Here is a 59,677-nt window from a genome sequence, read left to right as displayed (position 1 = left end):
ACAATGAAATTATAAATAACCTCAATCAAGTTAATCATTGCCTTTATAATTGTGATAAAACAATGGTTTCTGTATATAAAAAGTGTAGAATGATAATTTACTTGTTTCGGTTCTTATACATTCTTGGCTTTCAAATATGCGGTTTTGAGCATTTCTGATGAAGGTAAATCCAGAAAAGCGCTTCGGACGTATGAAATTTATAAAGTGTTGTTTTCATATTTTTTTTAAGGTGTTTATATTATCTGTAAATAAAAAGTTAAGAATCGTAAAATCGTTGAAAATCGTTGAATATTGGATTACTGTATGAATATATATATAAAAAAGAATCCAAAAATGTTGACGTTTGTTGTTATATCTGTTTAGCAAACTGCATAATCACAAAATATTTTAAAGATTATTTTCAGTTTTGTTTTACAAAAGTTCAGAATCACAAAATCTTGAAACTCTTGATATTACTTTCGAATCTATTAGATATAGTTATTACAGTAATAAAGCGATTTCAAACTAGTTCAGTGCACACGCACACCTCTTTTAGAGCTTTTATCTATGTATGAAATTATAAGTCCCGAATTTGAATATGTTTGTAGTAACGGATCGTAAATCACCAAACAACCAAAGACATTTCTTTAATATGTATCTAGTTTTCTTGATAGACAACTTTATCAATATTAGCACTTATCTTGGTAAATTCATGAGGGTTTTCGTTTAGGAAAAACTTTATTCATTGAGGGCAGGATTGCAGGCGGGCGATCGAGAATTAGTGGATGTGCGGACAGTTTTTCGTGTTGCAGCTGCGGTAATGACATGAGAACCATCCAATCAAAACGTTTCAAATTTAGAATGTTGCTACCGATGTAAAATGGAGATGAAGTTTGATATTGACTATTTTCGCTTTTACCGTTCTGAAATTATGGTTCTTGCTTGATTGGAAAATGGCACTTTATGACGTTTTCTTGCTATAACTTATGAACCGTCTCATAATGATTTTAAAATTTTAGTATGTTGTTACTGATGACAAAATGGAAGTTACACATGGCATTTTAAGATTGTCATCGTTCGGTACAAATGGTCATTGATTGATTGGTAAACGGCCTTTAATGTCGATTCAGTGCGATAACTCTTGATCCAATCATTTTCAAAACAAAAGAAAACCCTTATTATTGTTATTTTGATAGTCTCTTAGTTGTTTGTTTATTGCCTATTTTGGGGCAGGATGGGTGTAGGGTTCGGAGGTAGTGATTTCAATAAACAATATACAAACATAGTAACAAAAAAAATCATATCTTTTTTATTTAAATTTGAAATGAAACTGATGAACTCCTTCGTTTGACTTTTTCATCAGCAGCACGTGGTCAATGTCCGATTCGTCTGATAACATAGTTCTCCAAGTACCTTTCAAGTAGTCATTTGAATGTATGCAACCCCCTGGAACGTATAGAGTGTGTCTTAGAGGTATTTTGAATGCTGTTAAATGAATTTCATCTTCATTATGAATTTCACCAAGAATGAAAAAGCCGGAATCATCTTGCATTGGACAATCCAAATGAACAAAACTGTGTTTTTCAATTCCAGCTCCAGAATTCAACACGAAGTCTTCTAAATAATCGTTTTTGTAAGTAAAATCTTGAATGCAATGTCGGAACGGCAATGTCACAGTTTCAGATGACATGTCTGCAAAACCACAACCATAATATTCCAGAAATTCTGATGTAGCGTTCTCTGTTGCAATTTGTTCATCAAATGATGGCAGAAATATAAGCTTTCCTGAACTATGCGTGCTTTCGGAGAGCTCCTTTGACATCCACTTTATATTTTTCACAACTGTATGTTTAGGTTTCAGCGGAGGTAAACCTATGATTGGCATAAGGTCCCGCAAATTATAGTTTCCAGGCGCAATATCACCAAGTATTCTACTTCTACTAATCATTACAGTTTTTCCTTCTTTATTAGTTCGTTTGAAATTTTTAAACCCTTCCCATCTTTCTTTATAGGGAAAATTAGTTTTGTTTCTTTTTGTCTCTAGAACGAAGGTTTTATGATCGTGAATTTTTGGAAGCTTTAAATCATCTGGATTACATGGTTCGGCGTTCGCTTTCGGTGTTGTTACATTTACCAGCATCGGAAGTGAGAATTGATCACATTTGTAATTCTCTTTAGTTATTTTTGTCCTGGGACTGCTTTTGTGATTGTATAATTCTAGAATGTCAAACCAATCTTGTAAAGAGTTATCACATGATTTAAGTTTATATTTTATGCCGCATTCTATTGTCAGAATAAGAATATCGTCTTGTGAATATTTATCAAAAGTTAAATTCTTCATTACATTTTCTGAAATACATATTCTGCATTCATTGACGACGTTCGACTTTTCAAATTTGTAGAAATTCAAAGTCTTGCCTTTAAATGAACACCACAGCTGTTTGAAAGAAGTAATTTTTCTATTTCTATTGCATCTAATTTCAAGCCAACCAGCTTTTATATTGTTAACAATTACATCATGAAGTTGTTCGATTAAAGGTTTGTGCAACTTTGTTTTTGATGAAGGTTGAAAAAAGTTCAAAAACCTCCGAAAATCAATACTTGATTGCTTTTCTCTCTGAGCAGAACTTAAATCAAATAGTGTACAAACGACAGAGTAGTTTTTATTTTCTAAACAAGGTGGACATACCTTACCGTCAGCTAATCGAACGAATATCAACCATAGCGATTTGATTTCACCACAGGACAATACGGAAGAAGAATACATTTCTTGACATAGTTCCCAACAAGTGTTTTCTAACTTTGTAAAATAGGTTTTGTCACATCTTTTATTATACCTGTTATATATTTCATATAAGACCTCATATCAATATGAGTACAAACAAATATATCATTAAACTTTTCTTCAGAAAACTGAAACTGTAAGCAATCAAGCAACACTGATGTCAGCGTTTTGATTTTGTTTCGCTCTATATTTGAATCTCCTGCACAGTCGCACAACGTTTGTAATATGCACGTGACAGCTATAAGTGCCATTCACAGTTCTGGAAAAGAGAATAATATGTTAGTTAATTTTTACAAAAAACTATATACCGTATTACTTTCTTTGAACAAGACAATCATTTCATGAGTCGTTCATTTTTTGTTTGTTATTTATGTTGAAATTAAAAAAAAAATTAAAGAGGAAAAATTAAATCCAGAACGTAGATTAATGACAATAAACAGTAGAGACCAATCTCCTAAGTTAAAATATGTTTTGTCCGATTTGTATAACCACTAACTTCACATTTGGAAAAAAATTCAAATTTTTATCTTAATTATTATTATTATTTCATTATCATCATTAAAATTGTTATTATCATTATTATTATTATTATTATTATTATTATTATTATTATTATTATTATTATTATTGGCTAGAGTGCTTTCACTGTTTAATCATACTTACTGTGTGTCTTCAATTATTGCCAGATATGTACTGAAATGCTGAATGGTCGATTGACCAGTGAATTCAATGATTTATACTAAGCAGTATACCAATCAGTGAAGACTAGAAAGTATGAAAATTCCCCGGTCAGAAATTTTCCTCTGTAATTTTTATTTCAATGTCATTTTTATAAATGAAATTTATCTTCAAGCAATACAAAGTACAATCTAGTTGCCATTTAGACCCCGGTCCAGGTAACACAGCATGTTATAGATAAATGCAACAGTAGTTATAGCAGAGGCAAAATATGAACAGCATCATGTAGTTGTAATTTAAAATTAAAGATTATTGCAAAAATTATTTGATATTTTTTGAACTCCTAACATCTTGTTGCTATGTACTACTTGTGCTATGCACACAAACCACGATAACAATGCATTAAACTTTGAACTTCCAACCAGGAACATTATGTGGAATAGGATGGGTGGTTCACAGAATTGAAAATTATTTATAGTTATTCTTGTGTAACTTTTATATAATATATATTTAGCCAAATGGTTTTTAAATAATTACATTACATGTATGTTTCAAGAGAATTAGTTAGTTTTAGTGGCTAACAACAATCGCGCAACATTAAAAAATTAACCTTAATATGAAAATGAAATGTTAAATTCGTGATGACCCGTGCTTCTACGATAAAGTGCACAGGTAAATAAAAGAAAAACTTAATAAAACCTTTTTGTTCATTGTCTTTTTATCATAAAAATGTAATTATAAGAAATGAATGCTTCATTTTGTAATTTTATTGGGGTGTAAAAGTATTGATCGTGCACACATTTTTAAAACTTCATACAAAATGTGCTTCGGTCAACACTTTTACACCCCAATAAAAGAAGCATTTATTTCTTAAATGATAATCTTAACTTTTTTGACGACAAGTGCACTGAATTTAAGAAACTACTTCAAGGAGGTTTCTTACTTTTATACCTAATGTTTTGCTGCTATAACATTGAAAAGGGAACACAATCGTTGAAACTAACAAAATAATAATTCTCTTGAATATTCACTTAGATATTAATTAGAAACGCATTTCAATTCATACTTTGTTTTATATATTTATTACGACTCTAGATTAAAACTGACGAGGAAAGGTAACACCCGACCACGGAAAGCTTTATTTTTGAAGCCTAGATGGTCGAGTGGTCTAGCGCGTCGGATACAGTGCAGGCGATTTGTTTGGTGTCACGATATCTCAGTAGCATGAGTTCGAATCCCGGCGAGGGAAGAACAAAAAATTTGCGAAAGCAAATTTACAGATCTAACATTGTTGGGCTGATGTTCAGACGAGTTGTATATATATAAGTTGCAGTGGTAGATAAAGGCCACTGTAGATTGCTAATGTTCCAATTTCGTAAAAATCTGTTGTAGAAAGGTATGTGATAGTCTAAGATTAAGACCAACATGCTGGTTTCAATGTCGGTTAGGGTGAAATTCAAAAAGAACATTCCTCTGCTTTATTGATTAGCATACTGAAAATACAATTTTATTCACTATCAGAAAACATAATTTAAAGGGAAATGAAAATAACACTTGCTAAATATGGCAATCGAAATGCTTTTCTTGATTTCCCTTCATCAGGAGTGGTCAAACCAAAACATTGGAAATTCAAGAATGTAGAAATAATCGAATACTGGAAGAGAAAAATGACCAAAAGAATGGTCAAATCCATCTTCGGAAATTGATTACAACATTTGTCAATACCATTATTGGCATGACATGTATGCAAGAAATTGAACAGGTTACCATGAAAATCACGAAACATTTACAATTTTTTTCACTATTCAAGATGACCGGTTATTCAATATTATTGACCGCATAATTTTTCCAAGAGACCCGGCTGTTCTTTTAAAGAAAACAACATCAATTTTTGAAACATAGGGGAAATTGAGAAACAGTTGAAAAATGATTCATAAATATTTTTTTTCTTTTGGGGATTTATAATAGTTTTTATTTGTTTTTCGTCCTTCGACCATTACAAAATGTTTAAAATTAAGTTAAATTTAAACTTATGGTTTAATTTTTTGAAATTAAGATATTTTACACAAATTTTAAGAAGTGTCCTGACACCTTAATGGTCAGGATTTTACACTACTGCAACATCCTGCAATAGAGTCAACTGCTAAATATTCTAAAAGCTGTAATACTAACATTTTAACTGTAATTTATTTTTTCTCATTTTTTATTCAATACTTATTCATGCTTTTAACAATTTGATGATAAAATTGGCTGACTAAAATTGAATCATCACACTTATCTGTTGTTACCTAAATTTTATCTGCCAGGAAGAACATTGAATTCACTAAATTTCAATATCAAATGTTGTCAGCGTTTATGATGGCTTTAGTATCCTTCTTTAAAAGTTTATTTTAGTGGTAAATGACGTCATGAAAAAGTTATCGGAATTTTCAAGTAATATTGTCAATTTGAGCGTACATAGATAAAGAGATAGCTGATAAGTACAATCCTCCACATAAATGAATATTTTAACTTTTACGGTACAAATAAGTAACAAATGCATCAATTTGCTAGTCTGTTCGAGATCACGTTAGTGACCAATGATAGATTAGAGAACCACTTAATGCATAATACATCGAACTATTAAGCGATCGTAATATCGTTTTGTTCAGTCATAAACTGTCTAAAGCAAGCCATATCTGTTTGTCTTTTACCTCAATGTGCTTACATCAATTATTTTTAGAAATAAATTCTGCTTTGATGATTTTAGAATCATTTCTATAACTGTATTTCGTCGAATTGAATACTCAACAAAAAAATATTCTTCCGGGACATTTCAATATATTTAATTGGTTAAATAATCAAATTTGGTGTGATGTATCATTATTTCCAATTTTTGGTAATTCCTGTTTTCCTTTTTATGAACACGACAACTTCTCAGTGTGACGTTGTTCTTTACAAAATCTTATAGATATATTTTTTTTTTTTATCTCGAACTGTGTATTCGTCCTTTTTGATTATTTTGGTGTATGAATTCGTTTTTCTCAAAATTGTAGTGCCATTTTTGTAGTCGGAAATCCTTTTTTGAAAATGGCCAGGTGTGAAATATAAATGAGGTGAAAATGACAATACTAATTTGCGAAACAATAAATTCGTATATCAAAATATTTACATATGACGATTAAACAGATCCATATGAAAATAGCTCAGGAGTTAATATCTTTACTCCTAGAAATAACTCTTGAAGTTCAGAAGATCAACGTCACACTGAAAGGTTAATGGTGCCTTTTTAAAAACGCATTTCTTACTTCACAAAATTCAAAGTACCACAGTATTAATGTGTGTATACTGTGAAGTACGAAAGACATTATGACATAGTTCCAAAATATAAATGCCTCAAGTCGTCTCAAAACTGTCATAATGAAGGATTTTTTGCACATTAAAAATATTAATATAAAAAGTTTATTAAGGACATACTAACCAAAACAGATATTGTTTCAAGATGTAAGACTATGTATTGTCGTATATAAAAATATATTTTCAGTTATAGCTATCCTGTCATGCAAAATTTTACAAAAGAATGGCTTGTAACACAAATATATTTTGTTTCAAAACATGCGAATTTTTGCGATATCGTGGCAGAATTGTCTTTGACATTATTATACAACAATGCATAACTTTTTTTTGATTTTATTGATGCACGTAATATCTTTGGTGCATTGTTTTACGTAAAAGTCAATTTCCAGTAGATTTCAATCATTTATTGTTGTCAATATAATGGAATTATATGCGACTTTCATACAAGTGAGAGGTTTAGCTGGCTATAAAACCAGGTTTAACCCACCATTTTCTACATAAGGAAATGGTTATACCAAGTCAGGAAAAAGACTACTGATGATTTTCTATCCAAAAAGTAGATTTCTTTATCTGTATTTGACTAAACCTTTCGGAACTTTTGGTCCTCGATGCTCTTCTTAAATTTTATGATTCGAGCGTCACTGATGCGTCTTTTGTAGAGGAAACGCGCGCTTGGTATCTATGATGGACTCGAAATAACGGATATAACAGATACATTTAATTATGCCTCATATCTTGACTTACATCTAGTAATTGAAAATAAGGGTCAGTTGAGAACAATATTTTAGGACAAAAGGGGTGATTTAAGCTTCCAAATTGTGAACTGTTCATTTCTGTGTAGCAACATTCCAGCAGCGCCTGTATATGGAATATTCATCTTCCAGTTGATATGATATTCCACAGCTTGCACTTCCTACATCATGATTTACTTGATAGAGGTTTGCTGCTTACAAGGTAATGAGTTTGAATATCCCTTTGATATCTTTCGCCTCTTTTTAATAATACATGATATAAACATTTTATACAACGAGCAATTAAAGATGTTAGCTGTTGAATTAGTAAACAAATAAAAAGAAAAAAAACGAAAAAAATGTTGAATAGAAACTCGCAATTAAAACAGACAAATTTAGTGCAGTCATTAACATAAATGTGTATAAGATTAGATTATATTTACAGTGCAGAATCAAGTCATAGTAGATAACTAATACTTTTTAGAAATATAGACAAGTTTTAGTATAGCTGTATATGGCGTGTGGATAACACAGAACCCTTTTCATTTATTCCACTTAATTTTTTTGTATGGTACGAAGGATACATTTATCTATGATGAATGAATTTATAATATTTACAAATGTAGTGAGAAATGGAACATGATTCTTCACAATAAACTATACTGCCTATGAAGTGCTTGTAATCGAAGTGCTCGACCTTTTAATTTCTATTATGTTATATAAACAAACTTTAATCTTTTCTGATATTTCTAATTTTACATACAGAGATTGTTTTTTTTCAATTCTAATTCTTTTAGTAGTATTGACACCAATAAAATTAAATAAATATTTTTATATATAGACCGGAGCGAACTTTAGTATGGTATTTCTCTTTACGCGCATATTTTAATTTTGTGTAATTCGTTTTAATATGGTGTGAATTTATTGAAGTTATTGAAACAAAGTTTAGTCTTGAGATATGAAAATGAAATAACATTTTTAAATTGAGAATGGAAATGGGGAATGTGTCAAAGAGACAACGACCCGACCATAGAGCAGACAACAGCCGAAGGCCACCAATGGGTCTTCAATGCAGCGAGAAACTCCCGCACCCGGAGGCGTCCTTCAGCTGGCCCCTAAACAAATATGTATACTATTTCAGTGATAATGGACGTCATACTAAACTCCAAATTATACACAGGAAACTAAAATTAAAAATGATACAAGACTAACAAAGGCCAGAGGCTCCTGACTTGGGACAGGCGCAAAAATGCGGCGGGGTTAAACATGTTTTTTGAGATCTCAACCTTCCCCACCTCTAGCCAATGTAGTAAAAACAAACGCACAACAGTACGCACAGTAAAACTCATTAGCTTTATTTAAAGTAACTTAAACAGGATAAATTTCTTTAGTATACATACTGAAGTCGTCATTATTGAGAGCCAATATATCATCCAAATATCTAAAAGTATTGTTAAATTTTTGTATCAGATGTTGTTTCGATGGGTCTTTGCTGATTTTAGCCATAAATTGTAACTCATAACAATACAAAAACAGGTCCGCAATAAGTGGTGCACAGTTAGTCCCCATTGGAATTCCGATAACTTGACGATATACGGAATCTTCAAAGCGAACAAAAATGTCATCAAGTAAAAATTCAAGGGCAGATATAGTATCAAAGCATGTCCAATTGACATAGTTCTTTTGTTTGTTGCTACTAAAAAATGACCTAAAAGAGTTTGAACATATGTATTCGCATTCCGACTTTTTAAATGCCCATTTAATTAGGTGTGTGAATTTTTTCTAAATAAGAATATGAGGCAAAGTGGTATATAGGGTAGAAAAATCAAAACTTTGAACAGATTCAAAATCACCAATATATGCATGTAATTTATCAAGTACTTCCAATGAGTTTTTGACACTCCGAAAGTAATTAATTCCACTATTTTAAAAGGCCTTATTTGAACAATTTATTATCAGGTTTTTGATTGTACCAAGTTTACTAGTAAGTAGAATAGACAATTTAGTAGTAGAACAATGACTTGAAGACGAAATAAATCTATATTTGTAAGGTGATTTGTGTAGCTTCGGAAGCCAGTACATAGTTGGGACTTTCATTGTATTTGGTTCTGCTTGTAAAGAAGTAGCTAATAGTTTATGTTTGTTACAGATATCGTTTTCTGAAAATGAAGTCAGTTGGAATGGTGTTGAATTCGTGATTTCCTTTTGCAGAACCTCAATGTAAAATTTACGTCAAACTATAATGATATTATAAGCAGCTTTATCAGCCGGGACAAAAACAAATTCCTTGGCTAGTTCTTTTAGTTTATGTTTGATACGCGAAAAAGGATTTTTATGGTTATTGTTAAGAGTAAAATGTTCTTTATAATGTTGTATACGTATATCAACTATCTTCATTACTGAATTAAAAAAAGAGTCCAAAGATTTTTTGTCAGCTTTTTCCCGTTTTATCCATTTCAATTTTAATAAAATGTTTTTTATGATCTTCAGGGCGATCAATTTTGGGAAACAGTTTAGAATAACAATATGCCATTATAATTTGAACGATTTCATACTTAGGACTGCAATATGAAATTGTGTTGCAATCCTCTAAAATTTTATTTAATTTATTTATAGGTAAAGAACAGAGCTTGGTTAATAGATAATGTCTGCCGTTGTTTTTTGAAATAGAAATTAGGTCCGAAATATTTGTATGGTTGGTCCGGAATTTTCTTTGATTGCGATTTTTTCTACGCCCATGAGAACGGTTTTTACGAACAGTTTTAGAAACTATATCCAAAATGTTAACAGAATCGGTTCTTGATATATTTCCAATTTCCATGATATCATTAAGACCGAGAGGGTAGACTGTCTGTAATTTTTTAATCCAATTTAATTCAATTATTTTCCGTGATCGTAAATTTTGTCTGCATTGTCTAGGTGGGGAAAAACATGATTACGTAGACCTACTCACTTATAAATCTAAAACTTATTTAACTGATAAATGAAACCATTATTTATGATGGGGATTACCCATAAACAGTTTTTAGCGTATACTAAGCTAAACGAATATATCTTTCAACGTTTCAAAAACTGTAAAATTCAGAAATTATTTGGTGGATTTATCATATCGCATGTTGACTAGCGAACAATAAGAGTAAGGTATGATAAGAGTCATGATAATTCAGAACCTGAAATTGAGAAATAAATCAAACCATTCAAAATTATGTTAGGTTTGTTAATAAAATAATAATGCTATAATCTGGACACTTAAGAGTAGAAATGTATCTTCGGCTGTATGAACATTTTGCGAATAAATGTGCATACTTGTAATCTCTTGTTGGTAACGACTTAATGTATACTTAATTGAACGACTTCAGTATGTATACTAAAGAAATTTATCCTGTTGAACTTACTTTAAATAAAGCTAATACTAACAATGACCACTACCCTTTCCTCGATCTTGATATCTATATCATTAATGGAAAGCTTAATACTAAAATATATGATAAAAGAGATGATTTTTCATTTCCCATCGTTAATTATCCATTTTTAGATGGTGACGTTCCCTTGTCACCATCTTACGGTGTTTATATATCTCAACTTGTACGATTCGCTCGTGTATGTAACAATGTTTTAGATTTTAACGAGAGAAATTTATGTATTACTGAAAAATTATTACACCCGGGTTTTCGATATCACAAACTAGTCAAAACATTTACTAAATTTTATCATCGGTATAAGGACATCATTCGTAAATATAGCTCAACATGCAGACTTCTTATACGTTCAGGTATTTCACATCCAATTTTTTATGGAAATATTCTTTATAAAGCACAAAAATGTCAGTATTCACCTCTGAAGATAACAAAACCTTTAAATAGACTTATTAAGAAGGGATATAGTTACGATACTGTTGTCAGGTCATTAAAGATTGCATATTTTGGCGTTAATATTGATTCACTTATAGGGTCTTTGCATCGGCACTAAACACATTTATTTAAAAAAAAACAGTTGTTGGCATGACACGGGTTATGTTCTTCTCATATATGTTATGATGGTATGATACTAAACCCCTAACGGGAAGGATTGTGCCTGATATTCATATGATGAAGACATTATCTTTCAATCAGTTTAATTGAAGTCTGGAGCTGGCATGTCAGTTAACTGCTAGTAGTCTGTTGTTATTTATGTATTATTGTCATTTTGTTTATTTTCTTTGGTTACATCTTCTGACATCAGACTCGGACTTCTCTTGAACTGAATTTTAATGTGCGTATTGTTATGCGTTTACTTTTCTACATTGGCTAGAGGTATAGGGGGAGGGTTGAGATCTCATAAACATGTTTAACCCCGCCGCATTTTTGCGCCTGTCCCAAGTCAGGAGCCTCTAGCCTTTGTTAGTCTTGTATTATTTTTAATTTTAGTTTCTTGTGTACAATTTGGAGTTTAGTATGGCGTTCATTATCACTGAACTAGTATATATATTTGTTTAGGGGCCAGCTGAAGGACGCCTCCGGGTGCGGGAATTTCTCGCTGCATTGCAGACCTGTTGGTGACCTTCTGCTGTTGTCTGTTCTATGGTCGGGTTGTTGTCTCTTTGACACATTCCCCATTTCCATTCTCAATTTTATTAGTTGAATACTTTTTTTCATATGTACTGGTATTAATTCGTTTTAGCTTTTATCAATAAACTACTGTACCCTCTACCGTGATACAAGTTAAACTATATAACGATATGCTTTATATTTAAGTAAAACACATACAAATATTTTCAATTATTCGAAATGTGTGTGGCTTTTAAAAATTTTCTTAATAGTTTTGATTTATAAAAAAGATGTATCGGCTATGTAAGTGGTTTAAATTTGGTACTCGATAAAAAACAATTCAAAATATGTAATAACATGATAATTTCAGATTTGTTACGTAGGGGAAAAGTATGTGTATTGGCTTAGGCCTTAGTAAACATCTCAAAGATCTCAAAGTGAGACTATTGTGAAAGTTTATGCAAAATGGAAGAAGTTTGAAGTTCTAGTACAAATATGTTAGATTTGATTTACAACTATTAAAACTGATATCTGATAGACCTAAGTCTTTTGAACTTATTAAAGTAATGATGTTATTTGAAATATTTATAAAACTTGATTTTCGCACAAAAAAAATGGCCTATAAGAATAATGTACATTGTACATGTTAAACTGAGCCGCTGACTGGCAAACTTTAAAGTTTGTGAGTTAAAAGGCCAAGTTTACACAACAATAACATATAGAAAAGAAATCAGTTAAATCCTATAGTATAAATGTTGATATAACAATTAGATATATTTTTTACATTCAAACAAGAAATTGTTGATTGTTTTTTCAAGCATTTACAGAATAAACAATATTTAAGTTTGTAAAATTGATTTGTCATCTCAAATACATTTGTCAGGCATTATAATTAAATTATGGGTTCTTCATTGACTGGAGTATCTCTATATCTTGATTGAGTACAATCCACTGGTTTCTTAAAAATCATTGTACCCTAAAAGACAAAGAGATACAGCATGACATTTTATTCCCTAACAACTTTGCATTGTTCTTTATGAACAAAAACTATTCACATTTTCACAGAATTTCATTATTTTAAAGATTTCAAAAACTTTTTACGCGCTATGACTAATGTGTAAGTGTATAAGAAAATAAGAACAATATAGGGGATTTCTTTAACTGGTTATATAACAGAACGAAGTACTAGTCAAGTATATGATGATTAATGGGATCCATTAAATTAAGTGTAAAGCGGTCCTTTAGATAATAAAACTGATAGTACATTCAACTGTAGTCAATGTCATGTTTGGTAGAAGTAAAACAACTCTTACCCTGTTTTTAAGTCCAAAGTCGATTATTATATATTTAAAAAAGGACTTCTATTAGTAGGATATAAATATAACCCTCTACAAATATATAGGTTTTTTTAACAGCCACTGTAAACTAATATTTCATTAACATAAAAAAATAAAGGACATATCAATAGGGGATTTACATAATTCTGTTTTTAAAAAATATATGATTATATAACTGTCATTACATACCAGACCAGGAAGATTTGGAAAGGAACAGTTTGGGAATAGTTCCTGACCAATTTAGATAGGCCTAAATTTTACCATATATTTTTAGTATATTGTGCCTTCATTAAGTGCGTGTACTGAGTAAGGTAATAACAATAAAACTTCAATAGTTCCCATGGGATTCATTTGGAAAGATTCCCCTAAAACTACCCAGTATGTATACACATTGATTTGGATGATGCACTATGAAGTCTAGTGCATTTGTTAATTCCATTATTTTCATTTATTTTTGCATATGATGTTGATAGCACCAGAACTTTTACATTATCTCACTGGGCTAAATAAAATGTAAACAGCATAAAGTAGTATTCCAATGATTGATCGATTGCCAATGGACGTAAAACGGATCATATACAATCAACAGCAAATGAAAATGAATTAGAAAAAGGGAGATGGGAAGATACACACAAAGTTGGAACAATAGTTAGATTGTTTGGGTCGGAAATAAAGCTTCAGTATCGACACCAAAGCATCTACGCATAACCAATGATTCTGAAGGTGTCGACCTACTGTGATTAGAGCGTGACACTCTCCGAACACATGCTAATCATATACGTCCATTCCGGAGAGTGGGTTGCATGTTTTAGGCATCCTGCATAACCATGGACTTTGAACTTTGATCTTATGTTAGAATACAGAAAAGCGGGATTTATTACTAAATCAAACCAACATCTAAAATATGAGGATGACGGAGTTGTCTCTCTTTTTCCAAAGAGAGCTGGGTTTCCATAATACAAATTACATTAATGTTGACATTTCTATTTTTATGATTACGCTAAAAGTTTTTATACAATCAATACAATACTTACTTTAATGAACCATTATTGTCTTATTAGTTTATTGTTTAGTTTGTTTATTATTTTGTGAATAATTACATTGTAATCAATCTGCCCATCATTGGTCAATGGTCAATGAAATTATCTGTATCTCTATGTTTATATCAATTTTTTATGGACACCATCACGAATTGGTTGATCTATATGATGTGTCTGTGCCTAAACTAACTAATGACATTTTACCGCGTCTTAGATTGTGGTTTAACATCTATGTCGTCTGTCTGCTAAGTACCGAACGTGACCTATTCCCGAATATGACTGTTTTGCCGAGTGTGAATTTGCATTGCTATACGTTCGACGTGTATCGGTATTTTATACATCCAACATTCATGTATTTATCTATGATGTTTCTGTTGTTGTAACTGTTAGATAATGTGTCATGTCTTATCGTTTGTAGTTCAAATAATTATATAATAGCCTTTCAATACCGTCATTATCATGATAATTGTATGAATTTCAAGATTATATATTCGTTACAAAATGTTTTTTCGACTATTATATTATTAACACGTGCACCAAGTTCATGAGACGGTTAAGAAAACATAGCCGTCTCGACCACAGACATCATAAATCTAGTAATAAAATGTGTATCGTCTACCTAAATAAATAATGGATTTTGACAGAAGCCGAGTCGGACAGAACATGAAACACTAATATAAACATCAATTAAAAATTTCTAATTTGTGCTGTATTTCTGTCACGTAGTATTGTCAATTTAACGATATTTTTTAACATTGCATATAAGAGGGAGGTTTGGCTAGCCATAAAACCAGGTTCAACCTACCATTTTGTTTCTTTAAATGTCCTATACCAAGTCAGGAATATGGCAGCTGCTATCAAATAGTTCGTTTCTATGTATGCTGGCGTTTGTTTTTGTTACACGTCAATGTTTCTGTTGTTCCTTTGTTTTCCTCTTATAGTTGATGTGTTTCCCTCGGTTTTAGTTTGTAACCCGGATTTGTTTTCTCTCAATTGATTTATGACTTTTGAACAGCGGTATACTACTGTTGCCTTTATCTAATCTTTTTTGATTTAAACATAAATATGCCCCCTTTTTAATAGCATTTGATTGCGAATGCCCTGAAAAGCGACGGGCTAGACTGTTCAATAGAATAGTTTTCACTATTTATTTAATTTTTTATCGATATTTAATTAGTTATTGTAACTTGTTGAATTCATTTGTTTAGGTATTTTATAGATTCCCCAAAATGCCGTTTATGCTATTGTGAGCCCAGTATAAAGAAATAAATAATACATGCAAATGTATAATACACACTATGTCTTTTTAAATCTAAGAATAACATTCATCATTGAAATGCCACATTACCAACTACAATCCTGTCCCCTTTTTCCCGAATGTGACCTACCGAATTAGACTTATTACTGGGTTTGTACCTCGGTACGAACCAGAATTATCACCGGGTTTGTACTTGCATGAGCAACACGACGGGTGCCACGTGTGGAGCAGGATCTGCTTACTCTTCCGGAGCACCTGAAACCACCCCCAGTTTTTGTGGGCTTCGTGTTGCTCAGTCTTTAGTTTTCTATGTTGTGTTTTGTGTACTGTTGGTCTTTTTTTTTAGCCATGGTGTCGTCAGTTTATTTTCGACTTATGAACTTGAATGTCCCTTAGGTATCTTTCGCCTCTCTTTTACCAACCTTTGTTCCTGGTTTTGATCTACATGGCCATTTGTGTATTTAAACCAAAAAGGAAGAAAATAACATATTATAAATTGAACATAATGTCCGATTTACAAATCAAAATGTCATATCTTTTCAGCATTTCAATTAGCAAATTGGCCACAAATATTTAAGTGTATTTTTGTTGTCTTTATGGTAAAGATAAAACGCATATTTCATAATCTGACAAAAATTCGGATCTATTGTAACTCGCTTACTCGTCAAAATCTTGAACGCATAGTAAAATCAGAGAAAAAAATGAGAGATCTATATTTTAAGTAGATTGCATATTTCTAAACGTTCACTATCACATATTTCCTACTACTGGTGTTCCATAAGGAGAAAAATGCTTCTAAGAATCAAAATTTTATGTAATTTGAAAAAAACATTCTCCAGTTTTCTCTGATTATAAAAAAATATAAAACAATTGCTAGGAAACTACTGCCTATGTAATGAATTGAAATAAATTTCATATATGAAAATGGCAACAAACGACATCCTATACATAACCAAAAAAGGAATCAAGTATTTACCAAATCTATGACACATAATATTGATCGAATGAAATGTAGTAAAACAAACAATATGCATCACACATAAGATACTATCTCCATGTGCGTTCAAATTTTGTATAATCTATTAAGGATCACTAAGTAACTGACAATATAATAGAACTAAATCAATGATAATTTTCTGAAATTAAAAGCATGTGGGTTTTTCACATATAAGAATTTCACAGAATCGTGCAGGAAGTGAAATAGGTATTTAAACAAGCTTATGATGAAACATATATTAAATATCTACGTTCACTTACAAGTACTGTATCTCTTATAGTTAGATGCAAAGCAAGCAAAGGGAAACAACTCAATCATTTTAATGTAATGAATCAGTACTGAGAGAAAATTGCAAGTTGGAAATCGTAAATAAAAACAAAACAGATAAATACCTATCACCAACAAAAAGGAAAGAAAAAAATAGAATGATAAATAAACAGCAAATTGTAGAAATGTCCATATTCTAACTTAAATAATCACATTAAATGTTACTGCATCAGATGTGAATTTCAACAATTAATGTCTCTTCCGTAAGGCCCAACTATTAAAAGATAATACAAAGGTAGATGAACTTATATATAACCGAAAAGAACAAAAAAATATTGTCAGAAACTGGAATACCAGTAACGTTAGGTTTTGTATTGTTTTATAAGAATGTTCACTACTCTTGTGTTTGACTATTTGTCAGATATTTGGAATCCTCTAGTTTTATCCATGTATCGCAATTAAAAATTTTGCCCGCTAACCCCTTCTTTTCTTTTCATAATTTTATTACATTTGGTTTAAAAGTCATATTTGAATATCGTATAAAATCCTTGTTATTTTTTCATAGTTTTTGAAAGAAAAAAGGTGGCAATGTTAACAGTAAGAAAAATCTAGAGAGAATTTTTTCCCGCCAAATCTATACTTGATCTTATCTCTAAACTAGGACATGGACCTGTTAATTGTTTTCTTCTTTTTAAGTTCCATTATTTATATACTATCAATTTAAAAAGAGTTTTTTTTAAAGCTTGTTATTTTGAGTTCGAGGGGCGAACATCCTTAAATTGAAGATCCATTGTAAATGTCTGTTGTAAGATTTCCATTCACACCTTGTACGCGCATTGGAACAACCACCACATGACACAATTGAGACCAAATCTGTAAACCATGAATACAAAACGCTGAAAAGCACAAATTACAAAAGGTTCCAAATAGAAAAAAGCTAAGTCTTAGAACAATAACATAATTCTATGAACAAGAAATTTACAGACAAAAAATATCATGAGGCTCATCCAAAACTGAAACATTAGCTAGTGGGAAATACATACATACCATTGACTGATAATACGCTAGAAGCAACCCAGTGGTATAGTAAAACATATTTATATTATGATATGCTTATGGTGCACATGCAAAAACACGGCCGCCTATGGAACAAATTTCATTAGGCACACTTGAAATAAAAGCCGGGTATGCCATGAAAAAAAAACACACAGTTGAACACAAAATAACCTCAAAATACACAATTAAAACGGCATCTATAATTCTTTTTGCTTGTGTTTATTAGTATTAAAACATAAGTGAGTATCAAGCTTTGACAATGCCATGTTTCCGTACTTGATCTATCTACATATAGATCTATATCTTAAGTTAAGATAAATACGAACCCATATGGCTACTACTGGAAAGCTGTCATCACTTATATCTTTCTGCGTTGTAATATGTCATCTTTTATACAAAACATTTGAAGATCTATATAACCAAACGAACCTAAAATTAATATCCAAATCCATCTAAGGAACATTTTGCTTATGCAATATAGCTGTCTTGTTTTGTATGTCTCATATATGTGTTTTACATGTCTTAGTATTGTATGTGCTGTTAATTAAGGAATCAAGTTTAAGGCAAAGCATAACAAACAAATAATTTATGTGGAAAATAGCTGCCACAATTCGCTTCGAATGACGAGATCTGACATGATAGCAGAATGCCGACGTAATTGATTTAATTGACAAGTCTGTGCACCATTGGTGACAAAGGATGCTCAAGTTCCTCAAGGTTAAATACTAAAGAGAACGATTTGAGATGGTCTCAAGAGAAATTCCTGTGGTAACGCAGGAAAGTAAAAACCTAATATGATCCGACGTACAATACAAGGATCATAACCCCTTAATCTTGCCAGATCCCGCCAAACATGTTTGACTGTGACTAATCATTATATTACAATATAATGAACAAATTAACTTCAAGATAAATGCTGATCGTTAACAAAGAAAAATTAAAGTTTAATGCATTCCTGGCGAACAAACTAATAACGCATATTGATATTTCCATTTTCACTCTGCTGGTGTTTAAAAGTACAAACCACTCACTAAAATTAACAATAACATATACTAGTAAACATCGAAAGTATGATTCAGCAAGCAAATCCATCGGCTTAGTTTGTCCTCTCTATTTAGTCCAATAACATTATGAATCCGGCTTTTCTCTGGTCAGCCTGAAAAATTAATAAAACAGCACCAGGCAAATGAAAATGTTGGTAGATTGCAAGGGGAGGTGAGAGGGATTTTTAAAAAATTTCACGTATCTACAAGAGTGGCTAATTCAAAGTAAGGCTGAAGAGTCACGTGATGGTAATAAGCGGGAAACAAGATACGGATCCAAATGATACAAGAGTTCCAATGAGACAACTCTCCATCCAAGTCAAAATTTGTAAAAGTAAACCATTATGGTCAAAGTACGGCCTTCAACACGGAGCCTTGGCTCACCCCGAACATCAAGCTATAAAGGGCCCCACAAATTACTAGTGTAAAACCATTCAAACAGGAAAACCAACTGTCTAATCTATATAAAAACGAGAAACGAGAAACACTTATGAACCACATCAACAAACGACAACCACTGAACATCAGTAAACCATTAAGTATATATCAAACCTTATATCGGATAAGTGAGTTCCGTCAAACCTATACAAGTTCATTTCTCGAGCTCGGATAATAGGTTGATGTCATTCAAGACATAATTGTTTATAGCAGAGTTTACTCATTTTCGAGATCGTTCAATAGCTTTTCCATCTTTTTCACTATGCCAATACCTTCTCATTAACATTTCGCTCCACACGATGCGAGTGTTAAGTAATAATAGCTGTACACCGCTGAAGATCCCTTTCAATATTTTGAATTAATTTAATGGTTTTAACTTTTATCAGATCGTTGGAACCAAGTTAAATAATTAGAAATGACAGGAGGAGATTGATTGATTGATTGTTGGTTGCTTTACGCCGCATTAGCACAACAAGGCTATATCGCGGCGAGACAGGAGGAGAAAAACTGTTAAATTGGTTTATCTTATATAAAAGAGAAAACCCGTATTTTTATTATTAATGTCGGTAAAAAGCTCTACAGATAAAATTGAGAATGGAAATGGGGATATGTCAAAGAGACAACAACCCGACCAAAGAGCAGATAACAGCCGAAGGCCACCAATGGGTCTTCAACGCAGCGAGAAAATCCCGCACCCGGAGTCGGTCCTCAGCTGGTCCCTAAATAAAATTGTGTACTGGTTCAGTGAAAATGGACGTCACACTAAACTCCAAAACATATAAAGTAACTAAAATTAAAAAAAAAAAAAAAAAAAAAAAAAATATATTTGTAATGTTCATTTAAACCCGTCTTAGAACAAAAATTTCTATTCTATTCTATTTTTCTATTCTAATCTAAGGTTAACATTGCCTGAGAGAGTTAAACCTCTAGATTACGTACAATTTAAGCAATTAATAAAATGAACATTTACAAACAGAGTAAAAAATTTCAATCGTGCCAAAATGATAGACAAATCTTTATGATGTTCATGTTCAGTATTGTTGATAAAAGAAACTTGTTGTATTAACCCTTTCCATAAGAATGTTCCGCATAAAATTAAATAACATATTATGCATGTTACTCTGTAGAGAGTTATACAAATAATTGAAATTCTGTGACAGTTTTTAACTGTCCGTTGAAGTTGACTTGAGTTTCCTGATTAAAATCAGCTGTCTTTATAATTCCTTGAAAACATTTCAAAACACCAAGAGAAATTTAATTTAGCAAACGTTGAAATCTACACTCTTTGATTATGACTTGTGGGAAATGAACACCTCAGACAATTGCCAATGTCAATTTCGGGATCATATTCAGCCAAACGTTTTAGATTAGTTCTTTTTTTTATCTGTAAAGTAGACTTCCATGACATCTGTTTATTAACTTGTACGTTTTTTAAAAGACACGTTGACAGCCGCTTAAATGCTATTATCAATTAGTTTCTTAAAATAACAAAAGGACATGAAAACTGTTATAAGTCATGAAGCGCACAATAATTAAAACCCAAATGCTACTCTGTAAAACTGTATAGTGGAAATACATTTGGCTTCTTTATACATCTATACATAATAGGTTTTAATTTTGAGCGAAAACAAACGAATTCGTTTTTAATCATAGTAAATATTTCAAAGTATAAAATGACATTTTCTTCCACTTTGTCTTATACAAGTAACCACAATATTTATTCAGTCATATGTTTATTAATTATTGACCTTTCTGTTATAATTATTGTTTTAACTATTTTCAAAATTCTGCAAAAACAACGGATTTATTTTACATTGATCTATTACTGTCAATTTCTGCAAGACATCTACCATTAAGGTAAAGGCATTTCTCTGTGACAAACAGTGACATGTACTGAAGCACGACCAACGCTTATTTGAAAACAATTACATTACATGTATGTTACATTATAATACATTATTTTGATTGGCTAACAACAATCTCATTAACATTCTTTTCAAAATGAAATGTAACATTCATGATGACACGAGCTTCCACAATAAAGTGCACAGGTAAATAAAAGAAAAACTTGATAGAAATCGTGTTTTCATGATTCTAGCAAAAAAAATGTAATTATAAGTATTGAATGCTTCTTTCAGTAATTTTATAGGGTTATAGAAGCGTTGACCGTGCGCACATTTTTAGAATTAAGCGCTTCCGCGCTTTATACAAAATGTACTTCGTTCAACGCTTTTACACCCCAATAAATTTACAAAAAGAAGCATTCAATTCTTAAATGAAATCTAATTTGGAATGCCTAGCGATAGTTTTCAACCAATAAAAATAAGAGATTTTTGTGAAACATACAGACACAATTTTTTCAACTCAAAACGGTTTTTTTCCCAATCTTGTGTTGACCTCCAGATGTCTTTTGATTATTTGTGCCGTTGGATTGCTGTCTCTGTGACGTATATCCAGTGTCTCTTTTCATTAAGATAATATTTTAGGACTTCAACAAATGTAACAGTGGAGACAGAAATTTCTGTTGTGCCTTCATAGCCTGGACTTGATTCCACACCAACTGACAACAATAACAAAAAAATACAAATCTATCACAAAATGGTCATTTGTTTTCAGCATAGATAAATAGTTTATCATTTTACAATAAAATTATAATATGAATGTAAACATGATATCATATAAATTGACTTCCCCATTTCCATTCTCAATTTTTATTGATATCATATATATTAACATGCAATTGTATTTCTTTTCTAATTATGAGCTAGATATTGTTGTCCTATGTTTACTAGCCTCTCTACCCCATGTCATTGTTTTGACTTACGCGTTTAAGAAGGGCATCGAATGTCGTGGGGGATGGGAAAAATAGTTAAAGATAATTTTAATTTTCATCAATTTCATATAACAATTTCTTATTTATCTACATATTCTAATTGAAAAACAAACAAGCACAAAGCTTGCGAATGGGGACATATAGTTGGAACCCTCCTTTTATATTTTATAAATGGTTGGATCCGCCCCTGGGAGTCATACGAGAAACCCCGAGCTGAAGACGAGTGAGTAAACTGATACACGTGTGGTGACATTTTAATTATCTCCATCCTATTCTGAAATTTCACATCCATAATTTCTTTATATTCTATTTCGATATTGTTACAGTGTAATTTGACTCTGTTTCCGTTATAATAAATTTCCACTACGAGTCCAAAACGAATGGATTGTTTTGTTTGCAAACGAAGTTGTGAGTTGTTAGTTAGACTGTAGTATGATTTTTGATAGTGGTTAAGCAGTGGTTTGATTTCCTGGAATTTATTTTTTTTAATCTGTTATACCTTTAATATAGAGCTAAGTGTTTTTCCATTACTGGTTTAATCATATGTTCTTTTATGTACCGTTTGTTATTCTTTAACAATTAGAGAGAAGACATCTTAAAAAACTAGTTTTAATCACACCTTTGTATGTGTTTGTTCCAAGTCATGCAGGAAATTCGTCCTTTGTCACGTCTTAATGTTTTTGTTATTTGGAGAATTTCGTGCTGATGGCAGACCTGTAATTGTTTCTGTTTATATTATTCATATGTTTTTCTTAACTCCATGGGATTAAGAACTTGGCATATTGTTCAAGATACAGGTCTATCTTTTGTTGAAATTTAACGTTGACCTCTGGAAGTCGTTTGGTTTTTTGTTTTTGTTTTTGTTTTTGTGTTTTCTTGGTTGCTGTCTCATTGATGAATGTATTTGTCTTTTGTTCATACATGTCGTTTTCGAATTGACTTACAAACTATAAACATTTTTTTGTCGTTTTGTCGTCTTTTGGTTTGTCATAGTCTGTGTTCTATCATGATCATTTACACATGTATTTAGGCAGTATAGAAATTAAGAAGATGTGGTATGATTGCAAATGAGACAACTCTCCACCAGAGACCAAATGATGTAGAAGTTTCCAACAAATATAGGTCACCGTACGTTCTTCAACAATGAGCAAAACCAATATCGCTTAGTAATCTATAAAAGAAATGACATATGTCAAACAATCCAAATGAAAAAGGCAACAGCCTTATGTATGTATAAAAAAGATAAACGACAAACAAATATGATATACAGCAGTTAACGACTACGACTAAATTACACGCCTCTGACTTGGGACAGGCACATACAGAATGTGGTGGGGTTTAACATGTTTGCCGGCTTCAAACCCTTCCATTGACCTGGGACAGTGTTTTTACAGTACAACATAAAAAAAAACAATATGAAAATCAGTTGAAAAGGGCTTAACTCATCAGATCGATACAAAGCACAAAAATCTAACAAACACACGAAAGACACAAAGTACAGATCTGAGAGTACTCGCAGTTACTAAAAGCTAGTTCAAAGCCAATAATTAATAAAAAAAAATCATGTATCTAAGACTAAAACATCAATTGGTACACATCAAACATCCAATGGATTTAGTGTCAAAACGTCATTAACAGTCAGAGAAAAATATGACCTTGTGCAATGCCAAAATAAAGGTATATAGGTCGTGAATTTACATATGTATATAACAATTATATTAAGCTGGGTTTTAATTTTTTTATTACTAAATCAATATTAGTACCGATAAAAACAATATTCAAAGATCTTAAATAACGGTGTTGAATTGGTTACCTTTTAGAATAAGTTTTTTTTAAAGGACCGATAAGTTTACCCGGATCGTTTCTAATTTTACGGGCTCGGTAAACAACGTCACCGTGAAAATGAGATTGTGCGATCTTGTTTGAACTTAGTTTTCTACTGGTACAGCCAAACGACCAAACCTAATCTTTGTATCTTTAAAAGAATTTAGTAAAGGTTTTAACGTTTTAGTAATGTGTGGTAATAATTTACTAGTAATGCATAGATTACGCTTATTGAAATCAAACGTCACTACAGACACAGGCATAATTCGTTTTGTCTTCTTTGGTTTGTCATATTCTGTGTTCTATCATGATCATGTGTTTCTTATTATAAAGAGGTAGGGACTATTCTCCTTTCAGGGCTGAAATCCAAAAGTTGCTAAATCCTGCCGGAATTTGAACATTGAAAAGTCTAAATAATTTATGTTAAGGTTTCTAAAATAGTTTTATGTTTATATCCATAAAATAAAATCAAAGAGGTAGAAGATATCAAGACTTCAACTGTTTTTGATAGCCGACTATACGGTATGGGTGTTGCCTATGATTGTTTACATCCACTTTATTTAAACTCTGGTGGATAGCTGTCTCATTGACAATTATACCACATCTCCTTATTTTTATATTTATACACTATTCTTAACTTTAATAACTGGTTAATGAAGCTTTAATTTGACGGACATCCTTCACGAATTAATCTGAATCTGAGCAAAACATAGTTTTACGTCAAATGGAGTTTGTGTTTTAGCAAAGAATGTTCTTCTTATTTATTTATGCGACAGTCAAAATTTGTCTATATTCACAAACATTGCAGTTTTGAGTCACCCTTATGTGTTTAGTGATAACAAGGTTATACATGTACAGAAGTATACGATAATGCTGTTAGACCCTAAAGTACCTACACTATAATCGCTTCAAAAGCTCTTAGTCGTTGCAAAAGCTTTCAAGAGATAATGTTATTTGTAAATAATGCACATCGACTTTGAATAAAACTTTTGACGTTCACTTGACACGAATATGCATGCTGTTAATTTAGGTAAAGATACGAATCTAATGTAAATATAGTTCTCTGATTTCGTAATGCTTCGACGAGTAAATGAGTTCCATTGAATCTGAATTTTAATCCGATTAGGAAGATTCTATTTTAAATTGCCTTGGTGTGAAATGAATTCTGCAAGAATTTGTCCTACTTCTATGCAATATATCACTTTCGAAATCGAAGCGCTACAAGTATAATCATATCATCATTAGTAGAACTACCAAGACAAGTTATACGTGATTATCATGCGCGTGTCAAAGAATTGAGGCTATATATTGACAATATAATACTTATAATCCATTTTCACTGACCTAATACACATTTTTATTTAGGGGCCAGCTGAGGACCACCTCCCGGTGCGGGATTTTCTCGCTGTGTTAAAGACCCACTGGTGGCCTTCGGCTATTGTCTGCTTTTTGGCCGGGTTGTTGTCTCTTTGACATATTCCCCATTTCCATTCTCAATTTTATTCCATGGTTTTACCATTGCAGTTTAGAAGAAAACACCCAACGGGAAATTCATAATCGTAATTGATGCCCTTAAGTTTTTCACTTCTCAATTGAAATTTCTTTCAAAATAATAACTTATATCGTCATAATGATAAGTCGCGGATTTCGACAAAGGTGAGACGATACTAGAAACTCCTTCCCACTGGACCTAAAAGCTTATTTTTCTTAATTTTAAAAATCACTTGAAACAAGACATTATATTGAACAACCCCATCCTTTTTTAATACTGGGTACGCCACTAAATATCAAAATTAAAGTCTATGAACAGGTACTTTGGTTAAAACTGTCCTTGTTCTGTTATAGTTTATTGAGCCAATAATTAAGCTGTATATCATTACCTTTCCTTGTTCGGTAATAGCGGGGTTTTTTTTATTTATCAACCATTTTTGTCTTTTCTTCATTCGACTTTCAAAACAAGTTTTTTTATTAGAAGTTTCATACTTTTGAGAATACTCTTGGCACGAAAACATCTGAATAACTTAGATGCACGATTATATACAAACCGTAGTTTTAGACTATACTGGTGAAAGAGTTAATGAAAATAATCTCTAAGGATATACCATATATACATCAAACAACTTTTTATACTTCACAATTCTCAATTGATTAATCAATTTACGTATTATATCTAAATTATTCATGTACCAATTTCGTTATTTGACGAAATTCGTCTTGTAATGGTTGGTAATTGAATAATTCTGTCGTAGCTGAAAATTTCGTGGCAAATTACTTCATAAAAGGTTTCTATAAATGTCTTATTACTAACACTTTGGATGTAATTGTTGGTCTCTGTCGAGACGTTTATTGTTTTACATAGACGACATGTCTTCCGTAGAAAAATATTCTTGAGACAAGTTTGAGATATGGAGAATATTGCAATATTGAATTGTTTACAAGATAAGAACCTCTTGATTTTTTCCAATAAAGCATTGCACTTCATCTTAAAAAGTGTGTTGGCTAAAATCTATTATGGTTATTTTGTATTTTAACATTAAATTATTTTAATAAAATAGTTCTTCTCTTCTCCACGCTGTACAAATGTCTAATTATTCTTTTTTTTTTTAGAAACCATAAAAGTGCTTTATTTAATAAGCTAAATCTCCAATGGGGTTTCTGCCTGTCAATTTCCTTCCTGTACAGATCAATACACATCAGCGGAAATTAACAACAAATGAAATGGAATGACTTTTGTGGGGGTTAGAGACATGATACCGGTTTCGAAATGGGAAAGGGGAATTATTTACGCAGATAGGAACTACAGACTTAAATAATAAATGATAACTGGGAAATATAAATTACACAAGCATTTCATTTGGAATAAACTTTATCTAAACTCCTTGAAAAGTTTTCAACAGATTATAGTTTGAAGCAATTGATGAAAACGGTAAGTCTATTTCATTTTGAAGATTTTTTATTAAAGAAGATATATGCCCTTTTTTCTTTCTTTACAATTCAGTCTGATAAACAGTTAATAAGCTAGTTACGGAGCTTTGTTGTTGCGCCAATTTACATTTCATTTCATCAAATCTTTCATTTGCGCGGCAAAACATATTTTAATTCATTTGCGCCAAAATAATACATATCATTTGCGCAAATAATACTGGTAAATAGTATAAATAGTACATCAATATTGAAAAGAGACTTTGTATAATAATGTTACAACATAGTTTTGAAAGCTTAATACAACATATTTATCATAGATCACATTCATCAATAAACCAAAATAAAAACATTAAACACTGATAAGTTTTTTTTTAAAGCTCAGATTGTAATTCTTGCTTGTCTATACCGTGGTTGATTGTATCGTTCCATGTTTTTGAAATAGTTTTGTTGTCCACAGTGATTCTGGATTTTCAAGATTTTTGGTTACATATATACAAATTGCGTCCGTTTTTCAACATATTAGATATCCTAAATGTAAATAAGGTCTAAAAATTTACAGACGTATTTCCTCCTTTATTTGTCTCCGAATGAATTATGTCCATTTTGTCTCCTCGAACATGTGAACACTATACAAATTTATATACTTAAAGTGACTCTCAGTTTTGTATTAGAAATGAGTATGCACTCACTTTCTTACGCAATGGGGGATGCTCTATTATTATGCAGCATTTCTGATACGAGCCTCGTGCGTAGGATACAAAATATAAAAGCAGTATTTATTTTTGGCGCACATAAAATACAATCTTGTGGCGCAAATAAAATACTGGATTTTTCAAAATATTGGCACAAATACAATGCACCCGCTTGTTAGATTTTTCATTCTACAATAAGTAAAGGCAACAGTAGTATACCGGTGTTCAAAAGTCATAAAACTTGATTGCCTAAAATATTGCATTTTTTTTACTGTATTGTAAATGTTTGAAGTAAGGGCTAACGGAGGAGATTTTATACATTACTAATGTTGAAAAAAGGAAACTGATGATATTCAGTTTTTTAAAAGTTTCTTACTGTAAATATTTAATGTTTAATATTTAATGTTACTTAGAATACTATTCTGGCGTTTCAACATTTAGTCTGACAATTCTTATAGTTATCGTAGTCTGACAAATATAACGTTTTCTTGAAATGTTTTTTTTTTTGTGTGTGACTTAGTTATATAAAAATATATTATGTTATTTTCAATTAATTCTTTTAAACAACTAAATATTTACTCTTGTTTTATTGCGTATATAAAGATATTGTCGCAATTTTCATCCCACGTATGTGGCTTATTGATGGTTTAGCACAAATGTACACGAAAGAACATATAATAAAATTAAGCACAGAAAAACACTTAACTGTAAAATATCGGCACAACAGACAACAAAAACCACAAATATATACGCAAAACAATTAAAAACAATATTGCATCAATGACTGCTCGAAATCAGTATCAATGACTGCTCTAAATCAGTATCAATAACTGCTCTAAATCAGTCATTGATACAACATTTAGAATTAAGTACAAAACTTGAGATTAGCTTCATTAAAAGATTATGGTTGTCATCTTTTTAAGGATCTTGTGGGATGATAGAATATATAACGCCTTTTCTATGTCTTATGTCTGCTGCACAATGTTATAAGTACTGTGTAATTGGAGCGGGACCTGGTGGTCTACAAATTGGATATTACCTTCAGAAGCTAGGTCGAGATTATATCATCTTTGAAAGGTCCAACCAAGCAGGTATGTGAATTGACATAATGTGATGTGTCATTATAACGTCCTTTTTGTTAATCAAATAAAAAAAAATAAACGTCAATTTCTTCGGGCAAAGTTACCTTAAATGATAAGACTACTCTGCTTATGTCCTATTTTGGTCATATAGCTCCTAATGTTTTACACATCTTTGGCTTTCAAATCTTGTGGTATTTCTGGGTAAAGTGAAAATCTTGTGGTATTTCTGGGTAAAGTGAATGTAGAAAAGCGCGTCGGAAGCACGAAATCTATAAAGTGTTTTATCATCAACAACAATACAGAAACCATATCAAAACAAAAATTGTCAATTTATAAACTTTTCTTCACTATTGTGTTCGCTGTTAAAATCAAACATTCTGATTACAGTTACAGTGTTTCCGTGTCTCAAATTACCATACGAATGTTCATTTTGTCATGGATTCTGTTATGTGCTGAACCGTAGCTCTTTTGGTCTTTGTTATTTTTTTTAGTATATGCGATCCATAGGTAGGATTCTATATGTTCACTGAAATAATACGGCATGACATGAAATAATCATTTCTCAAGTTTTGGCTTTATCTTTCGCTTTTTTATCAACGTTGATTGCTTGATCTAACCAAATATAAAAATAAGAAGATGTGGTATGACTGTCAATGAGACAACTCTCCATCCGAGATTAAATGACATAGAAGTTAACAACTATAGGTTACCGTACGGCCTTCAACAATGAGCAAAACCCATACCGCATAGTAAGCTATACAAAGCTATAAAGATGTCTTTTTAAGAAAATTTATATGTTTCCAATATATATCATTAGCTCACAAATTCGTTTTAGCCAGGTGATGCCGTCCAAAATTTAACCATTACACAGATACTAATATTCCTTTAAATGTAATATTATGCTTTTCATATCTTACTTGTGCAAAATCTCTATCGATCTCTGATTTCTTAGGAAGTTTCTTTGAGAAATACCCACGGCATCGGAAACTAATCAGCATCAACAAAAGACACACCGGGAGTACCAATAAAGAGTTCAACCTACGTCATGATTGGAACTCTCTTCTGGGTGACGACAATCAAATGCTATTTAAGGAATTTTCAAAAGAAATGTTCCCACCAGCTGACAGTTACATCAGGTAGGCAATCTGAAATCATTCAGTATACTATGAATATTTATAATTTTATTAAACCTAATATGAGGCAGCTGTTACCTGTGAAATAGAAAGAACTCCGTGTAAGTTTCATCATACTTCTTGGTGATAGATATATAAATTTGTGGGAAATCGTGAGCTTTGCAACATGTCAGCCTCCGTAAACGGGTTATGCGCAAGCGGGAATGTTATTTTAAAAATTTTAAAAGTTCACGATTTGGGATTCACTGGTATCGATTATCATTTAGATTTTTCTTTTTATTTATTTCCTTACTATCACGCAGTATAATTTTGTGGTTAAACGCACTAAGACCGCTTAACTGGAAACAAGTTAATTTGAACATTCATCAAAAAACGGAGACGTTCCTGGATGATAACATTTTTTTTTAACTTTGATATGTCAATGGGATTTATGATTCGATCATCGAACTTTGTTTAAATCAGAATATATGTTTTTTTTTCTCTCATAACAAATTTAAACAATAAAAAAAATGTAGTCTCAGTTAATACTTCTCTGTCTACGTATGGCATTTCAATAGATATAAGAAGACGTGGTATGAGTACCAATGAGACAACTCTCCGTCCAATAGATATAAGAAGATGTGGTATGAGTGCCAATGAGACAACTCTCCATCCAATAGATATAAGAAGATGTGGTATGAGTGCCAATGAGACAACTCTCCATCCAAGTCGCAATGTGTAAAAGTAAACCATTAAAGGTCAAAGTACGGCCTTAATTCAACACGGAGCCTTGGTTCACACCGAACAGCAAGCTATAAAGGGCCCCACAAATGACTAGTGTAAAACCATTCAAACAGGAAAACCAATTGTCTAATCTATATTAAAACGAGAAACGAGAAACACTTATGAACCACATCAACAAACGACAACCACTGAACATCAACTATACTATATAGAATTGTAAGACTCTTTATACCAATGGACGGAAATCGTCTGCTTTTTCAAACAATGAATAACTTTCTTTATATTTTCTCTTTTTAATTTTATCAAATAAAGACAGACTTAATCAACCAATTTCAAGAAAGAAATTTTGTATATAGTAATAAAAGGTTTGTCATCAGACGTCAGTATCGTTGAATATGATATAACTAACATACAGTAAAGTAATATTATCCTATTTTCTTTCAGTTACATCAACACATATGCTTCATATTACAAATTAAATATCCGATACAATACAGAAATAAAGCATATCAGGAAGTTAAAGTCCATGTGGTTTGTTCTAGAGGATCAACATAATAATATAACGCATTGCAAGTACGTGTTCATATTTTGAAGATTTTAAACCAAATATGGAAGCTAAAATGTTAAAAAACAAAACAAATTAGGATGAGACGTCTTGATGAAGTTATTTTCATTTCTTTTGACTTTAATGTTCTGTTCTAGGATATTAACTGTTACTTTTCTTAATACAATAGTTTATTGCTATATCCGGAAAACATCGAGAAACACGCAGGTTTCAAGTTGATGCTAAAATAAGTAATATTAATGAAAGGACGTATTGTTGAAACTCCAACCATACTACCAAATGAAATCAGAGCATATAACTAGAGATATGTCCAAAGCATATGTCAAGTTCTCATCACTAGAAACTAGCTTAGTTCGCACAACGCATCAGGGATGCGGAAGTCCTATAGTTCATCTGTCCGTCAGTCCGTCAACAATATTTTGAAAACGCAAAAACATCAAAAGTAAGGATAGAACGCTGATGATATTTTGTACAGTTGTTGTGAATGATATGTGGATAATATTGAATAAAAAATACATTAAAACTCAATTTAAAAAAAAAAAAATCACAAATTTTGAGAAAGATCTTTTTGTGCTTGGATTTCGATGAAAATTGGTATAATGGTAGCATTTCCAAATTGGTACCCGTGTCTTAAGTTTTCGTGATGGACGCCAAAACACATAAAATTGCTTTCTGTTGTTAAAGACCTATTCATGATGACTAGAGGCTGAGTTTCCAGCGAATTTGGCCTAGTCAACATTTTTACTTTTTTAAACAAATGATTGTTAAATGTTTTTGTCAGTTTTGAATCAGTTCAATATGATGCTCGAATATAGTCTAATGTAAAAATAGATAATGCACTCTTTATGCTTACAGTATTGTAATTGTTGGAACGGGGCTATCTTTACCGTTTATACCAAATGTAACTGGGATCGAATTAACCGATGGGTATGAAGACATATCTACATTTGGTCCTGATTATGAAGGAAAATCTGTATTGATACTAGGTAATTGATATTGTTTCGATGTATCTTATATATTTGAGGACTCTAAATTACACATGTACAAACGTATATTTATAAAGATTAGTTTTTTGTGAAACACACTTTTTTTACTCCTATTCCTTAAAATATTATAAAAAATTAATTTATCATCTTAAAAACCAGATAACACTTTGTCATAAAAAAAAAACAGCAAAAGAAAAAAAAACAGTTCACAAAACACCACGATCGATCAAAACGTACCAGTTCATGGGCTGTGTCATAAAATTTGAACTTTGCTTTTAACCGAACTATCTGTATCCGCACTGATACAAAATTATCTTCAAAGACTGAGCATAAACATTGTATGGTATATTATTTCTTTTCAAAGGTAGAGGAAATTCAGCCTTTGAAACAGCTCAAGCGATTTATGACAGAACGAACTATGTTCATATGATTGGGCGGCACAGGATACGTTTAGCATGGGAAACCCATTATGTTGGAGATATTAGGTATTTTCATATATGTTTTAAAACAATTAGATTATTCATTTTAATTGTCTGAAAAATCGTATACCCTCGAGCGTATACCTTGCATTTCTAAAAAGGAAGATAATAAAGGTTTTTTGTTTCGATTTTTGTTGTTGTTGTTGTTGTGTTTTGTTTTTTTTTTGTTTTTTTTTTTGGGGTTTTTTTCAGGAGGTAGTTTGGACGCATGTTTCGTTTCAAGCAACTGGATGAATGGGAAGACATGTCACAAATGGATTAAAATATAAAATATAAAAAAATCTGCCAGCTTATTTTCTTTTGAAATTGTATTTTTCCTTTAAAGTTCATAATTTACTGTCTACAAGACATAATATCAAATACCAAAAGGAATAAAAGTGATAAATGAATATACCAGACAAGTCTAAAATAGTTATGCAATCTTAAGGAAATAATTTCCTTGAAAAAAAAATGATTTTGTCATGTTTTTTTATGACAATTACTTATTTATACTGATCAATGGAAATTTATTGTTTTCTAATTATCAGATCGACCTTATCAAAGTTCAATTTTTCGTTTACAATTCATGCTCCCCCAACTATAATAAATGCGTCTTATATTGAATTTTTAGTATCTTCTCTTTCTATATTTGTACCACAAGACACAACTATCTGTAAATCAGTCAACAATGTTTTTCATCGTCTGCAGATAATGGATGAAATGGGCATATTATTTGACTTAATTTTGTCATTAATAGATACTCGTGTGCCAATTAAAAAGAATTTACGCCAACAAACAGTATCACGATTAATTGTATTTCAAAAGATTCTAGTCGCCGTCACTTCTATTTTGTAATTAGTTATAGGCTATTAATGCATATTAATATTTTGTGCTTCATAATTTCTGATATTAGAAAAACAGCAAAAGCGAGATTCACCAAGAGTAAAAGGAAATTGGTTAAATCATATTTTCATTTTTCCTGGATATTGTAAAAAAGAATATTGTACAAAGATATTTATGACTAATAAGTGCAAAAATGTTACATTATACGAATTCTAAAACGGTATTATTGATGAAGACAACTTAACGGATTTTTTTTTTATGTAATTTTTCAAATTCTTTTTCTTTCATTTTTTGGGGGGGTGGGGTGGGAGCTAAATTTTATTTGAGTGGTGAACAAAGATGATTTTTTTTAAATCTATGATAAAAACGAAATTGGTTCTAATTTTCATTCAACACGAAAGACACACGACATGTACAGTGGCTAATCCGGGGGGGGGGGGGGGGTCCGGGGTTGGAACCCCCCTTTTTGACGATCAATCGTTTTGAATGGGGACGTAAGGTTGGAACCCACCCCTTTTTATCCTGGGTTGGGACCCCCTTTTAAAAATGGCTGGATCCGCACCTGATGTACATTAAAGATACCATGCAAATAATGTTTACTAGCAAAATGCGTGTTTCGTCTACAAAAGGCTCATGCATGGTGCACCAATCAAAATAGATGGAAATCCAAATCAATTCCTAAGTCGGAAAGAGCATACATACCCCCTCCCACCACTCCCCCCCAAAAAAAAAACCAACAAAAGTTGTGCCAAAATTGGCTAAAACTATCTTTGCCTGGGATAGAAAAACTTTCGTGTTTTATATGATTTTAACAAGCTTTACCGTCAAAATCCATTTAATCTTGTCAGGAATATCACAGAGTGTGTCAATCTCAGTTTCAGTTCTAGACTTTTATGGAGACGATAATGGCTAGATTGGAAGAGGGGTTTGCTTTACTCATATATGTATTTATTCATTTGATTTTTATGGATTTCATTTTAACATCCATTAATGTTTGTTTAGAAAGTAATTTTTAAGGAATCGAATGTCAAAATATTTTATACAATCGCAATTCTGGTGTTTTGAGTAATTGATAGTTTACGACAATACAAACTGTTAATTGGTTTCTAATTACAGAAGTATAAGCTTTGAGGAAATTTTATACTTTTGTGTGTGGAAAATAGTGATTGTTTTCTGTGTAAATCATTGTTTCAAACATGAGAATTTTGAGAACTAAATATATCTAGTTTGATATGTCCTTCCTTTGTTTGCTTTGTTCTGCAGTACTGCAACTATTGCAGTAAAGGACTTCGTTATCGTGTATTGTTTTGTCATTTTGGGGAATATGGACTTGATTGCTTCTGTTAAATCTATTCACCACTTTTCAAAACTTTTTTTTTTAGGGCATGCCATTTTATGTAGACACCTTGTATACCGCGCATCATCTTTTACTTGTACATGCTATGAAATGAAATATGTTATTCTTTCAGGGCAATAAATAATGAAATTCTCGACACTTACCAGCTAAAATCTTTGGATGGGTTTTTAGAATATGGAAATCTAGAAGATTACATGATAGTTAGAAAAAAAGATGGTCTATATTTGACGGATGCTGACGAAGAAGCAGCAAAAATATGGGGACAGTATGAAAATGATCCATTACAAAAGCCATACGATCAAATAATTCGATGTCTTGGATTCCGGTTCGATACTTCCATATTTTCAAAGTGAGTATTTATAGAAATTATCTAAAAGAGAACCTTTATACCCAGCCAATTGCTGAACACTTGCATCTCATCAGCTATAACATCCGCTAACAGTGGGGTTGGAATTGGGGAAATGTTGACCTAAAATCCTAACCGTTTTTTTAAGATAAATGAAAATTTCATTACTGATATGATTATATGATTGCTGTTCTTTACTATGGGTCTTCTGGTAATTAGTTCTATAGACCGTTTAAAATCGTAAAACTTACTCATAAAACTGATTTTATTTCTAATTCTTTAAATTTAAAGTTCAACTTTTTAAAAATGATCTCACGCTTAAGTCAGTTTTAATGAGAAGCCTATAAACTTGTCTAAATTAATGATTTTATTTACACATTGCTTTGGTCTAGCAGAACCTTTAAAATGGTTAAAGGCAACGGTTCAATGACTATTCCCTTACGCTACTAATGTATTAAAAAAATATAAGCCACGAGGAAAACGGTTGAGACAAACTTCAAACCAAGAAATTTCACGTGTTTATGTCAATGTTGAGGTAAACAGTACCATAGTAGTATGTATAATCCCAGTGATGGGCCAAAATGGTGGTAGCTTAAGTTTTGAAATCATTTAAATTTTGAAACCTGAACTCCGATAATTCTATTTTTAATTTTGTTTACGTAAGTCAGCTATCTGGTGGTTATAAAGGAAAGTATCCAGTAATTACCCCTGATTACCAGTCTACAGAAATACCAGGCATCTATATTGTCGGCACAGCTACCCATTCACTTGATCACAGAAAATCAGCTGGAGGATTCATACACGGATTCCGGTATTCAGGTGACATTATGTTTTTTTCTCTCTCACAAAATACAATATGTAGCATACTTGCTATTCATTTGAAAACACACACATGCAGATTAAATTTACGGTATTCATTTAAAAACACATAATTGAGACTAATTTTATATTTACAAACTTTTAAAAAGTTTTTGGCGTACTCTTGATACATGATTCTGTGAAAAACAATATAAGTTCAAAGACACTTTTTATTTTTTTCCTGTCTGATGACGACTACAATATGCCCGTCGGATACGGACATACATGAGCTTTGATGTAGAATGGATTCCAGTAACAATTGATTTTAAATATGTAATAAGAATGTTTTTTAAAACAAATAAAATGTATTATGAAACAACGCTAACAACGGCTTTGCAATATAATAAATTCAATTATATAGTTCTACTACGTGTTTCCACTTTGTAAGAACTATAGTGTTTGTCTTAAATAGTTCAACAAAGACTGATTGAATTTGGTTTGAACCTTTTTTCTGACTTTAGCTCGTGCTTTACACAAAATCCTGTCATGGCGGTATCATGGGGACACGTGGCCAAAACAATCATACAGTGTTTCTAACTTGCTTCCGGTTACAGTGAAAAGGATAAATGAGGCTTCTGGAATATATCAAATGTTTGGACAACTGGTAGATGTTATATTATTTAACAGGTGAAATTAAAAAAAGGTTTTTTTTTTAAAGAATTTTAATTTTCAAAAGGATTATGCATTTTTTTCTGATTTTAGAATGCATATTTTTCCAATAACTTTCACCAGGTATGCTCTAACAAATGTCGCTAAGCTCAATGCATAGCGGAAAATTTCTAGTTCACATATATTCTACGGGATGCTGCACATAACGATGTTTTTCCTGATTGGAATTTGATCATTTTTTTTCCCTTCACAATGTTTTAAGAGTTATCTGTTCAAAACGTAGATTTTTTTTATTTGCAATGTTACATTAATAATATGGGTGCAAACAACTTACGAAATCCAATGTAAAGTGTAATTTCAGCAATATTAAAAAAAACATTATGGAAAAACTAGCGAAATAGTTATTAATGAAAATGATATTTTTTAAAACAACTACTTGATCACTTCTATACAATTTGTACATCTTTATTATATTACAGCGAATCATTTGAATATTTTGAGGAATTTCCTGTAAATTTAATCCAAGAATTCGATAAAATAACCGGGGAATCCTTATCCAATAGGAGCATGATAGTGTTGGGATTGGAATACGGAGAGGATTACCATGGTCCGTCAGAGGATGTATTCAGAGAAGACAGAGCAGCTACAGAACCAAGATATGCACATCTGTCGAACTTTTTACACCCTGTTTTATACTTCTATCACGTCCCTCCAAGTAAGTCATTTAGCTCTTTTTTCCATTACTCATTTTTGAAGTTCTTGTTGTTCAGTCTTTAGTTTTGTAGTGTTTTATGTACTCGTTTGGGTTTTCGTTGTCTTTTGTTTTGCCTGCGTTGAGAACGACGAAAGTAGGTCTAATTACAGCTCCGCTCCGTCCGTCCCATCCCGTCCTTCCACTCGAAAGACTTTGGGTTTCGCTTCTATGTAAAGGAATGACTTAATATTTAGCCTGCAGCTTGATATTGTTTAGCTGTAGTGACTTATCACCGTGCAGTGTTCCTGCCAATAACTTGAAATTTTACAAGAATATTGTGCAAGGAAAATATTTGTCAAAGATTTCCTGGCTTCAATGAAAAGGACTGATCAGTTATGCTCCAGTTTACATGTTATATTTACCAATTGCATGCAGATCCAGACTCGGTATTTGTCTTGTTTGCGCATGGCGTTGTCAGTTTAGACTCGACCTGTGATTTTTGAATGGTCTCTTTGTATAGGTATCTCCGCCTCTGTTGTATACTTGTGTTAATTTGTTACTTTCTGAGACCATTTTACCAGCCAAATTGATATAATAAAGAAAAGAGAACGGGTTAATCTGTGTCTATGTATAAGTAAATCAGATAGCCATCTATCAACACATAAAATAAACAAATAATATCTATAGAGAACAACAAACGGTCTTCAAATCTTCAACAATAGACAGTGCTTCACAACATAACAAGCTTTAAATCATATTCAAGTATTCTTCAGTGGTAAAATTTGATCAACTTTCAACACCAAATTCTTCAAAGGGAAGAAATACTATTAATATAAGCAAAGCCAATCAACTACAAATGTCCTGCCTTTGGACGATCAAATTATCAAGTTGAACTACTTTAATTTAGTAGTTCATTTAGAACTTGGACCTCATCTTTTTGATTGCGAGTTGTGGAATATAAAGCACACAAAACTTAAACAAAAAGTAAATCTGCATAGAAAAAGCTAACACAATACTTACTGCTCTTGGTTTTTACAGACTACAGAAATATACATGAAAACATGTGTAAATTCTCTGTACATTTTTTATGCTTGAATACTAGAACGTTTAAATTTTGTCAAGTTTGTCAGATACCGGACGGGAAACTTACCAGTTTATAGATGACTCATAACTGCAATTTTGATAGATTTTGACAAATTATGATGTGTTTTCTAACAAAATGATTGTAAGGGAAATGTCAAACCAATCGAAAATAATATTCTATATTTCAGTTACAAATTGGTACGTTTTTCTTCCCGAACTCCTGCAATGTGAAATTGTACAAAACAATATAAATTTGCAATCATATAATATGTAAAATTGTCCCCAACACCAAAATAAGCGACCTGTGTTGATAGTTCTTATAAACTGTCAACGATTGTAAAGCTATATTTTGTGAACTAGTCCTTGTATTGAAAACTGATCCTCTGTTTGAAAAGAGTAAGAAAAAAACAATACAATGTAAATATGACGACCGTGCATAAGACAATTTATTTTCTAGCCGATTCTTTTTATGGTGTATTTTTAAAATAATATTTAACCGTCTTTACACAATTAATACAGTTTTAATTTACAATGTAAGGTAAAAGATGCAGTTTTATCTAAGCTCAATAATGACTGGTTTCTAGTTTTCAATAAATAAGGTCCAGACCAAAACACAGGAAACATACCAAGGGGGAAATCATCAACCCAACAAAATAAAAAAAAAACACTATAGCCGAAAAGATAAACGATGAAAAGAAAAACAACAATCACAAAACATGACAAAGAAAAGAAAAAAGATAAGACCCCCACCGAAAACCATGGATGAACCTAGTGCTCCGAACAGGTAACTCGTTCCTGCTCCATTAGAAGCACACGTAAAACATCTAATTGATACCTGCCTTTGCTTGATTTTAACGATGAACATAAATTTGCAATCTTTATAATACTAATATTGCATACATGCAAAAACGACTTTCTGGCATTAAGAGTTATTTTGGGTTCATGCGAAGCCATCAGTTTTTGCATGTTTCCTTGATTAGTATCTACCGGGTCTATTTACGAGATTTGAACATCAGTAATCTACAGTCGCCTTAATCTAATTGTAAATACCAGTCTTCGATGATAAAATTTGTTGTATGTCCTTTCACAAAATATTTCATAGATAATTTTTTTAGATTTAATTTTCGAAAATTTGCTTTCCAAACCAATAAGCAACATTAAGTGTTTGTAAACAATATTTTATTATGAAATTAAATACACAATTAAATAAATTCACAAATAGCATTTAGAAACAAGCAAAAAATAATTATATTAATCTGTCTCCTTGTTGAAATGGATACAAAAATGAAATAAAACTACATGCGCTAATACATAATAAAAAGATATTGAAAATGTCAGTTGAGTTTCATGATGAACCGAAAAAAAAATGCAGCTATTAAGATGAAGTGCTTACATGTATATTGTGTGAATTATTAGTTAGTAAACCTTTTAGATTTAATAATGAAACTTTGTATAATAAGAAATAAACTAATGTTTTCTTCATTTGAAATCATATTTGAGCCGTTTAAAAAAAATATCAATGCGTATAATGGGGGAAAAATTTCCGGCGATATAGACATCTGCCTCATTTTACCTCGTTGTTATATTCTCTTACAAAAATAATTTAAGAATAAAAAAATAACATTGATATTAAACTTTTTTTAAGTATAAAAAAATAAAACGGAGATAATGTTTCCACTGGGGACTTAGGCTCGAAAAGCCTAAAGTATGAAATATTAGTTTTGGTTTATATATAAATAATTAGTATCACGTTAAGACTTCTTTGTAAGAGTGGCCCCAGTGAAATTGTTTCTCCGTTATTCAATGTTGTTTCATTACTATTTAAACCAAACCTTTTACATTCGCCTGATGACCGACTTGTAAATATTTGCATATTATTTTACAGAACTTGCTCATATATACTTAGATTAAGCATTGATTAAAAAATGCTTTTGACAAAGTAAACTGCTTTCAAAGGCCCAAATTTTGTCGTTTTTGGTTTTTCCTTTCCACAAAGTACGACTTCAAGAATATTAAATTTGAATAATAATGAAATTCAAGAACGTGTACCTTAATATCATTATCCATTCACGTTAGTGATCTATATAATTATCAAATCATTAATATTTTATCAAATCTGACACTAGAACAGATTAAATTCCTAAAGAAACTGTGTCAATTATATTTATAGATTTTATCTCGATTTTTGGCTGAAACCAGCTTAAGATTATAACACAATGTTGACTGTTGTACGTCAAATTTTATGCGACTGTCATCGAAGGAAGATGTTTAGATAGTATAAAACTATGTTCAATCCACCATTTTCTACATAAGGAAATGCCTGTACCAAGTCTAGAACATGGCAGTTGCATTCCATTCGTTTGATGTGTTTGAGCTGTTGATTTTGCCATTTGTTAAGAGACTTTCCGTTTTGAATTTTCCTTGGAGTTCGGTATTTTTGTTATTTTACTTTTAAGCTCACCTGGCCTTTAAGGCCAAGTGAGCTTTTCTCATCCCTTGGCGTCTGTTGGTCGTCGTTGTCCGTCGTCTGTCGTTGTTAACTTTTACAAAAATCTTCTCCTCTGATACTACTGGGCAAAATTTATCCAAATTTGGCCACAATCATCATTACGGTATCTAGTTTTTAAAATGTGTCCGATGACCCTGCCTGCCAACCAACATGGCAGACATGGCTAAAAATAGAACATAGGGGTAAAATGCAAGTTTTGTCTATTATCTTTAAAACTGCTATGCATGGATTAAATCTGAAAGTGGCAAAAATTATCAAAATAATGAGATCTACCTATTGTCTATTACTACAAAACTGCCATTCATCTTGAGTTATTGCCCTTAAATTACGAATTTTAACGATTTTTTTTCAATTTGGGCTAATATCTGAAAACCTAAAATAGGTAGAGAGAAACTTTAAAATACCAAAAAATGATTAGCAAGACAAGATCAACCAATAAGTCGACATGGACGAAATCATCAGACAACTCCTTATTGGAGTAATTGCACTTTAATGACGATTTTTATCAAGTTTTTGCGTTTTTGCCTAATATCTAGAAAACTATAATAGATAGATAGAAACTTATGTTGTTTCATCTGTGCTATTGTTTGTCTGTTTGTCTTTTTATTTTTGGCCATGGCGTTGTCAGTTTGTTTTCGATCTATGAGTTTGACTGTCCCTCTGGTATCTTTCGTCCCTCTTTTTTAAATAAGCAAAAATGGTCAGCAAAACAAGATCTACCAATAATTTTACACTTGAAATCGTCTGACAACACCCTTATTGGACTTCTTGCCATTAAATAATGATTTTTACCATTTTTTTCTGTTTTTTGCCTAATATCTTTAAAACTATAATAGATAGACAGAAACTTTAAAAGCAAAAATGATCAGCAAGACTTGATCTACAATTAAGTCAAATAGCAGAAATCATCAGTCGACTCCCTGTAGGAGTTCTTGCTCTTTAATGACGTTTTTTACCAATATTTTACCTACCATCTTGAAACTATAAAAGATAGATAGACTTTTTAAATAGCAAAAAGTGATCAGCAAGACAAGATCCACAAATAAGTAAAATTTTGACGAAATCGTTGGTTTTCTCTTTTTAGGAGTGATTACCTTAAATGATAATTGTTTTACTGTTTTTTTTTGGAGGGGGGGGGGCAAAAACTAAAGAAAAGAGAGAGAAACTGTAAATAGAAAAAATTATCAGCAATACAAGATCAACAAAAAATAAAAAGATTGTATTTTAGTCCGCATTGATGGAGAGGGTCCATAGATGAAGATGCTCATAGACCTAGGTGAGTGACACAGGCTCTTTAGAGCGTCTAGTTATAGTATAGCAGGCTCCTTTTGGGGAAAGTGTGTATCAAATTTGTGTTATCAACTTCTCCTTCAGTTTTCAAACAAAATCCCTGAAACTTTTATGATTGCACATAGGTTTCAGTTGTGCACCTGTTATTTTATAATTTTTACCTATAATGATCTTTGAAACCTCACAGAATAGTTGCAGATGTATTGACGTTTTTTATAATATAAAAGAGGGACGAAAGATACCAGAGGGACAGTCAAACTCATAGATCGAAAACAAACCGACAACGCCATGTCCAAAAATAAAAAGACAAACAGACAAATAATAGTACAGATGACAGAACATAGAAAACTAAACTTTGTTCTACCTCTACTGATAAATGAAAGCAACAATAGTTTACCAATGTTCAACTCTCATAAATATATTAAGAAGATACAAATAAAGGTAACACACAAAAACTGATGGAATCGCATGAACTAAAAATAATCGAAACCGGGTGCGTCGATAGGGTTAGGATCTCCAGCTATGCATAGAGGTAATTCATGGAAAGATCGTTGGCAAATAGTATGTCAACAGAACTAAAAACTTTCTTGTGAATCAGATTTAAATATTTATCTTAAAAGCGCCATCTTAAACAGAAATCTGCTGCATGAAAATATCAAACTAACGGCGAGTTATTGAATTCTGAACAAAGGTAAGGATGGGACGTTCAGTTCTTCCAATGCCTAAAGTATTTACATATATGTTGGTTCGTGATTATGGATATGCATTTTATCATAAAACCTGCTTATTATTTAACGAATGCGCCTTTGTCAAATTTATCCCTCAAAACGAACACAATACTTATCAGTGACGCTTGAATCAAAACATTTAAACAGCAAATTCAAGTAAGTTGTAGAGCACTGAGGACCAACAGATCCCAAAATTGCCAGATTCGTTAGAACAGTTTTCGCGATTTCCTCAGTTTTTGTTTGTTACCTTGATGTTTCTTTTCCTAATCGATTTACGAAATTTGAACATAGGTACACTACTGTCGGATTAATTTATCACTGAACTGTATTGGACAGTTCTACCCTAAAACAGTTTGGGATCTTTCTATCATAAAACGGATTTTGACAGTTTTACTAGAGAGCAGGTTTGGACAGTTTTTTCTCTAAAAACCATTTTGAACAGCTCTACTCCAAAACAGGTTCTAATAAAATTAGATGGTCTATAAATTCCCACCGAGAACGATACAAAAAATACATAATACCCGTAAGTGTTGAGCTCTTGCAGTCATGGACTACGTTTTCCCCTTTGACGAAGATAATCAATTTATTGTCATCAAACATAAAATTTCGATTAATTTTCACAGGAGGCATTTTACTTTGCTGCGTCTGACTTCCCCGATGACTAGAACTGCTCTAAAGAATGATTAGAGAGCTGGTATCTTACTGCTCCCAAATGTATATGCTGCGCTTAGACAAGCGGATATATTGAACAAAGACTTGCAACAACATGTCTTTTAATAACAATAAAAACAACAAACTACTGATGGGATTCTGGACATTAAACATGTAATAGTGTCAGAAAGTTTTTTTAGAAATCTTACATTTTATATATTCATCAGGTTTGGGCTTGGTTTAGGAATAAAGCTTCCATTTAAATATATAGTTACCTTCTATTATATTTCAGGAAGGACAAGCTATATAGACGAAAACATGTTGCCTATACCTGATAAATTATTTCATTTAGTGGAGGACTTCCATACCAACTGGCATCATAACCAAACACATGTACAGCACTTAAAAACGTTTCTTGAAAACTGTCTTTCACAAAGACTAGATGCATTCCAGAATACAGACTGTTTTTCCTTTGCCTTATCTAGAAGATCGGTTCCAGTAACATGCCATCATTATTTGAAAAGTGTATAGAATTTATTCAATAAAATAAAACTTATCATTTAGGTTATTTATGTGATAAACTGCCAATGAAAAACTAGTCAAAGAAACCAGACCTATAATTTAACACACCAGACACGCGTTTGGTCTACACAAGATTCATCAATTTCATTCAAACCAAAAAATTTGAAAAACCAAATCAATAACGAATTTGAAGGGCATTGAAAACCAAATTCAAAATATATGAAAAATCATTCCAAATGTGGCTAGTTAAACTATCCTTCATTTTTACTAGCCAATATTAACTATCCACTCTTATCCATGGAGAGGGTGGGGACCTGATTTCCCATCACAGACTTTGATCTTTTAACCCACAAAGAATTATATTTCCCTTACTTGTCTAACCTGTAAGTAAATGGCCCCAGTGAAATAGAATTTCCGCTAGACAAGAGTCGGTGTGTTTAATGTGCTACACAGAAACTTAATCTTCTAAGTTTTACAATGTTGTTATATTCCTTTACTTACAGAAGCACTTCACATTGATTTGATAAAATGTGTGTTCATATTTTCATACTAGTTCAAAGAACCTGCACAAATATGATTAAATCATGCATAACACTAAAAAGAGACTTTTAAAAAAGTAAACTATGACAGCAAAAAAGACAAAATTTGGTTCCTGTCTTTTTTTTTTTCCAAATAAACAATAATAGTTTATATTATTTGAATAACACACAATTCAAGGTCTCTTACCTCATTTTAATTATGCATTTATCCTTGATCATTTGACAATGTTATAAATTCAAGTACTGATTAAACTATAACAAATCCCTCAAATTTATAATAAATGCAAAAAACTGTCTTGCACTTAGATGTTAAATGATCTTTTTTTCTAAGCTTTGTTATTGTATGAACCGTAATCTGTAAAACATCTAAGACCACAGCATATTCCTTTTGGTATATCTACTACTGTTTAAATTAGCTAAATGTTTACCAAACATATACTTATATCTTATCCAATGTGGGATCAGACTCATGACTTTTTGTCAATCGAGGCAAGTACGCTACATTGAAATTACAGTCCCGGTTTTGTAAACATCCGGGGCATTTTGAACTTATTCTGTATTTTTTCTTCTCTCTTCTTTTTTTATGACTCCACGATATTTATCTTTATCCACTGATTTATATAGTATTTACTTATTTATACCATTCATGAAGAATTCATGGCAGAGTTTTGGCAAACAGTATGTCGACAAAACTAAATTCAATAAAACAACCTCTTCAGTACTAGTATCATGTAATTGTGTTTTTAGTATATTTGATATACCTTAATATTGAAATTCCACTAGTTGAATGCAGTGAGCGGATAAGTCGTACAGCCTAGAAATGTTCTCAAATGACCTTATTTGTAATTTGTGCTGCCATTTCAGCATCTAAAACAGAGCTAACTTTAATAGTCCTACTTGTATAATAGGTATTCAGAAACCTGAAACGCATGTATTTGGCCTAAATGCCAGGATTATTATTGGTGCCATAAACATAGTAAATAACGCTTATCTGAAAAATGTGTTATCCAAAGGCCCGAATTATTGTGAGCCTAAATTCACCAATTGGAAACACAACTTCAAAATACTGATGGATTCAGTCAAGGATTAGGCCAGGCAATGGGCTAAACGCGAGAAAGAAGACGTAGTTACTCTTTCCGATTGGATTGAGGCTGTTAGTTCGTTAATACAGATCAGAATTAAGAAACTGAATGGGTCTATTAATACCCATGCTACATCAATCTTTAAAGACCCAAATGTTGCTAAACACTTGTCCTAACTCCATGACAAATATGTTGTTGTCCCCGCAGATAAAGCCCCAAACAGCATCGTTTTTGTGTTTAAATCACATTACATAAACTGTTTGATAAATGAATTAGGTATTGACAATTCAATTGGAAACTCAACATATACCCCACGACACTTACTACAGAGGATATCCTTGATAATCATAGGTCTGTTCTATCATCCTTAGGAATTTCAACCAAAGATGAAAAACTGGATCTTCCATCACTGTATTGGATACCTAAACTACATAAGTGTCCTTACAAACAACGGTATATTGCTGAGTCTTCAAAGTGCTCCATGAAACCTCTTTCTAAATTATTAACATCAATTTTATCAGCAATCAAAGTCGGGCTTTAAAGTTATTGTGAAACTACCTATTCTAGAGGTGGCGTGAATCAGATTTGGATACTAAAAACTTCAAAAGATCTTTTAGAGTACATACAATCTAAGACTCTTTCATCTTGCAATAGTATTAAAACATTTGACTTTTCTACACTTTACACAAGTAATCCACATTCCAAAATAAAAGACAAATTGAAAGAGTTGGTCCTGCTTTATTTCATAAAAATGGCCAACGTAGATACAAGTATCTTGTCTTAGGAAGGGATAAATCCTAATTTGTAAATATTCACTCTGATTCTTACAAACAATCTCTGAAAATGACATTATCAAGATGCTTGATTTCTTGATTGACAACATATTTGGTACTTTTGGAGGACGTATTTTTCAAAAAACAATCGGCATTCCCCCGGAAACCAACTGTGCCCCTCTTCTTGCAGACTGGTTCCTTTATTCATATGAGGCTGACTTCATACAGGAACTTCTTAGGAAGAAAGAAAATAAGTTAGCAGTATCCTTTAACTTTACTTTCCGCTACATAGATGATGTTCTCTCACTAAATAATTCAAAATTTGGTGACTATGTTGAACGCATCTATCCCATCGAACTTGAGATAAAGGATACAACAGATACATAAAGTCTGCCTCATATCTTGCCTTACGTCTAGAAATTGACAATGAGTGTCGGTTAAAAACAAAACTTTACGACAAAAGAGATGATTTTAACTTCCCAATTGTGAACTTTTCATTTCTATGTAGCAACATTCCAGCAGCGCCTCCATACGGAGTAAATAACTCCCAGTTGATACGATTTTCCAGGGTTTGTAATTCCTATCATGATAGAGGGTTGCTGCTCACAAGGAAGCTATTAAACCAAGAGTTCCAAGTTGTGAAGTTGATATCGTTCCTTCATAAATTTTACGGACGCCATCACGAGTTGGTTGACTATTAAGGAATATCCGTTTCACAGATGACAACGGATATGTTCCAATTGTCGTAACTACAATCCCGTCCCCTTTTTCCCGAATGTGACCTACCGAATTAGACTTATCACCGGGTTTGTACTAACATGAGCAACACGACTGGTGCCACATGCGGAGTAGGATCTAATTACCCTTCCAGAGCACCTGAGATCACCTCCAGTTTCTGGTGGGGTTCGTGTTGCTCAGTCTTTGGTTTTCTATGTTGTGTTTTGTGTACTGTTGTTTGTCTGTTTGTCTTTTTTATTTTTAGCCATTGTGTTGTCAGTTTATTTTCGACATATGAGTTTGAATGTCCCTTTGGTACACACTATAAAATATAAATTGAAATGGCTTTACTCAATCAAAAGACATATTAACACCAGTGAACATACACTGAACAAATAAATTTGATCTATGATACAATGTAAATACAAAATAAATAAACTAAAGGAAGAATAATTAAAATAACATGCTATACCGCTGTGAAATGTTAAACAATTTAAGAAAAACAATATGATTGAACAAAAATATTAGCCATTTGCAATTACTTTAAACACAGGTAATGAAAATAATTTTGTTGTTAGGTATACGTGTACAGTTCAAATGGAGAAAGGAAATATTTTTACAAAATAAATAATTTTGATGTTCATCGTACGAAGAAGTGAAAATTTATAGTAATACCAAACACTTATCAAAGCTGGTATATAGACCAGATATAACCCTGAATAAGTAAACATTAAATAACAAAAAAGCATTACAATTAGTATCAACAGGTCAAATAAACAAGTACGATTTGAGAGTACTCGCAGTTACTGACAGCTAGTAAAAAAGCCAAAAACAATTAATAATAAAAAGTCATGCATCAATGTCTAAAATCAACTAAAACACATCCCAGGGATTTAGTATTGTAACGTCATGGACAGTCAAAGAAGACATGAATTGTGCAATGCCAAAAATAAATGTATCGACAGGCAGTAGGATAGTTAGGAGCTAACCTCTTTATAGATCAAAATGAACGTGGGTGTGTCTTTATACATCCCGTTTGAAAAGAATACAAATTTAGTTATGTTTTAATTTGCTGATGACAAAATCGATATTAGTGCCAACTATATTCAAAGATCTAATTACAACATTGGTAAGATAACCTTTACTAATGAGTTTGTTTAAATTTTCGATGAGTTTACACGGGTCTAAATACAGCACAAACAACATTTTCCAAAAGACCAAAAAAGTGAAAAAGTATATTTTAACAAAACGCATTTGACTAGCAGGATGTTCTTAAACCCTGTTGACTGCCATTACCATTGCCAAATAAGCGAATCACCAGATGTAACAAAATGGATCTTTATTTATTAATTTAATACCAAACAGAAAACAATAAACATGTTTATGTATATAGAGTCCATGAATTAATGACTCTTGCAAAAGTTGTTGAATTAAACAAATGGTATAATATTTTAAACAACAATTTTCATACAGCGTTTTCTGAACATGTCTACATCTATTTCTTTTCAAACCGGATATATTTTGTTGCATCAATAAAATAAACTTTCGACTATTGATTATTCAAATAACGTATTATTTGTTTCATTAAAAAAAAGAAAATGTATTTAAAAAGATAGTAGTGCGAAAAACAGACCAATCATTACTTCATCCTCCCGTTTCTCCTTGTTTTAACGTTAAATATGACCCTGAAAGTTGATTTTCTACGGAAAACCCAGCGATTTCTTATTTAATTATATTGTCATGCATGTAAACAGTAATAAATAAATAAGGTCTCTCTTGTTAAAGACAACAATAATGTATACCTTCGTCAAACTTACTCCAAATTGTGTAAAACATAATAATAAGCAAAAAAGAGGTTAAAAGCCAAGTTTTATAGGACTTTTATTAGTCAAATTAATAGTTTAGACTACAAAGACTCAAAGTCTTTTTAGAAATCTATAAACAGTCTGAAAAATAAAAATCCACAGGCACCCAGCCTCATATTAAAGCAGGGATGGGTGGAACATTACAAATCTTTCTTAAACTCAGATTTAGAACTTAACCTTTCTAAAGAACTTGAAAACACAAAACAAAAACACACACATTGTTCTCTGGATTACCCATTTACTTGTAAGGAAGTTAAATATGTTTCACCAAACTGAAATCTTGCATGTCTGGTGGTCCTGATTTGATACTGAATGAGTTTATTAAATATAGTGCATCTTCAATGGTTCTTGTTATTGTTAAACTATTAAATAAAATATTACAAAGTGGTAAATTTAAAAAAATATGTAATCTTTCATATTTTTTCTTCGCTTTAAATCAGGTGGTCCTAACGATTTTAATAACTATAGAGGTATATGTGTTTCAAGTTGCTTAGGAAAATTATTTACTTCCCTGCTGCAAAATAGATTGATTAAATTCATAGAGTCAAAAGATTTACCCAGTAGCAATCAGGGTGGTTTTAGAGAAGGATAAAGAACAAGTGACCACATATTCATTCTTAAAATTCTAATGAATAAATATTTGAATAAATGTTCAAAAAATAAATCTTTACATCTGCTTTGTGTGCTTCACAAAGGCATTCGACAGTGTTGTAAGGAAGGCATTTCTGCATTAATTGCTAAAAAAAGGGAAAAGGTGGCAAATTTTATGACTTAATGAAACATCTGTATAGTAATACATTATATTTTTGTAAAACAGATGGTTTCATAAGTGAACCATTTCAGGACAATTTGGGGGTAAAACAGAGGGATAACCTTATCCCTACCCTATTTAATATGTTTGTTGATGACATGAATTCCTATTTTAACTGACCTGGTTAATCTGAATCAAATAAATTTTAATCATCTTCTTTATGCAGATGATTTGGTCTTAATCTCAGAGACACGTACTGTCTTGCAGCACTGTGTGCATGCCTAACAGTCCTTCTGTAGTGATTGAGGTCTTAGCGTGAACACCAAGAAAACTGAAATGCTGGTTTTATCTAACAGCAAAAATAGATCTCTAATAGACAGAAATTGTTTTTATTTTGGTCCGAAGCAATTAGAATCTGCTACAGACTAATACAAGAACCTATGTATTGTCTTCAACAATAAAGGTACACTAAATATAGCAGCTGAAAATCTTGCTGATAAAGCACGCAAGGAATATTATGCCTTAAAATCAAAATTATTATATTCTAACTGTACTGCAGTGAAAAAATGGGTGAGACTTTTAAATTCACTGCAGATAAAATTCCATTTGAAAAAAATTCTTGGTGTCCATTGTAAGGCTTCCAATCTAGCTTTACGTACAGAACTGGAGCTTTATCTATTATAGTTATTACATTTAAATTAATATTTTAAATTAAGCTAGATTTAACTTGACATTGAAGTTAGTAACGACAAAAGATCTATTAAGTTCTGCATTCATAGAAGATACAAATTTGTATTCGCATAAGAGCTCTTATTAATTGGGATTCACCTAAAGTATATATGCGTTTGAGGATTCATTAAAAAACTTTTATAAATGCAAGATATTAAATCAACTTTAGCATATTAAATCTAATAACACAGGTAAACTCATATTTTATAGTAAAATTTGCTCATCATTTGACTTAAAAGCTCACCTCAACTCTTATATATAAAGATATGAGAGATAACTTCTCACAAAAGTTAAAATAAATGCACATTCGCTCGCCATTAAAACTGGGAGATACAGTTAATTGAATAGTCAAACCGAAAGTATAGCTTTTAAGTATAAATGATCTATAATACTTGTATAGTCTGTAGCAGATACCAAGTCAGGAATATGGCAGTTGTTATCAAATAGTCCGTTTCTATGTATGTTGGCGTTTGTTTTTGTAGCAGTTCAGTGTTTCTATTGTTCTGTTGTTTTCCTCTTATAGTTGATGTGTTTCCCTCGGTTTTGGTTTGTGACCCGGATTTGTTTTCGCTTAATCGATTTATGACTATTGAACAGCGGTATACTACTGTTGCCTTTATTTAACAAAAACATTTATCAACGGAAAGATTCTGCAAATCTTACGGAGATAAAGTAGAAGACGAAGTGCACTTCCTTTTATATTGTCTCCCAGATAAAAACATTCGAGAGAAATTAAGTATTTTCCTAAATTTGATTAAAGATGATGATATCAAATCAGTAATTTATTTACCTAATCCAAATAATTTGGCTTTCAAACAAACATGTAATTATTTGAGACAAGTTTCTGAAGTTCATGATAACGCTTAGTGTCAGTTGGTCTACCTTAAGTATTGGAAGTACTATACAAAAAAAAGATTGACTGTTACTTATATATATATATATATATATATAGCATATCATTCATGGTCTATAATTTTCTCTTGTTATGCATTATGTATATATACATATATTCATATGTATTTACATTATTTGTCATGTATATTGTACACTTATATTACGCAATGTCATATCATATGTGCTTTATCCAATAAAATATTTGAATTTGAATTTGTAAAAATTCAGGCTTCAATACTTGACAATATTGTGCCTTGAAACACATGAATTATATTAACAGTCCAATAATAGTGTCAGATATAAAAGCGATTTTGAAGTACTGTATTACAGATCATTTATACTTAAAAGATATACTTTCGGTTAGACTATTCAGTTAAAAGTTTTCTAATATCACTTCTCGTAAATGAATATTATAAATTATGGGTGAGTTTTGGCAAACAGTATGTTGACAAAACTAAATTCAATAAAAAATATAAAATACCTCCTCATTACTAGTATCATGTTATTTTGCATGTACTGTAGTGTACGATTTACCTTAATATTCAAATTTTACTATGTCGCATTCACCGATATTGACTCATTAAGTGAAACAACATATAGTGATGTTAGTTACATCCAGTTAGTGGATGCGTCATAAAGCCTAGAAAATGTTCTCAAATGACCTTTTTTGAAGTTTGTTGAGCCTTTACAAATTCTAAAAACAAACTAGTTCCATTAGTCCTAATTTGCATGATAGGCATATACAATCCTAAAACGCATGTAATTTGCGTAAGCGCGAGGATTAAAACTTTTCATACTAGGATAATAAAACACGTGTAGCCTTCGAGAATGTTTACATTATGAAATGATGAATGCAAGCAAACGTCCGGGTTTGGCTTTATATTTGGTCTTTGGGGTTTTTTTTTCTGCTCTTTAACGTTTGTTCCGGTTTTCGAACTTTCAAATATGTTTGCCTCGAGCATCACTGAAGAGACATAGGTTGTCGAAATGGGCATCATCCGGTAATATATAATTGGTATCGTTAGTGTTATTTATACAACTTGAAATGTCGCTATTAGAGTATTTTATATCAATTAGAGAAAAATATTGTAACTGTAACATTTTTATATTTCGGTCATACAATACAGCATAGAAAAAAAAATGTTTTGATTTTTCAGTTTTCACTTTGTGTGCATAAATAATTTGAGCAGAAAAATTAAACGGAGATAAATTTCCCACTGGGGACTTAGGCCCATACTTTGAGCCATTATAAAGTAATAGTGGAGCTGCGAAATCTGAAAAGACGCTTAGTTCAGGAGTTTAATGCACCCAAATGAACACACACCTGGAAATATTTTTAAATGAAAGAATAAATACCAAATTTATATTTCAAACATGCCGAAAGATGGTATAATTTCCGTAAAAATTGCGTTTTTTAGCGTTATGCAGTTTATAAAACTAAATTGTTGATTTACTTTAATTATCATTTTTACTACGAATCACCACATACAGGCTATATTTGAATATGCAAATGTAAGAATAAAACATTAATGATAAAAAGCGTAATGATTTTGTTTTCATGTATTTACCAATAAAATGTTGCAAACGTTTTTATTACAGTAGTTATGGTTAACATCACTTCTACCTGTTTCCGTTGATGATAAGACAATAATTATTTGCTTCATTTGTATTTATTTTGCATATAAATACACTTTCAAACATAGTTGATAAAATAATACTTCCATTTGAAACATGTTTAATTCTATTTTGGAGAAATTCATAATTTGAATAAGACACACCAATCCGTCACATGATGCATTTAAATTCGGATTTGTGATGCGACACTTTTATTTCCGATAAATCCTCAACCCGATCAGTGCTATCACTCTGAAAACAAAATCCTATTTGGCTTTAACATGGAAATTGTTTATTATAAATTGCTTTTAGTGGTCCTTACACATTGCTTAAATAGATTTTTTGTTAATTTCATTGTTTTTGCTATTTAAAACGATAAGAGATGTTATTATTGTTTACATTGTGTTGAAATTTTCGTTTAAAAAATATTCCGGATCTTTTGTGAAAAATTTCCGGAAAGTCACAGTTTATTTGTCCTTTATTAAAACTTGCTCCAACTAGCGCCAAGTGAGTCAAAACATCTTTTATTAAATTGTTAGAAGTGTATTATTTGTCAAACTGAAAGTTCGGAAAAATTCTACATTTTTACTGACAATGACAAAGTAAATTTTATTGAAGCTACTGAAGTACGACCATATGAGATTACTTAGAAGATTGAGGAAGAAGTTTTGTTCTGTCAATCATATTATTTCGAGAAAAAACAGGTAAATACCATAAATTATACACTAGTAAACACAATCTTACTCGTTATAAACAAGATATAATGGAAGCGCTGGTAAACATATCTAGAATAACAACCCGATTTGACTGGTATTCCTGCATATTTTGTAAGACCAACAGAAAAGACACAAGAATGCACATAGCTAAATCAGAAAACAAAATGAAAAATATCCCAGAGGCAGCCAGAAATAAATCTCGAAATTGAATCAACGATTTTACATATTTTTGTTTTATAAAAATGCACTTTATCATTCTCCCTGTTTAACCTAACTATCAACTAAAAATACCCAAAAAAGTGAGATCAGAAAGAAAATCTTTACACCAGAATACAGAATTTTTGAATTTGATATCAGAAATAAATTTTTATCTAAATAGGTAGCTGAATCAGAAAACAGAATGAAAAATATCCCAGAGGCAGCCAGAAATAAATCACGAAATTGAATCAACGATTTTACATATTTTTGTTTTATAAAAATGCACTTTATCATTCTCCCTGTTTAACCTAACTATCAACTAAAAATACCAAAAAAAGTGAGATCAGAAAGACAATCTTTACGCCAGAATACAGAATTTTTGAATTTGATATCAGAAATAAATTTTTATCTAAATAGGTTAAACATAAGACCTTCATGTCGACATTACTTTAAAAATGTGCGTTCTTTGCCTCACAGTGAGCATGCTGACAAATAAATAACGGATGCATTGCAAAATAGGATGTACAATCATTATAATGGCGATTCAATTATTATACAACTACAACAAAGCCAAGGTTAATCTAAGATAGTATTCAGCAGTTCCATATCTATCGCATCTGATGCAGTAAAGTTCGTACCCTTAATATTATTATTACCACTGGGTCAATACTTCTACTGGTTGACTGTTACTCCCGAAGGTATCAACAGCCCAGTAGCTTAGGTACTGGCATGAAAAAAAGCATGTTGTGTTATTAAAATTTTCTGTTACAAAATGTTTGAAATTGTTTCAGATTAAAGAATATATCTCCTTCATGCAAAGCTGTAATTCCCGGCACGGCTTTAGCTATACTTTTGTCCTATTTGGTATATAAGCTTTTCATTTTTTTTTTAATTTTTGGATTTTCAAATGTTTTGACCGCGATCATCACTGAAGAGACATTTCTTGTCGAAATTCGCATCTGGTGCAGTAAAATTGGTACCGTTGATGTGGTTACTATTGGTGATGCCATTAAAGATTTCGCACAAATTACTCACACATCTGCATCATAGTTTCATACAGGAATAGTTACTAGCCTTAAGGATTGTCGGCGTTACATTCCTCTTCATGAGTTGTGCAAGTCAATGAATTCAGTTCTATATTCGTTCCTGCCACCTGCTATTACAGGATGTGACACCACATCATCTTTATTTAGTTGAGGCAACAAATCCTTATTAAGGCACCAAAAGAAACACCCGATCAATTCAATGAGTTATATCAGATCAATTCAACGACTTATCCCAGATCAATTCAATGACTTATTTCTCGTTTTTTATATAGAAATGAATTTCTCGTTTTTTTATATAGATTAGACCGTTGGTTTTTCCGTTTGAATGGTTTACACTAGTAATTTTTGGGGCCCTTTATAGCTTGCTGTTCGGTGTGAGCCAATGCTCCGTGTTGAAGACCGTACTTTGACCTATAATGGTTTACTTTTATAAATTTTGACTTGGATGGAGAGTTGTCTCATTGGCACTCATACCACATCTTCTTATATCTATCTTTATACTATATATCACCAGAAGATATAGATGATTCAGTCAATGTCAGTGTGATAGCAAGGTGGTATGATGCGAAGAAAAGTCTAGTGAATGCACATAAATCCAAGTCGGTTATTTGGTCGCTTCTACAATTTGGTTGGAAAGAAGGAAAGTTTGGTCTTGAACCGGTCTTCTTTGACGGTCAAATGTAATATCACTTTCTTTAATGTTTGGTGTGCATGTGTGCGTTTTTAAGATAATTTGTCTTGTACTGAACTTTGTCAATGTAAAGCATCATTCCTGTGTCATTATATCAATACACACATGACAGATGATGATGATGATGATGATGTTTGATTATCTGAGCTATTTGCATCTTTTAAAAACATTCGAATGACTCTTAAAACGTACAGTTTTTGTCTATGTTTCTGTTATTAACACATTTATGTAAGTTAGCACACAAACATTATTTTCGTTCTATACGATATGATAATTGGCACATTCCGAACGCCAAATAACGCCAAAAAACGCTGACAGGATACTAATATATTTTTTAAAAAGTTGATACGAACACATTTTGATGTAAAAACAGAAATGTCATAGATACATTTAGTCTGAATTGAAAATAACAAATACTGACTAAAAACGCCAGTGGGACTAAAGTCAATAAAATTAAGGTTTACCGCTCCTTTACTTCCCGTTTAAGTTTTAAATACTGACAAGTCGATTAAAATCTTCATTTTTATATGTAAATTTGTATAATCAAAGTTCAATGCTATCTTTGTATGGAAACAAAATGCAGTCATAAATGAACAAAATGGAGTCATAAATGAACAAAATTTCTTAACTAATAAAAACTTCAATTTTAACGTATAAAAACGTTATTCACTTTTATTAAATTTGATATCTCCTACAAGCTTCACAATTGCTGAATCAAATATTGTTCTCCGACTTATCAATATGTTTAAAATTTCTGAAATAAACGCCAAATTTACAGTTTAACCAACATTTGGAAACATATAATTGTTAACCTTTGACACTAATTATGCACAATTGTGACCACTTCTGAGGCTTACGGCATCATAAATATGAAAATTCTCGATTTTCTCCTTCCAAGGATAAATAATTTAGCCGTGTGTTCTATGGGTGCATTAAATTATTTTTTTTAAGTTTTAACCGCTGGTCTATAATACGCTATTTGAATAATCAATAGTCGAAAGTTTTTGGTTTTTTTTAAATCTGAGAGAATACTTATATTTCTTTTGTGATATCTAATATATTTTTCTTTTAGAAGTCGAATGCTCTTAAAAAAATTGCGTACCTAGATAAATAACTGTTTAATGTATCTTATTTTGGATTTACAGATTAGTTTTCGTTTTCAAAGAAGGTGCTACCTTAATCTATGTTGGGGAAAACTGTTTGAGATGTTCCCTATATGCATTAATTGTAGTAATTTGTATTGATTGATATGAACAAAAGAGAGACACAAGATATCTACACGCCAAAAGGTTATTCAAACTGTAACTTAAGGGGACCGTATCAAATATGATTTTGTTGTTTGGTTATTTAACCATCCCCTACAATCTTGAAAACAGGAATCTTAAAATCTAAAAAATGTTTTTATTTTTTGAAACACACAATACATATAACTTTTATATAACAAGTATCTATCATGCCTCATATTCTTCAAAGGGCACAGGTTGTCTGTACGTTTTGAAGTGTTAACGCGACCACAATTGTCAATTCCTTCTGATGAACCTTAAAAAATACATCCTGAAATATGCTATCACATAAGTCTTAAAAAAGGACAGATAACACTACGATGATAGACAACCACTGTCAAGGTTTCGGACTTTGGAAAGATTCAACAGCATTTTATAAGGTTAAGCTGCATGTTGAGTACTCAAAGTTCCTTAAGTGGAGGATTTCAATACTAACTGGCATAACTAAACATATGTCTAAGATTTTAAAACATTTCTTGAAAACTGCCTTTCTCTTAAGCTAAATACATTCAGGAATACAGACAGTCTTTACATTGCCATATCTAGAAAATATGTGCCAGTAACATGCAATAAGTTTTTTTTTTATTTTTAATGATCTTCAACTGCCTAATTGATTTAGCCTTTCAGCTATTTTGATAAAATAACCACTGATAAGTTTTATGTATAAGCAACGCGTGTCTAGCGTTTTATTTTAAAAGACAGTTATCGTTGATTTTTGACTAGTTCCAATTGATACGTGGTAAATCATCTCTTTATCAGTAATAAGTGGACATTTTGGACAGAAAACAATCTTAAACAATCATCATTGCATCATACATATTACAAAATAGCATGATAATGATTTTAGTGTGACGCTTCAGACGGGTATTTGGAAAATTTATTTATAATCAGTAGTGTACGAACCAATTATAGATAATCCGAAAGTATCAAAAGCTTAAGAGGAATAATGTTTTAATCCAAAATAACATTTAAATGGACGTCAAAACCAGCAATGGAACGCCTTGAACTTTGAATGATAGTTTTTGCATAGGCATTTTTATAAGCATATTAGTAAATAAAAAGATCACAGAATCACCACAAGCTGACAAAAATTGTTTCAAAGCGTCTAATATCATAATAAGCAATTTGATTCCCGAATGAACCTTTCGAACACAGAGCCATTACATCTACAGTATATGTTAAAACAGTACGTATTGTGTGTTCCAAAACTTAGTCTCTAAATTAAACATTTCCGTGATAATCTCAGAAAAACGTATAACAAAAATACTGAACTTCAAGGTAAATTCCAAGAAGGGAAGTCCATAAAAAAAGACAAAATCAAATGTCATCAACAAACGGAACGAGTGAAAAACAACTGTAATATGTGAATTATTTTTGTGTCTAGTGGCATAAGGTGTTTATATTCGTCTATTAAAACAGATAGTATAATATTGTGATACAGCTTTTTCTGAACATGCCTAAAATTGAGACAGATCACAAATTCATAATCGTCTTTTAGATCTAATTAAACTCGTCATAGATACCAGGATTCGTCTACAAAAGACTCATCAGTGTCAAAAAAAGTTAAAAGGCCAATTAAAAGACGAAGTTGAATAGCATTGAGAAAAGTTTTGTAGAATGCAGCTAAGCTTTTATATTCCTGGTGTAGAAAATCCTTAGAATTTCGAAAAAAGCAAAATTTATAAACAGTATTTTTTTAATTATGACTAAATCAATGATAACTCATGTTAAGGTAGATAGGGTGTCTTCCTCCATCTTGGATTTTGAAATACCAGAAAACAATCGGTCTAGATCTTTAATAAAAGGTGCAAATTTTGAGAGTAGTAGGTAATTCATGTGTAAGAATTTTCATTTCAAAATAGGAAATGACATATTTTATCATATTTATGGTTGTATTTTACAAAAAAAAAGAATACTTTTGTTTGATTCTATTTTTTCCAACTTTGCCACATAAGGGGAGGCAACTCAAATGTAAGAGCAGATAATTCAGATAAAGTTACCTTTACAATAGAATGTGTTAGGAATTTACCTATTTTATTATGTAGCAAGAAAACGGGTCCCGTGAACCCATTTTTTCTTTTTCTTATCTGAAAGCATACTATTAGAGCTATCTTCTCTTATATTATCTCAAAATTCTATGGTGTAGTTTTCGTTTTATGGCAGAAAATTGGGTTTTCCATGCATAATCTATACAAAATCTGTCAATTTTGCACAACCTGTAGCGTAAAAATAAGCCCCGTGACCCATTCTTTTTTTATTTTTTTTTTTAAAAAGCATGATATAAACTACATTTTGGGAAATTATTAAAAAATTCTATGGATTATAATTTAGACACCCCATCTACCTTAACACAGAAGTGCTGACTACTGATCTCAATCAAAGTTTATTGTGATTGAACATCAATATATAAGAAAAAATGGCGGACTTGATTGAACAACTCCTTCTTCACTTGGAATTGTTCTATAAATATTACGGTCAAGAGTAAATCAAACTTCTACAAAAAAGTATAACAAATTAAAAATATCGATTTCCAATTTTAATATAAAAAGAGGGAAGTCAAAAACAAAAATGACAAAATCAAACATTATACTTTATCA

General features: G+C 31.5%; 1 protein-coding gene across 1 annotated transcript; it reads left to right on the top strand.

Moving 5' to 3' along the window:
• The first annotated feature begins 26,881 nt into the window (after window positions 1–26,881).
• On the top strand, window positions 26,882–44,191 carry LOC127708281 (FAD-dependent oxidoreductase domain-containing protein 2-like). The gene is made up of 11 exons (XM_052213125.1): window positions 26,882–27,054; window positions 28,669–28,836; window positions 29,780–29,963; window positions 31,128–31,256; window positions 32,104–32,234; window positions 32,599–32,719; window positions 35,005–35,242; window positions 35,898–36,057; window positions 36,558–36,723; window positions 37,185–37,420; window positions 43,953–44,191. The coding sequence occupies exons 2-11, from the start codon at window positions 28,680–28,682 to the stop codon at window positions 44,189–44,191; spliced, it is 1,761 nt and encodes a 586-aa protein (XP_052069085.1). The 5' UTR covers window positions 26,882–27,054; window positions 28,669–28,679.
• The last annotated feature ends 15,486 nt before the right edge of the window (window positions 44,192–59,677 follow it).

This window comes from Mytilus californianus, unplaced genomic scaffold (assembly GCF_021869535.1).
Source record: "Mytilus californianus isolate M0D057914Y unplaced genomic scaffold, xbMytCali1.0.p SCAF_7, whole genome shotgun sequence".
Taxonomy (NCBI): Eukaryota; Metazoa; Mollusca; class Bivalvia; order Mytilida; family Mytilidae; genus Mytilus; species Mytilus californianus.
Note: the sequence above shows the minus strand (reverse complement) of the source record. Positions and strands in the feature narration are given on the sequence as shown.

Coding starts and splice junctions, on each gene's coding strand:
- LOC127708281 (XM_052213125.1), top strand. CDS start 28,680: ATGATAGAATATATAACGCCTTTTCTATGTCTTATGTCTGCTGCACAA. Junction 36,724..37,184: donor GATGTTATATTATTTAACAG/GTGAAATTAAAA, acceptor ATTATATTACAG/CGAATCATTTGAATATTTTG. Junction 37,421..43,952: donor CTTCTATCACGTCCCTCCAA/GTAAGTCATTTA, acceptor ATTATATTTCAG/GAAGGACAAGCTATATAGAC.